Here is a 72,089-nt window from a genome sequence, read left to right as displayed (position 1 = left end):
ATATTCTTTTTAAAAAGCTCAGATATAGCTCATTGGGAAGTATTATGTAAATTATGAGGTTATGTTAATTTATTTGTGATTTTAAGGATAAAGATCTGTAGTTGAAGACTGACAGAAGTATTTTTCCAAATAATGCATTTGCTTATCGTATCATTACTTAATGGCAATGTGTAACATTTTGAATGCAGTTCTTACTTCATCATTCGGTTTTTTATTTTTTAGATACGTTTTCGATGCTGATATTGCAATCTGTTGACACATAGTTTTGATGCGCATACAGGTAAATCACATTTTACACAGTGTGTGATGTATCGATCTTGCATGCATTGTTAACATCCCACTTTCAAAGATGTCACAATGTCAAGATATTGGCACATCCACTAAAGTCACTATGGGCCCGATTCTCATCATGGCGCAGTGAGGGTGCTAAATAGCACGACTCACTATGCCATTTCTTGACGTCCAGGCACCACTGCTATTCTCATGTGTGCCTGGGCGTCATCGGAAACAGGCGGATTGCAGAATCTCAGCAACATTTTCGTTAAATAACGAGGGAATCGTTATTTAACGCAAATGCTGCCGAGATGAAAACAAAGAAGTATGTGCTGTTTGGGTGTGCAGATCGTGACAGGTGGGTCCTGCACTGCATTTATTTATCTTTGTTTGCAGACGAGTGCATACTGCCATTCATAGTAGAACCATGGATGTCAGTATGCACTCTTCTGCAAACTAAGATGCAGTGCAGGACCCACCTGTCACCATCTGCATACCCAAAAAGTGTTGTGCTTCTTGTGGCATTACTCCTGTGCATATGCTTCTTGTGGCACTCCTCCTGTACGACACCAATTTGGTACCATATTTCGGCGCCAATTTCAGGCATTTCCGAATTTGGAGGAGTGCCACAAGAATACCCATGCTAAAGGAGAGATAACGATAGTGCTGGTTGCTAGGATGGTTTTCAGCCCATCCGAGCAACCGGCACCCATATTCCGAAAGTGACGCAATCAGTCCGACTTCGGAAGATTGCGCCACCTTCAGAATAGGTCGTAATTACCGAAAAAGTTGTTAGCACTTTTTACGACATTTTCGGTAATTAACACCAACTTGAGAATTGGGTTCTATGACGTTGTATTATGTCCAATTAATGAAATCCACAATCTACTCCCTGTCACGAGTTCTTTAGGGACTACAACATTTTAAAGCACTCCAGCTCTATAGACACATTTTACCTGCAATTGATAAATCTATATGCTCTTAAGTATTAATCCGGTTTGGAATACTTATGACATATGCATATAAACATATTTCAAAACAGTTTAGACTTATCTCTTCATTTGCGTGATTTTGAATTGTGGGAATTCACATGCCTGCCTTTTAGGTAGCATTTTAAAATGTGTGTTACTTAACATCTTTGTTATTTTTTAGTAGTTGTGATTATAAAAGTTCACATAAAGTTACGCTTCTGCTATTGTAGTACATTTTGTGGTCACTTCGGTTTACTGGAAGGATAGATATGTCTTGTGCTTTTTTTAATTGTTTTTTCACACACTGTATGACATTTAGAGGGCTCTATATACTCCATCACAATGTGATTTCATTAATTTCTGTCAGAGGTTTTCCTTGATGAAGGATTGGATAAGTCTGAAATACGTTTGAATTGGAATTTGCCTTCTCTCTTCAATGTGAATATACTTTTTGTTCTGACATATTAAATAAATACAATGTTGGACATTTCAAGACATTGTTGTGTAGTTACATGACAGTTATTTTAAACAACATTTAGTTCATAGACTTTCAGCAGTAACACTGCATGGGAGCACCCAGTACTTTGTTAAAAAAAAAAAGAAATTACATGTCCCAGAATCCTAGAAGGACTGAGATGAGGAAGGGAGCTGAAGAGGTATGCAGATGTATTGGTCAGGCAATTAAGCCTAATAGTCATTGCGAAGTCAGGAGGCTCACACCTGAAACCTATTGTGAAACATGTGAGGCATAAACAACAGCAGTTTTTAAACAACATTTAGTTCATAGACTTTCAGCAGTAACACTGCATGGGAGCACCCAGTACTTTTTTTCTGTGTTCTCAATGTTTTGGTCTTCAACAGAAAGCATGTGGGTTGTACTGTACCCCACCTACAATTTACACCCTATACACCCACAAATCATGTCTGAAAAACATCCAACATAATTCCCTAACTCTACCCATGCCTTATTATTGATCTAAACTTACTTAAACCTATCATACACATCCCTTCTCTAACAAGCCTGAGTGGCTCCTGTATCTCTACATGCCAACCATTGACTGTCCCTAGTTTCTACTTGCCTGTCTGTATTTGGACAGAAGGTCGAACTGTTATCTAAAACCTCACTAAATACCCATTATGTTTGACCAGTTTGAACCAGTTGTGAATTTTGTGGGTTCAAGTTTTTCTCAAACGACTGTGAAGAATCCTGCGGATCCCTCACTAAAACGCTGCCTGAAGTCTCCTCCCAGGAGTCCAGGGGAAGGAAGACGCTTCCTCGTCCCAACCCTGGGGTGGTGTACTGCGGGAGGATCACCTGGATGGAGACAGGGCCCGGGGAGTGAGGAGATTTCCATTGGATGAGACAAAGCACTTTACCACTGATAGGGAGATTCTTACCCCTTTGCCAAACGAGGTGATGGCTTATTGTAATTTCTATGTCTCTCAACTTCCTATTAAATCTAGGGTTGTAACCCCTAGGGGTGTAACATCAATGCACACTATACCAAAAGAAAGACTATTTTTGGTATCTAAAACTAAATGCCCTCCTCAATTCCAAGGGTACACTTCAAAGGATTGTGGAAATGCTATCTTCTCTAAAACATCTTCCTCTTTAAAAGTTAAAACCCAAAGCCCCTCTGTTAACAATATTAAGGGAATTAAATCTACCCTTATAAATAATAAAGAAGCAGAAAAAAAACTAGCTTTGTTAAAAAAAAAAATACATGTCCCAGAATCCTAAAAGGACTGAGATGAGGAAGGGGGCTGAAGAGGTATGTAGCTGTAGTGGTCAGGCAATTAAGCCTAATAGTCATTGCCGAGTCAGGAGGCTCACACCTGAAGCCTATTGTGAAACCTGTGAGGCATAAAAGGCCCCAGCAGGAAAGCATAAGTGAAGGAGCTAGAGCAGGAGTTGGAATGCTGGCAGTAATAATAGCAGAGGAGAAGCACAAGGCTGGCTATTCACGAGGAAGTGGGAGCACTGAAGAGACGCCAGAATGGGGAGACAGCAGATTTCATCTGCAAGTTCTGAGAGGGTCCTGTGTTCCCAAAACCTGTATTGCTGAGGCTGCGCAGAGGAAGACATGCTGGAAGTGAAGTATTCCTAATGTGAGCTCAGTTGCTGTGATTGCAGAGCCAAGACTGTGCAGAAGCACAAGGCTAGAAACAGAAGGCAAGCTGAGGGTCTTGGAATTGAGGGAGACTCCCAATTGAGGTGGCCGGACCGGAGACACCCGTGCTGGAGAAGGGTGTGGGTCCCAAGTGAGCTAGAAGTAGCAGCAGTGGTTAGGAACGGGGCTTGCAGCCATGGAGTAGGTTGCTTTCCAGGACTGCTCTTCCCAATCCTGCAAGATCTGTGGAAATAGCTAGTTCCACAGTAACAACATAGCTGAAAGTTGGCGAGAACATGGGAGAACTTTACTGGAGTGCCCAAATGAAAGAAGGTGAGGTGAGCAGAGCCTGCAACGGTAGAGAACAGCAGAGTGCCAAAGAGAGGGATTGCTGATGGCTCTTGTAATCAAGATGGCAGCCGTGAAGTGATAGTGGCGGTGCAAGTTTATGGGAGACTTAGAGGTCGAGGTTATAGGTCGAGAAGAGCCTGAAGCACCAAAGTGGACCAACAGCGAGGCAGCGGCTGATGCGGACGCAAACTGCAGAGGTGCACACACGATAGAGGACAGACACCCGGGAACCAGTGCGTCAAGACCAAAGAAGACACAGGAAGAGGTCGACAACAGACTCCCTCCGTTAATACAGACACTGCAACAAACACAAGGCAAGTGTTGTAGCTAAGCCTCCTAATAGTCCCAGCACCCTGAGAGCAGAGAACAAGCAGCAAGGCCATATGCCGGTTAACCCGGGTAGCGAAGCCTTGATGAGGAGCAGAAAATGGTAGCTCCTGGGACAAACATGGAGACGTGAGCGCTCTGCAGCCACAGCCCTCTGAGAGCACCAGAGTCCTCACAAATAGAAAACCAAACTAGTGACTTGCATAAGCAGACCCAGGCCAAGCAGTGAAATCAAGGAAGCAGCCCTTGCTAACCCCGGGCTATAAGAGGTTGCAAAATAACTGGGCACAGTTCTCAGTGGTTAAATCTAGGCTTCGGCCCAATGGTTTGAAATACATCTTGATATACCCAGCCCGACAGAAAATTATACATAAAAACAGGACCTGGTTCTTTGACCTCCCTGAGGGGGCGCAGGCATGGATGGATAGGGAGAATATATGTCCTGGCGGAAAGGACGGAGATGAGAACAAAGAGACATAAGGAGGTCTCTACACAACCAGCGGCCAGGAACATCTAGGGAACTTCAGACAGTATGGGCAGCACGATGTAGTGCTCCGGTGAATCTGCAACTGAGCATTCACCTCAAGATAAATAGACTTTAGCTAGGAGAATAGTTCTCCCTGGAACAGGTCTTGGATGCTTGCTAACTTTTTGTTTATTTGTACAAGACAGGGCTCACTACTGGTCAGCATCTGACATCATGACAAAGTAGACCGTACTTGCGGCCACTGCTGTCACACCCTCCAAGTTTCTTTTTTTTGTGGGCACTTATTTCCGTGCCCATCCACTGTGCACTAGCCTCAAGTAAGCTTGCTTAGGGCGATTGGGAGAATCGGACATGCCTGAGCAAGGTGAAAGTTGCGGTGCAGTTCATAGTTGGGTATGTTGGGGATGTTCTGTTGGGGAGGGGCTTGCCTGCACATATGTTAAAGAAGTCTATAGCACAACATTTTTGATTAGATCACTACAGGGGGAGAAAGTAGCGATGGGTGCTGAGTCTGGGCAGACCAGCCCTTTAGAAAGAGATAAAAGCTAATGGCTGGAACTGTAAATGTCCTTACTTGGAATGTGAGGGGCTTGAAAGCAAACGTGAAATAAATAGGGTTTATTCGTACCTCCAGATATTCAAAGTGGACATAGCCATGTTGCAGGAAACACACCTTACGGCTGAATAACAACCATTGCTGGCGAATAAATGTAGCGGGTGAGTGTTTGGTTCCATATATTCTACCTATGCTTGGGGAGTCCTGATATGGAAAGCACCCTCAGTATCCTTTAAGGTCACCCACATTAAAACGGACAAAAAGGGCAGAATGGTGTTGGTAAAGCGCATCCTTGAACAGGTAGACGCATGTTTGGTCAACACATATGCCCCTAACCAGAGGCCAGCCACATTCATTCAAGCCATTTAACCCAGGTTGGGCCCTTACAGGAAAAGTAACATGATATGGGGAGGTGACTTTAATTGTACGCTAAACCCACTACTGGACAGTTCAGACACCAAATACACTAAACCAGTTCCACCGGCCCAGACGCTATGTAAGCTCCTAGACTCCTTTGCTCAAGAGGATGCCTGGAGGGCTCTCCATCTAGACACTACTCACACTACTCAGCACCACACGCAGTGCATACAAGTTTAGAGTACTTCTTTGTAGGGTGTGAACTAGCTCATCTCATTACACACGCTCAGTACAAAGGCAGGGTCTTTCGATCCCGATCAGCCTACAAGGAGAATATGTGCCCCGTAGAGCTCTGATACCTATATGGCAGCTTAGAAGCGAGTCGTTGAAAGACCCTCCATTTCGAGACTGCATTAAAGACAGCATTACTTAGTACGTCTTCAATATTACAAGCAGTGTACCTAGCGCAGGAACCTTTTGGGAGGTGCTAAAGGTAGTGGTCAGGGGAGCAGCCATAGCAGAGTCAAGCAGTGTCCAAGCAAACATCAATAGGGATCTGTCCTCTGCAAAGGAAAGTTTGAAGAAACTGGAGCAGTCTCGGGGGTAACAACCGGACATAAACACAAGGCTTATGGAACTAAAACAGAAATGTATGGAATGCTGGGAGAGGCTGGGTAAACATAGCTTTGCTAAATACACTGAGAGACAGCTCATGAAAGGGGATAAACCCAGCCATTTGCTGGCATGGCTATATACAAATGAGGAGAAACGGGGCCCCATACACCCGATATATATAACATAGGGACTCATGCCAAACCCAGGGGGCGTCAACAATGTGTTTCTGGATTTTTACCAAACCCTTTACAGGGGGGACCCATGACATCAAGGGCTCACTCAGAGGAGGTGTTGGACGAGATAGTACTCCCAGTGTTGAGTCAGGAGGTGTGAGACAGCCTAGAAGCGCCTATCTCCCTGGAAGACATACAAAGCACAATTTTAGCCCTGCCAACGGGAAATACACCAGGATCAGATGGGCTACCTTGTGAATTCTAAAAGGACTATGTCCACAAATTGGAAGCTGGGATGTTCCATATGTTCTGGGCATGCCATGTAGTGCGGCTAAACTGGCAAAGGGTGGCAAGTAGACTGCACAAAGGGGAGTTGAAACTAGATGTGCTTTCCCCGGGTGCATGCCTGCTGGGCCGCTTTCCACGTCCGAAGGGCATAAAATATGTTCATAAAATGAAGGATTTGGCATGCATTCTATCCAACCATAGAATATCTATGCCATGGAAATCCCCCAAAGGCCCTTAAGTAGAGGAATGGTGACAGGACCTGAAACAGTGGGCGATGGTGGAAACTGTGGCATGGAAGAGAGCGGTATAGGTCAGCCATGGAGAGGCCACGGGGGGCATTGTGGAATGGGAGGTCTTGGTACAAACCCTGTTTTCTGAGGAAGTCACCGAGGCAATGGAGGCAGATTAACCCTAACAAGTGTGCAAGGTGTTCCAAATCATGCATGATGTGTGAGTTGATAGTAGAAGTGTGCATTAGGCAAGGTTGGGAGAGGGAGTTGGGAGGGAGGGAGGGAGGGAGCGTGGAAGGGAAAGGGGACGGGGATGCTGAAGAACTGCATCTTTGCACTGTTGTTCACAATGGAATTGGAACACTTGCGCTAATTCAGAAAGCTGGATCATTTGCGTGAGAAGAGAAAACCATTGCATCCATTTGTTGAATACTCTTTTGAATTACCAGAGTGTTCATGTGTCCTTAATTGTGGAAAAGGAACGCTTGTTGAATTCATTCCTAAAATATGATCCTGACATTGTACAAGAGTTACAAGTAAAAAGAAGTAACAACTGCATCAATGAATGGCTAAGCAAGACTTGGGGTTTCTGCAGAATCCTTCAGAACAACATATGGGATCTTACAACTAAATCAGGAGCATTTTCAAAAGTGTAAACACTTTCATGGACATCTGGGTCGCTTTCTGTAGTGTTCTGGGTTGCATGAATGATAACTTGTAATGCGGGCAGCTGGGTACTCCCACCGTTGAAACTATCCTTAATGTTATTCACCCTAATGTCCACTTTCAATCACCTAATACTTTATCTCCTCTCCACCCCTTCCCCACACGCTTGTCTCTTTTCCATTGCATGCATTCATTTTTTTAAAACATTTTTTGATGAACTAGTGGCCGAAGTGAGATTATTTTATGTTTACAAGGTCTTCCAAAAAAGGTGATCCATGTAGCTGAAACTTGACCCCTAAATGAAACTTTTCCTGGCCACGATCTTCATTGAAATAATTTCCTAAAACATGCGCATGTGTCAGCTTTGCGGACGTTCAGTGGAACACGTGGAAATACACTATCAGGCAAAACCAGAACTGTCCCCTCCACTCCACTATTAACCCAGAAACCTTTTCTGCATTCACAGTGTTAACGGAATGACCCATAAAACGGACCAGGGGTGGACTGAGAACCGAAAGAGTCCCTGGAAATAATTTTAAAAGTGTCCCTATATGACACATTTTCAGCAAGTCCAACCCTTTCCCTGTGAGATAAATGTGGACGTTACTGCACAAAAGAGGCCCAGGGTGCACAGGCCTACCGGGAAATCTTCAGAGTCCCCTATAGGCCAGTCCAACCCTGAAACAGACCATTGTTTGAAAAGCTTGGTGTGCATTGGGCTTCATTTCTGTTATCCAGGAGTGCCATTTGCCCCCCTCATAAAGTGCCCTCCTGCATGACAAGAGGAACATTTTGTGTTTGTGTGAAGGAACCGTATGCATCTGTTTGTATTAAAAGCGCACATGGTGTCCTACAGCTAAGAACCATAGGTTACACACGTGTGCCGTTAACCCCACAGTAAGAACACCTAATTTGCACTGAATTTAATAATTATGGGTGCGAGAAAAATCCAGATTAACTGGAGTTCCCAGACTTTTTAATGTGATTTGTCTATAAATACATGCGGATTCAATCAAAAGGTTTGCCCACGCATTAACATGTATGTATTCATATGTATGTACACATCTGCTAAATTGGCAAACGTTTATCTTTACGATTAGGTGACTGCCTATTTTGTTGTTTTAAAGTGCACCTTAACCAACGTGTGCACCCATGCCTCTCGGTGCTTTCATTCTAAAACATGCGATGCCACAAAAATATCCTAGCCACAATTCAACGCAAACTCTTCTCTGCAGAGATTCCATATTCAATTACAGATGCTTTCGGTAACAGACATTACTGTGATAATTCGAGCGTGTTGACCTCAAGAAAAGCCGGCCGTTTGCAGGTAATAAATGAAAGCCAGGAAAACGGTTTCCTTTGCTGCTTGTCTAGACGCACAAATACAGCGTTGGCAATTGAACAAATAGGAAAGGAAATATTTAGCTAATGTAAAAGAAGGCTCCTGGCAGTGATAAAGTGAGCTGAAGAGCAGACTTGCTGTCTACCGGCTGCGGACTCAAGAAGAGTCAGGAGGCTGCCACTCAGACTTAGATGAATGTGTATTTGAATTTCTCTTTCTGTTTCAAAACAAACAGCTTGCAGAAACTATTGAGACCCGTGGACAACTACGAAATGCATCTATGGCAGAAATGAAGCAACTTGTTCGATCGTGTAAAGGATCACAAATAAAAGCTATGTTGCCGCAAGAAATCCGATTGTAGATTTGATTTCAGCTGAATGTGCTTAAGGTGCTCAGTCGTTTACCTCTCTCTCTGTCTCTCTCTCTGTCTGTCTCTCTCTCTCTCCATCTCTCCGTCTCTCTCTCTCTCTCTCCATCTCACCATCTCTCTCTATCTCCTTTGAACAATCAGTCGTTCTACCTATTTTGACATATCCCTCTCTCACATTCACTGTCAGTCTCTCCCTCTCCCACACACTTCTTCTCACACTTTGATAATAATAATATTAGGTTTTATGCAGGATCCCTACCTGCCCTTAACACTGGCATAATAGATTGTATTACCAAAATGCATTCAAATAAATGTATCGACCTTAGCAGGCTGAAGGACTGAGTTATGAATATGAAAACGTGCAGGTTGTTCTTTCCTCAGAGAAGTGACGTAAATTATAAGCTCTCCAACCAGTCTCCCTACTCTTTCTCTCTATGTCTATGTAACAATATCCCCCTCTTGCTTTATGTCCCTCCATTAAACCCTATCATATTTGCTACCTGTCCCTCTCACCCGCACTCATTCCTCATTCTTCTGATCATTACTGCACTATTTCACTATTACACAATGTCTTTCAAACTCATGCTTTCATCTCTCGCATGATCTCTATCTTTACCCGCTGTCTCACCTTCTTGCAATCTGTATATTGTTCAAACTCGTTGTATCTCTCTTAACCCCCTTTCTCTTAAACACTCAAGCACTCCTTTATTTTTTAAGTTATTGATTTACTAACCAAGCCCACAGGCATCACATAAACAAAGCAAGCACACCTAAAACCCAAGCAGAAACTCGGCGAAACAGCAGGGAATGCTAAACCAGGGACAATTTCAGAAATCCTGTATTATTAATACATATGAAATAGCATAGTTTTAAATCGATTCCTAAAAAGAAAAAAGTTAGATATTAGAAGGATATCCAGTGGAAATGTGTTCCAAAGAATAGGGCCAAGGGAGCTAAAGTATTGCCTCTTTCCCCCTGTTCGGTCAACTCTGTGACGAACAAGCAGTGCTTGAGTAGTAGACCGAAGAAATCAGGTCAGTTTATACATCTGAATAGTGTCAGCTAAATAACTAGGAGCCTGCCCATTTTGGCATTTGTGCACCATGGAAAGCACTTTAACTTCAGCTCTTGCTTTCACCAGAATCTGATGCAATGCCTACACGTAATGTGGTTGATAGTGCAATGTAATTTATTGTCTGGCTATTTGTCTCTTTCAATACATACACATATTGGAAGAGAGTGGTTGATGGGCACTATTGGAACAAGGCTGGATGTTTTACAATGAATAGAAGTAAGTAGTTTATCTTCTTATCCTGTCCCCTTTTTGTAGGCGGCACATCAGCGCACCAAAGGTTGAGACGTGGATGGGAGGAAGGGATAGTCAGAACTTCACCCTATCCTTGCTGTCTTCCTCCACAGCCTTGTTACTGCTTTTGTCTTCAACAACAGCTCTCCTTTCTCCTGAAAAATATTTCTGCCCTCAACCACAGTGTTTTTTTCTCCAAAAAACAGGTTGTTGTTTTTCCCTGTGTTTTTGGAAATCAGACATTTTAGGCTGTAACCAAATCACACCACAGTTGTGTTTGAGTAGGACAAGCCTTGATGGAGTGAGGAGCCGAAACTGGATCTTCAGGCTGATTATGTGTCACTGTATTAATGGTAGCAGGGGGTGAAGAAGTGCTCCCAGAATCCAGGCATGGTGAATGAGTAGTAACAATATGCAATGGAAATTTTTGGCAAACACAATAATTAATGGTTCATTCAATTGCTTAGTCATTGTCGTGTTACAGGCTTGAAGTGAATTTGTATTAACATTTGTGGCTGTCATGTTTAAATATTTCTGCCTAATAGAAGAATTTCTTAGCAGATAAAAAGGCCCGGTTAGCCTCTAAGTACGAATCAATCCCCATGTGTGAACCGAACAGCAATTTAGAACCACACATGGGGAGATGACTCACCTTCCAGCAGCAGAGGTGGCTCTCTGAAAAAAGATAGCTAGAGCCCTCTAAACCTTGTGTCCTTATGGAAACTGGCAGAACCGGCCTTGATTTGCCACTATAAGAGCATAACCAATGCTCTTGAACCTAGGATATACAGTCCTTATGAACACTGTTCAACAGCCCACAACCCTGGTTAAGGCATTTTAAGATAACAAGCAAAACCAGGAAAGCATGCAAGTGATAAAAACAGAGTGAAACAATCCTATTTACTATTACAAAAATCAATAACAAGTAACAAGTATAATCAATACAATCACTAATTCGGACTGCCCATATTAATGTATAGAGATACTGGCTGATATACCCAGAATTGACAGGGCTTTCTTTCCTCATAGGTACAGGTAACTGTGCAAAATCTGGTGAAATTGGTGAAACAGCATGCACATTTATAGGGAACATCCGCAAAGACACAAACCCACTCACACATTTTCACTTTTGCTGAAATCCAGGGAAAGGTATTGAGTGTCCAAAGTCATGTAGCCAGTAATATCCAGAGGATCCTAACAGGTGAATGTGCAAAATGTGGTGCACATTGGTGAAACATGTGGAATTGTATATGTAACGTACGCAAATTCCCAAACCCACATACCCAGAGGCTTTTGCTGAAATCTGGGGAAAGGGGTGGGGTGTCCAAATGTCATGTTGCCAACAATGTCTGGAAGGCCCTAACAGGGGACTGTGCAACATTTGGTGCAGATTGGTGAGACAATGTGGAATTGTATATGGAACATACGCAAAGCCACAAACCCACACCCAAATGTTGAATGTTGCTTACATCTGTGGAAAGTGGCGGAGTGTCCAGATGTTATGTAGCCAGTTATGTCTGGAGGGTCCTAACAGGTGACTGTGCAAATTTGGTGCAGATTGGTGAAACGGTGTGGAATTATATAGGGAACATACACAAAGCCACAAAGCCAGAAAACCACAAATGTTCACTTTTTTATATGTAGATCTAAAGGATCTCCTTACTGAATTTTGATCATAAAAACCCGAGCAAAGAACACGACTGAGATAATAAAGCTTGTGTAGATCATAAGGTTAATAAGTGCCAATATGGTCGGCAAGATCTGAATTAACTGTGGTGTAAAAACCTAAGTGGATTAAATCAAGAACAGAAAGCATAATAAACGAAAATACTGGGAGATAAAATCCCACTTCTCCAATCAAAGGCCTAGACAGACTGTTAGGCAAAGTTTGTATGCAGTACCCCCTGGGAGCATTGCAAAAAACTCTGACTACATGAATAGGAAACCCAACCTTTAGTATAAGCTTGTACTATCCAGTTTTGTAGGCGTGCTGAGCAGCCAGGCTTATCTCAAGAGGGGTCAATGCGAGCTGTAGTGGAGTTACACAGAGATTTACAGTTACAAGTATTCAAATAAACTCTTACACCCATGGTTTCTTGAATAAACAATTATTAATGTATTTATCGGTCAGTTAGAATAAGTCTTCTTCAGAAGGGAGCAATATAAAAGTAACACACAAATACACTTCAATACGGTACACTCTTAGTTTATAAATCAGTAAACACCCTTTTGGGGTGGCCCATAGACACAAACTACACCCTCAGGTGAATTCAATAGCTAGGGTGCTGGGGACATTAATATCTTACTGTTGGCATTATGAATACTGTTACATTTAGTAAAAGGAAAAGGTTATTTTAGAACACCAAGAGACCACAAACATTCTTAAGCAGGCAATTACTTTTGGATACTCCAAGAAGATTCATTCAGTTCAACAGGCTAAGCCAAAGTCAATGGGCGAAAGTGTTATATAGGATGAAGCACTTCTGGTAGGTAAATAGAAAAGTCTTTGCACAATGTTTTAGAAGTCTTTGAGGAAAAGAAGAATCAAATGTAGGGCCACAACCTGATTAGACGTGTGAGTAGTAGTAGATGCAAGCCACTCTACTGTGAGAGGTAAGTTCTCTCAGACTTTACAGTACCATTGCAAGAAAAAGTGCACAAGGTGACTTCTGTTCCTGTGCAGCTCTGCAGATCTCTCTGTTCCTGGGCCTCAGTTGTGGGGACAAGAGGGAGGACTTCTGGGGACTCCTTCACTGCAATGGGATGGTCACCGCTCACAACCGGCAATCTTCAAATCAGTGGCTGTTCAGTTTTTCAGCTCCTTGTGTCTACTGCAAATAGCAACACCATGGTTTCTGGCTGTCGAGATGGACTTTCCTTTCTTCTGGGGTCCCACACTCTGTTGAGGGGGCTCAGGCTTGGTCAGTCATGCTTCCTGGGAGTCCGGAGGATCTTCCTGAAGCTCTAGGTCAGCATAAAAACAATGCACACAATCTGGTGTTCCTCTCCCTGGATATACGGTTTCCAGCAGCAACTCTGTGGAAATTCAACCAGCTCCGAGATGGATGTCCAGGTGGCTTACTTTGGAGTTGATTGGTCCCACCAACTCAAAGGGAGAAGTTGTCCTTGCACAGGCTTCTCTGTCGATACGAATTTGGAGTTTCAGCACAGCAGCAGGGCTTAACCGGGCAAACCAATGGTCCAGGAGTTGCAGCAGGCGTCCTCTTCAAGTTCTTCTTCGGTTCCTTTGTCCAGTCACCCAGCAGGGTGGCTGTCCTTGCCGGACAGTCAGCCAGCCAATCACCACAGAGTTCATTTCGGTCTCCTAGGAGACTAAGTGAAGGGAGTTTTGGGCACCTCCCTCACTTGCTGCCTACCCCAGACACCCTGGAGCCAGAGGAGGGCTTCACTTGTGAATCCCACCAAAGGCAAAGTGTACAATCGGACAAAACCTGGTTTGGCATGCAGAGTAAATCTCAAGAAGGACCTTTCCACAAAGAAATTGCGAAAAACAGAAGACCAGTGACATTTTGACAAAAATGGCACCCTTGGGTGCTTTACTGCAGCTGTGAATGCAGCCCAAAGTAAATGCACACCATGGTAGTTAAAACGAAACCACTGCCACCAGCCATTCACTGAGAAAAGGGTAACATAAAAATGTTACATGAGAAGCTTCACAAAGGGATACTAGGTAACCAAACCCCTCCAGCACCCTATTTTAAGATAGTGTGTGCTGGGTCTAGAAATTTGCAATGGTAAGTAAAGTCAATTTCACTTTACTGCTCCTGGAAACAGTAGTTTACCCAAGAGAAGGTATTCAAACCTTTGGGAAATCTGAAAGACTTCCCTGTGCCACTGCACTGAAGGTGCTGTGTGAGAGAATGTAAAAGATGATGCCTATGGAGTTTGTCAGATTCCACAACCAAAACAACCACAAAGTTAAAAATCACATTAAAATACACGAGAGAGTGGGAAAAAGTCCTCAAAATCCAGCAAAGTTGCTGGGGGTCTCTAAGGTGGAGGGAATTAGCACATTTCTGAGAATTTGCCCTTATACAGACTACCCACAAAATAGTCGAAAATATACAGCATAAGTAAAACAATGATAAATCAAATAGCAAAATAGAGCAAATACGGTAAATGCAGGGAAACCATGGTCCTAATAATAATAATGAAAATGTGATACCCAATCTATATAAATAAACATTTAAATGTTCGTTTGTTCAAAATCTTAAATCTCCGAAAGTTCTTCACTGTTTGCTTTGAAATTTTGACATAACGTTGCATTGGAATAGGCACATGTTTTTATATACCTACTATAGTCACATGTCACACCTGTGACAGGTAAAAACATGCTTTTTTCTGAAAAACAGCACCATCTGTTGGACGTAAAAGTGACACACACTATACTATACATTTTACTGAAAAACAGCACCAGCGCCATCTGTTGGACGTAAAAGCAGCTTCATATCTGCTTTGTTCTCAACAGAATGAACACGACAGGCTGAGAGTGGCTGAAAGACATCAACGAGAAATAGCAGATTAGTGTCAAATACACTCAGCAATCACGCAATTACAATCGCCTTGCATTCTGGTACAACACAGCTGATGATTATAGTTTGAGCCGGCATGTTCTCATCGGCAGCCTGACTGAAGTGTGTCCTTATTGCAAGGCTCTGAAATTTAATGGAGAAAAGAAAGGAATGTGTTGCCCCGCTGGGAAAATCAAACTGCCTCACCTTGGAGACCCGCCAGAGCCATTGAAAACTTTGCTTGCCGGATAGACTGCCGAATCAAAGCATTTCCTATCTAACATCAGGAAATACAACTCATACTTCCAAATGACATTGTTTGGCGCAGAAATCATAACAGCTCAATTCATGTCAACTTACGTTTGCAATCACCATCAACAAAGCTGAAGGCCAACTGTTAGAATTGTGCGGTTTGGATGTAGACACGGATTGCTTCTCACATGGAAATGTTGCGTGATCTACAGTCGGCCTATCTGCACAGACAATGGAACAACAAACAATATAGTATACCCACAAGCATTGTGAAATTAAACATATTAGAAACATGCACTTTCTCTTTTCTTTCTTTTCCTTTTAACCAGACTGAGCCACAGTAACGCATGGCCGGGGACAGCTAGTGAAAAATAAAAATGGAGCAGAATAAATACACACAGATATAACGTTCAAAACACAACAGGTGCAACCAGTGCCCCATGCCTGCGGAGCGCTGAAGCAGGTGATCTGGCTAGCAATGCTCCCCCTGTCACAATTTCTGTTACTGTCTTTCTTGTATTCCCATGTCTCTCTAACAATCTCTTAGTGTCACTTTGTTCTCTCACTCCTACATGCCCACGTGCATAGACAGAAACACACACAAACATGTATCTCGCTCCCTTTCTACTGTCACTGTGCATTTCATATCTCTTGATCTTCTGTTCATCCTCTCTCTTTCTCTCCCCTCTCTCTCCTTCCTTCTTATCCATATGTCTGATTCTTTGCATCTGCATTGCTATTCCTCTAGGTCTGTTTTGCTCACCTTCTTCATTTCTCTCTCTGTATCCATCTCCTGTTCCCTGTCTCCCTCTTGCTTTTCTATTTATGTACTTCTGTCTCACTCATATCTTCTCTCTCTTGCTCCATCCTTTACCCTCCCTCCCAACCCCTCTCTTTCTCTGGCTCTGTTTCTCTGACTCCATGTGCCCCCTATTTCTACATATTGCTCTCTCTGTACACACTAATTCACTCTTATCTCCCCCCACCCCCTTCTGCGTCTCTCTTATATATTGCTTTATTGCTCCCTTAGGTTGTTGCATGACCACATATCTCGCATATCTGATTCTGACACCTGATGGGGGTGCATGTGTTATTTTTTCATTGCACATGCTCTTCTGCAGGAGGGGAGGTCTACGTCTTAACAGAAGTAGAATCCACACAGCAGCATCTCTAGTGTCCCATAACTGGTCTTTCAGGCTCACGTTATATTGAGTTATGTTACTTGCAGTTTGTGTTTATAAAATGTATAGAGGAGCGAAATGCCATGTGCTAGCAATGCATGGAACTAAAGAAGATAATTAACAAGCTCCTTTTCACTATATTATTATGAAACAAGATTACAAATGAAGTAGTTGGGTGTGAAACATACTGGTGCCTTTACACTACTAGATAGAGAATGTTGAGAGTCAATATATATTATGCATGCCGCAGAATAAACATGTACCTATTTATGTACATCTATATTTATAGGATATATATAATTCAAGCTAAATAACGCATAGCAGAATAATAAACTAAAAGGGAAGTGGTGGGAGAGAACTGGGATATGAGTGGTCAATCAAGAGGGTTCAATTCATTCCGTGGGACCAGGGTCACAAAGTAGCTCATGAAAGTGATTATTTACAAAGCAATGAAGATATCCCATAAGCACAAACTTAAGCGAGGCCACGGCACAACAACAAAAATGAAAATAAACCTCCACACTTTTCTGCATGTGTCTCTTTTCTATGGGGACCCCTGCCCTAGGTGCATGTGAACACAATGCAGGCCTACCATGTAGAAAACAATTTGGCTACACCACTTTTTCCCCTCACTTCCTCTTTTCTCAGCCTCTCTCTGTCTTAGTCTCTCTGTCTGTGACAAATTGACATCTTCCCTGCAGGAGTACAAGGATAAGTACACTGCCTACTCAGCCCTCACACTTCTACAAAACAAGAGTGTTCACAATCAGAAAGGTAAAACAGGCACACTTAATATATGTATCTCCTTCAATTTGTGTGATAATGTAGGCCATGTCAAGTCTATATTCTCAAAAGGGGTACGAATGAGAGCCAGTAGCAACCAAATCAACAGCAAAGTATAGCAGTCCAAAATAAAGGGACTGTACAATTGAAGTTCCATAAAAATGCATACACTTTAGTTAAACACACCATCTGCTATAATAAGTAAAAACACTATGCAAAACCCACCGATGAGGAAATAAAATAAAGTACACAAATGTAGGAAAATGAAGCACTATGCATAGTGAAACTGGGGTGAAAGGCATTTGAATAAATCAACATTCATAAAAAGCATAATTTGTGTACAAACATGGATTGATTCAAAGTGACATAGCCAGTCTCTAGGGCCCAAAGATGTACTCCAAGGGCAGTTATCAGTCAATAAAACATGTAGCTGTTTCTTTGTTCGAAAATGTTCAACAAGGTTTTCCATGCTGTTTGTGCGGTTCAAATCCTGTTCAAATATGATGGCCACACTGTTCTGGAGTAGGAGAAGGTGTTGAGCTAGGGATTGAGATTAATTTATTTGTGGTAAAAGAGTGCAGATTGTGAGAACCACCACATTTGGTTCAACAGAAAAGTTGCTGGCGACTGGATGAGCAATTCAAGTTGGGCTGTCTGGTTCAGCATTTGAATGTTGCAATCATTTAAGACCCCAGACTTTAGTTGACTGTCAGTGAATCTCAGCAACAAAGAGACTGGTGGTTTGAATTGTGGTTCAAAGGCAGTGAGTTTAACGATAAGCTTCAAATTACAGCCAAGACAATGACACACTCAGCTGGTGCGGTGCAGCAGTGAACTGGTTCAAAAGATCAGTACAGTGGTTTCAAGATTGTTTGAATTCCACAGGCAGCTCCAGATGGTCTTGTTGGTTTGACAGAATCAAATGGGCTCTAATCATGGCTTGTAGCAGTTTCACAGTGAAAACACAGGAATCATGGCTGTATTAACTCTCAGGTTGCTGTGAGCCCCAAGCAACTGACTCATTGTAAGATTAGACCTTGTTCCCAGACTCCCAAAACAGGGAGGCTGGCACACACCTGCAAGGGTCCTTCAACACAGTGAGGTCCTGGGTACCAGTGTGGCTGGTAGAGAGGCAGGTCTTGCTCCAGCAACAGGTTACTCACAATGTGACTCAGGAATGGTTAGTCAGCAGAGCTTTCCTCTGCTCTGCATTGGACACTGAGTCTTGACCACCAAAAGAGGGCTTTGGAAAGTCAACTCTCCCAGCAGATGTCAAATTAATTCTTACTAAGTATTTGTCCAAAAGTGAATAGAATAAGAGGTTGGAGACGGCAAACCTCCCCAGGTGATTGTACTAAAGCAAGCCTGCTTCAAGCGGTCCAAACCCTCTTGAGACAAGTGGTCTTTACCTTCTGACATCATACCCAAAGTGGTTTGTGCCAAAGGAAGTGGAGGGACAGGAAGGAAAAAGAGAATATTGAGAGAAACAAGATGGTGCAATCTCCCTCAAACCATGCTGAGCTCCCTCTGTCTACACTAACTCCCCCCTTCCTTTGTCAGGATCATCAAAGCCCTTTTGGTATGCAGGCACCCTGATGTGAGACTAGTCCTTTTGGGGTGGCAGTTTCCTTTGATTCCTGTTTCTCAGGACAGCTCCTGCTTGGAGGCTGTCCTGCTGGAGTGAGGTGTTAACGAGACCTCAGAAAGGATCAAACGAGAGGCCATGACATTCAGGTTGTCTGACCAGAATACAAATAATCCTACCACAGGTGGACTTGGCTTAAAGCGCTGGCACATGAGTGATATCAGTCTGAAATGGCCTCTTACAGTTATGTGAATGACTATCCACCATACCCTAAACGTAGGTATGGCTTTATGTTTAACGATTAAACTGGCACCAGAATAATAATTCCTCATGAATATGTGGTTGCGGTTTTGGAATAGAGGTGAAGATTATAATTGCAGCCTTTGCGCTCAAGTGACTTGATCATCACAGCTGCTATCAAATGGGCACCTGTGACCCCTGAACCTACTTTGTGCCAATAGAGATCAGTCACTGCATATCAGGATACTGATCCTGCAGGGGACAGGTGTACACTATTTATTTTGTATGTGTTTTATTTATTTATGTACAGGAAGGAACAATGCTCTTTTGATCACAAAAGAACGTACAGTAGATAACAAATCAGATTTAACAGGGAGCAGTGGGCTTTTTACAAAAGGGTAAGTTACATTGCTATTCCGACTAGGTGGTGGAGGGGGGTAAATGGAACAGTGACCGGGGACAATAAATCATGAGACTTACATAGATTAAGGACAGTCATCATTAGACATTTCTAAGTGCAGGTAGGCAGTATGGCCAGCTGTGTTAGGGATGTGACCCTGATGGATGAAGTGCTAGAGTGGAGGCAGAGAAAGTGAGGGACGGAGGCAGGTTAGAGGCCAGGGAAAATTGTTAGATACAAGACAGATGAAGCAGGCTTTTAGTTTGGTTTTGAACACATCGGTGTGGACTGTTTCATGGATGTCCGGATAAGAGAAGTTCATGCAAGTGGAGCAGGAAGAGAGAAGACCAACCTTTCTGAGATGGAATTAAATGCATCATTTTATTAATTAATATACATGAAAAAGCCAGCGATTCTACACCTTTGACAGATGTCAATTCCTCGCACCTGTATTTCCCTTTCTCTCACTCTACCTCTTTCACTCTCTGCAATCCTTTTCCTGCAGCTGTCTTCATTTCTCATTATCTGTGTGCCAGTGTTTCCAAATTGCCCCTTCTCTCTTTTCCCATCGTGTCTCTGTCTCTAAGACACATACTCGTTCTACCCCACGTTCACAAACACAGATTCATTTAGTCTATTTGTCTTTTAGTCATTACCAATCACTTTTTAATTTGCATTCCTTTTTCCATCTCAGGAGACAGGCACGGTAAACAGAGTAGAATGCATTAATTAATTTAACATGGAATGAATTCTAGAGAATGTTCATAGTCAACTTTTTTTGCAGACTGTGTGCTCTGTGTGCTACTCTTTCATACCTTGCATGGCACAGCGTGAAATCAAGTTTTGTGGACGGATACTGTCACATTCAAAGCAACAACAAAAAAACGTTTTCTTTTTGTTCTGTCAATTTCCTATAACCCTTGAACAATTAGACATGCACTTCAACGGCTTTTGAAATTCCACCGCCCTACAGAAGAATAAACTATTGTAGGCTTTTAAGGGAAAATGCTTTAACTTGCAGCTCAGTTTGAATTATGTGTGACTACTTTTATCTTTTGGCAATCGACATCTCTAGGCCAACAGAAATCAAAATTACAGAAGTGCATTTGAAGGTGATCTCTCGGGCTTTAATGCAAATATAGTTATCATTTGAAGCCAAAATCTGAAACCATACTGTTTATCTTTTCTTCTTTAAAACGTCGTTAAAATGTTCGGTTTACAAGCCGCGTATAGAAAAGCAAGGGAGCCATCTTGTGGTCATTGTGCAAAATCGACCACAGTGGTGTTAATCGTCCAAAAAAGTGAATGCTTACTCAAATCAGCTTTATTAAATTATATGGAAACAAGCAGCAACAACATTGACGTTCAACAATACACATTCAGTGACAAGCAAATAACACGTTAGATGGGAGACAACAATCTATAACATGTAAAACCAACTGAGAAATGTACTAACACGTGGGGGGTATTTCTGCGTTTCACGCCAAGAACGTTGTCTAGTACTAACCATCGTAAAAGTGTCGGGAGTATAAAGAAAATCAAACTTTCCTTTATGCAGTTCAGAAAATCGCGATAGAGGAAAGAACCGCTGTCATCGTTCATGTGCTAAATGCTTCCGTTTTCTTCACTGTATGGTCAAATTTGAATCCTTGTTCATTTTACAAGATGTGTTCAACTGCACACATATTACATATAAAAAGCATACACTTTCAGAATAACGCAATATTTTAGCATTTGTTGCGTTAGGTTATGACCCTCGAATTAGTGAATTTGATACAGCCAGATTCTTTGACATGTGAATGGTTCAAACTGTCGAAATTGTGGTTTGGAAGAGCCTCCTTGTTTTCCTTGCTTCTGTATTGGAAAACAACAACCTATCCGCAGCCACAGCACTGGTTCATTAGCTGGTGTGTTTATGGTATGTGTGTAGGAATTATGTGATGTGCAGATCGCCATATTTCACTCTAAGTGTTGCGTGTCCACATAGTTTAGAAAATGTGGTGTACCTGGACCACACAGATTAGGGAACTGATTCATGGAATAATCTGAGCAGGAAAAAACAGGACTTGTGCACAAAATCGCTCACAAGTCCCTGTTTCTCGATTCATGGAACACAATGCACAGGGCTTTCTTAGGACTTGCAAGGAATCAGTGGCGGGCCACCACATCACTGCGAGCCGATGAACGCCTTGCACAGCCACCTAAAAAGGGGCCGGAACACGTGGAAGGAGGAAGAACAAGCGAAAATGTGGCCGTTACGAGGGACGTTCCACTGTCAAACAATCACACCGCCCATATGCACTTGAAACAAACATATTCATGGAATTGAACGGGTTATGCCGGCGTGTGAAAAGTCACGCGCAAATCCAGGAACACCTACGCCACACGATAGCAGGCGTAAATGTGAACATGCACATCAACAAATGCATAAAAAGCATGCACGATCAACAAACACACAGATACAGCCATGATGAATGCATCATTTGTTGCAGCAGTTATCCTGGGACATCGCAGGAGGAGGATGGCCAGGGCCCGGATCTTCCACACAAGGACTACCATTTTAGGGGATGACTGATGACCAGGTCTACGGCAGGTATAGGTCCTGCCCATATCATCCTCGAGCTGGTGACGGAATGGGAAAATGACCTCACATCACCCAACATGTGCTCCCAAGCAGTGAGCCGCTAGCAAAAGGTGCTCACTGTTCTGTATTTTTTGGCCACTGGCTCATTCCAGCATACCACTGCCATAGTAGGTGACATCTCCCAGGCCACGCAGTCACACTGCTTACACCAGGTGTTGGCAATCATAACTGCATGTCCTTCTGACCGCTGGCATATCTATATGCCCAAAACACCGGCAGAAAGGCAAGCTGTGGTCTAGGAATTGTATGGGGTGGCGCAGTTTCCAAAAGTGCTAGGTGCCATTGATTTCACACATGTTGCTCTACGTCCACCTCGAGCAACAGAGCACATCTACTGCAACCGGAAACATTGCCACTCCATCAATGTTCAGATTGAGTGTGATGCCAAGGGAATCATTACTGAAATATATGCCAACTATCCTGGCAGCACACATGATAGTTATATTGAAGTGGGAGAATGGAAGACCAGGCTCCCGTCCTTCACCTCTCGCGCTTGGCCTAAAGGGTCACGACCCAGACACCCGCCACGAGAAGAGTTTGTCCATTTTCCAGACGACCAGATACCCTGGTACAGGAACATATGGATGTGTCCATCTGCCTGCCCAGCAGCCCGCACTGGCCATGCCGACACCTCCGGCACGGACCAACTAGACTAAAATCTACACGTCGTTAGAGATGCCATGACGACCTAGACAACGGGAAGCACATCTGTGCAAATATACACACTGGACATTCCCGCACCAATCTACACGAAGAATATACTCAGTGCTATGACGTAGGCGACGGGCATACTCACGGACGTGCATCTTTATTATTTTTTACATAGGCTTTCAGAATGCAGAAACGCAAGACGCGTCATGAACTTATCTACAAGGCTTGCTCACGCTTCTCTTAAAACCAGTTACCACCATGAGAAATATAATGAAGACACGATACTGGTCATGGAACTGTATGGTACTGTAACCTAAAGCACCTGTGCACCAGACGGACCCACGTATACACCAGGCCTAAGTAGGCCTCAAGCAAGAGCTCCCGTGGACATTAACAAACAAGAGTCAGGTTGCTGATCCTGCAGAATGAGCCCGGCGAAGCAACCAGCCAAGGTCGCAATGTTGCGAACCCACATTCCAAGAACAAATCATCAAGGGCCCGATGTTGCAACCTCGCACTCCGCGCACCAACGTTAAAGTCACACCTGCAAATTAAACCAGACACACAGTGGAAAAACAATATTAATTGTGCAGAATTCTGCCTCAAACACGGTCCCACCTCACGTGACCAAGCCGAACCTGACGAGATGCCAAGCCCAGGAGAAAAGAGGCGTCTGGATCTCTCGCTACGAGACACAGGCAGATACACTTGAAAGGCTCAATGGACATTTGCGACAGTGGGAGTGGTCAGCCTCCAGCTATGAATAAATCCTCACATTGTCTGCACGTACCCATAGTGAAACATTGTTGCAAATTGCAGGTACACCGAGAGCTGGGAACAGCGGTGGTCCCAGGCTGGGAAGCTCACGGGCGCACCAATCAGAACATGGGGCTCTTATCACTGACGCCAGTAATATTAACCAATCCTTAGGAGTCTTCATGTAACAATTCTCATGTATCTAATTGTAGGGACAACCCAGATATATCACCTGACTAACCCTCGACCACTAACATTGTTCTCTGTACGTGTGCTATACTAACCCTACCACTCGAGCAACCAATTAAGAGTGGCAATAGGTTTTTTGTTAACTTTCTAAAGTGACGCAAGTAACGCGTCATAATACAGTAAAAAGGGCCTGCGAGCCCCACGATTGTGTGTGTGTCAGGACGGACGCATACGCTCCTTGACCCATCCCTGCCGTTTTTGTCTAATAAACAGCAGAGTCACCTTGCTTCTTGCGTGTGTCTCATACTCTATCTCATCTGGGATATACGGGAGGAGTTGGGGCCTCCCTGCACGGAGGTCTGCGGACGGCCCGGCCGACCCCGGCAGAATTTCCCCCCGACAAGTTGGAGGCACTGCTGAGATCTGTTTAAGATCCACCTTTTTATTTTTTACTTTTTCCAGGCACTCCCGCTGCGAGGAGGCCCGGCGGCGCGGCCCCCTCTGCCGTTGCCCCCTTCTGAGGACTACAGGACCATCGCGGAGCTGCGAGAAGACCGGATATTGGCCCTCGGGAGCCGATTGAGAAGTATCCCGCCCGCGGTCGGCGAGTGTCCAGACGTGGTCCAGACGAGGGGAGGTGGCGAGCCGCTTGGAGGGGTGCACGCAGTCGAGCGGCCCTGCATCGAGAGAACTTGGTGAGCATGACACGCACAACAAGCAATGCGAAATTGTGAGGGAGGGGGAGGAAGTAAATAAGGGAGGAGGGAGGTGTTGTACAGGTGCGCGGCGAAGGTTTAACAACTTAGTGTTGGCAATGGAATGAATGGTAGTGAAACGAGTGCGAGAGCAGTCGGCTACGTCACACGAAAGAGGGGGGCGAAGCACGAAAACATCACGTGCGGCCGCTCGTAGACACTGATTGGCCTAGGTTGCGACTACGTGTAAGGGTGGGTGTGTGTGGTTTCCTACGATTTGGCATTTATTGATCAATGAGTAGATGAGGATTCCTATTGTTCGAGCAAGAAACTCGATAGGTAGATGACGTTTCACTGTAGGCGGTAGCTAAGCTAGTTGCCCAATACGGAAGATAATTGGCTGGTTAAGCCCTCCTGTTGAGGGGCGTATTACACGCGAGGCGACGCAGCGTGCGCAGTCCGATTATATTATTGATTTGGTTACCTTGTTCCAGGAGTGACAGGAAGACAGCTGTAGGGTTAGCGGGGGTAGATTGCAAGTGTATTTTGAACTTAACGAACATATGAAGAACTTACAAGTAGCTCGAAGAGATCGGTGACGTCACCAGAAGGGCTTTAATAGGATATCACGAGCACAAGGCACATTGGTTTTGAAAGTGGTGGGGAAGAGAAATATGGTAAGGGAGCGGACACGGAGATAAACGGTAAACGAGTTGATCGGGGAAAGGAGAAGAGAGGAGGGGCGTGGCTGCGCACGGAGAACGCCGGCCACGGCGAGTGTAAAAGGGGGAGGAGAACGTGGAAACAGGACGATTGTATAAAAGCGTCATAAGGGGCACCGTGCGCTTCGGCCGCAGGTGGCCGTATGGTTATTGTATAAAGAAAGAAAGATAGAAGGGAATATACAAGTGTAAAACCTCATATATTTTTTTTTTTTATATATTATTTTATAATTTTGTCAAAGGATTGTCGTAAGTCCCCACACTTACGGGGCCAGGTAAACAATATAAGGTTGTATATTGTAAACTGCTAGTGAGATAAACTGCTACCAGATAGGGGAAGGGTAACAAGTGGAGCGCTACTATGTCATACGGGACAGGTGGGGGAACACCCTCACTACCCCACTACAACACATATGCACCACACTGCCACCCCATAGGGAGAAACTAATTAAGTACAGCATAGAATGGACCCAGGGGACGGATAACAAAATGTTAACACCATGGCCGCCTAATGGTAGCTTCGATCCATATGCCCAACATTCACTGCTAAACCATCTGCACAATACATACAAGGGGAAGAAGTTGGCAAGCCATGTGGAGGTGTTTAACTTATGGAGGATGTTCCAGGGGTCCCGACCAGGACCAAATGGAATGTTCACTATGGGGGAAACACCGTAAGAAAAGGAGATTAAGAAGGAAGGAGAGGATGGGAAAAAGGGGAGTGAAAGCACAAGGAACACGGGGAACGGAGGAGAGGGAGGAGAAAAGATTGATAAATCAGATGACATAAAAAAGGAACCAGGCAACGAGATACCCATAACACCGGGAGTAAAAACAGAGGGAGGGGGGTTGTACCCTTTGAGAGAATTAGGAGAAATAGAAGGACAGCTAAGGGCGGCTGAAGGATACTCGAACCCGGCATACAGCCGTCCACCATATGTGGCTCATAGGAAGATGCCAGTGGGGGAGGGGAGGATTGGAGAAGAGCAGAGTGTAGAGATAGGAAATGATGAGTGGGTAGCTGCACAAATATTATTAAAATTACGAGGTTCACTAACTGGGGAAGAGAGGGAGGTAGTAAAGAGAACAGACGAGGATAATACCAGAGAGAGTGAAAAGAGGGGGGAGGAGCTTTTACGGCAAAAGGAAGAGATTTTGGAGGAAAGATTAGCAAAGCTAAGGGATGAGCAGAATGAATTGATAAAACAGCTCGAGAGGGAGGAAAGAGAGAGAGCGAGGAAAAGAAAAGAAGGCAAGAACGAATTGGAAAAATTAAGGGAACAAAATGAGGAGCAAAGGAGAGAAGCTGAAAGGGTAAAAGCAGCTGCAGACAGGGTATCAAGAGTAGTGCTGAGAGAGAAGAAGAGGGAAGAAGAAGAAAAAGGAAAGGAAATGGCAATATGGAAGAGGAGGTTACTATCAGAGACAGCTAAGAAATATGAAGAGGGGAAGGTAATAGAGAGTATAGTAGAAAGAGAAAGGGTGAAATGGGAAAGGAAGAAAGAGGATGAAAGGATATTGGAACAGATGAGCAATGAAGTGATGGAGGAATTGAAAAGGAAAAGGGAGGAAAATAGTAGGGAGATGGAGGAGAGAAGTGAAGGAGGAAGGGAAGAGAGGAGTAGGGAGAGTGAAAGATGGAGGGATGTATACAGAAGCAGAGAAGTAGCGACAACATCAGCACTAGGGGGAGAAGTTGGTAACGGAGAAAAAGGAGAAATAGACCTAATAGACTTACAAACAGTAACAATAAAAGGGAAAAAGACAGAGTGGGGGATGCCATTTATGAATGATTTTTGTAGTGAGGAGGAAGAAGGAGTGGAGAGGGAAGGAAGAAAACGTGAAAGGGAAAGCTTAGATAAGCTATACCTCACTCGAACCAACATAGACTCACCATGGATCAGTAGGAGAAAGGGGGAGATGGAGAGAAGAGAGGAGGAAGAGCAAGGACTAGTGGAAAGACAAACCCATGAAACCCCACCATTCCCATCACGCCCTCCCCAATCGCGCCCTACATGCTCAACCACCTCACGCTCGCTGCGCAGAATACAGCTTGCGCCCTTCATGGACGAACTGACACCCTATGCATGTCGGCTTAGAGACCTCCCTAGTCGCAGGCAGGACAGACTAATAAACAGGCCCACATTAAATACAGGAAATAACGAAAGGAGGGGAAAGGATGGAGAAGAAGGAGTTAAGGGCAGGGGTAATAAGGACGAAATTGAAGAGGTAAAAGAAACGGAAGTAGAGGAGGGGTGTGAGCACTCGATATTATGGAACGTAAAGGGTGACACAAGACACAACTTAATGCCACTGTTGGAGAGAGGAGGGGTTAGACCACAGTATGTCCCTTGGAAGCATACGGATAAAGAAAATATAAAATGTAGGCTTCCATCACTAAGTGGAGGTGCGGGTAAGTGGATATATGAAATGGAAAAACACACCGCAGGACAGAAACTAGCAGTAGGAGATGTAAAGGGCCTGTTAATATCAATATTAGGGGATAGAGCGGATGACATTTGGAAGAGAGCGGGATTCCATGGGGTAACAATAACAAACACATCGCATGATGGGGCACCATTTGCGAACTGCAGACATGCACTATGGCAGGCATTAAGAGTACAGTACCCAGACACATCAGACATAGGAGCAATTACCTCCCGTAAAATGCGTGAGAATGAGGATCCTGTTGATTATATCCAGGATATCCAAGAGAAGTGGCGCATGGAAACTAGAGAACAATGGGATAAAACACCAGCAATATTTTATCATATACTGGTACAAGGGCTCCCAGAAGGAGTTCAGAAACAACTAAAGAAAGTAGTGGGAATGGAAGCAAAACCATGGCCAGAAATACAACTGACCATAGTACACCACTGCAGGACATGGCAAGGAAAAATGAAACAAAAGGAAGAGGACAGGAAAACAGAAGAGGCTAAATTAGTGCAGAAAAAACTTACTAAATACACAATGGAAGGGGCACTAATAACTACCCCCACACCAATAGCCCAAAGCCCCACACAAGTAGTGGCTGCACAAGATCCCGCTCAAATAGCACCTTCACAGAGTATAACACAACAAGTGCCGCCACTGCAATTACATGCACCAAACATGGTAGGAGGGTACCCAATGCAAGGAGCTGGGTATTATAATTATAACAGGGGGAGAGGAGGATTTATGAGAGGGAGAGGATACGGATATAACACCCAACAGCAGGTGGGAGGACTTAGAAATTCCTACCCCACAGGGCAACCAGTGTACCAGGACAACACAGGGAGCTTCCCATGGCAAAGCAGGGAACCACCCGTGTGTTGGAGTTGTGGATTATTAGGACACATGTCACGCACGTGTAGGGTCAGGCCAGGAACACCAGCATGGAATGAACAGGTACAACCTAGGACCTCACAAGAACAACAGGGTATACAACAACAGCAGACGTTGCAACAAGGAAGTGAACTACAACAACAAATAACACAACAACAGCCACAAACATATTCACTGCCACAACAACAAGTAGCGATATCACAACAACCCCAAACGCAACAAACACAATTGGGAAGGGTGACGGTCTTGGGACACAACCCTTACACAGGGAATGGCCAATCATTGTACCCTCAATAGGACAGCCCACAGACGGCCTTGGCGTGTCCCATCCTGTCAGTAACACCTAATAGTGCGGAGGAGCCACGCATAGAGGTAACGATAGGTGACAAAAAATTATCATTCCTTGTTGACACCGGGGCAACCCAGTCTTGCATAAGGGAAGGTAAATTTAAGATGTCGGGCGAAGCCATGAACACCCAAGGATTCTCTGGGGCTAAAGGGTTGGTTCCCTTTACTGATAACGTTCCCTTATCTATTGGAGATTATGATCTGTCAGTTCCACTTTTATATTATAGTGCCTCACCAGTAAATATACTGGGGAGGGACATAATGAACAGGTTGAATATGACGATCTCCTTTACAGAGGACGGCATAATTTGCTCTACTCCAGGGATTAACATGCTCGCAGCACGACAGATTATGCAAGCATATTGTGGACAGACAGCGATTAGGGCGGAGCCAGTAAATGGCGAGCTATTCCAGTATGGAACAGACATGGCATTTGCATGGATGCCAGGGATAGAAGGGAAAATATGGAGGAGGCCAGCAGCCTATCTGTTCCGACCAGAAACACCTGTTAATGAACCAGAAGGAAAGGTGGTTGTAATGGACATTGAGAGCATTATTGCAACAGCTGATTATATTGCTGTGAACACACAAGATAAAGAAGGGAGAGCATGGAGGGCAGTGATAGCACTAGCAGAAGGATGTAGGCTGACCCAGGTGTCAGATGAGGAACTGTTCTCAGAAGAAAAGGAGGAAGGTGAAATGGTGTTCATGATGAGTGTAGAAATATGGCTAAGAGTGGCTCACAAACAGGTAGCACAGAAAATTACGATGGCACTTGAGGCACCCGCATGCACCCCAGTCCTCTTCTTTAAGGAGGACATGTCAAAGGTGCCCAAATCATTGTGGACTATTAGCCCTTATGATGTGGGATGCATAAAAAGCATAGGGGGAGTAAGGATAACATTGAAAAAAGGTGCCATACTACCCAGAGTGAAACAGTACCCACTGTCAAAAGAGGCAGATGAGGGCATATATGAAACCATAACGGCCCTTATAAACAATGGCATATTGGTCCCCTCAGAATCACCATGTAACACGGCTGTGTACCCGGTGCGCAAGGCTAAAGGGGGGTCTTGGCGCTTCATACAGGACCTCAGGCCCTTGAACAACATAGTAGAAGCAGAATATCCAGTAACAGCAAACCCGGCCACAATATTGTGTGGCATTCCAGCGGAAGCATCACGATTTACAGTGATCGACCTTAAAAATGCTTTTTTCTCAATACCATTACACCCAGACTCACAAGATTGGACAAGCTTCACTTACCGAAATACAAAGTGGAAACATACCAGATTGCCACAGGGGTATTGCGAATCACCCTCAATTTTCAATAGAGTAATACAGATGGATTTGGGTAACGTTGAAGTGGAAAGCACAGTGTTACAGTATGTGGATGACATAATAATTTGCAGTACAAACGAAAGTAAATGCAGAGAGGACTCCTTAAAGATGTTGACAATATTGGCTGAAAAAGGGTACAAGGTAGACATGGAAAAGATACAATACTGTCAAGAACAGGTACTTTACATTGGCCAACTAATATCACAACATGGAAGAAAGATTGCACCGCAAAGAGCACAGGCCATTTCAAGCACTCCAATGCCACAGACTGTGAGGGAACTGCAGCAATTTCTGGGGCTGTGCAACTACTGTAGAGCATGGGTATTTGATTACAGTTCATACATAGGACCCCTGCTTGAGGGTTTAAGGGAAGCTAATAAAGGGGAGAAAAAGTTGGGGTGGACTATGGAAATGAGAGAGGCCTTTGATGAATTGAAAGATGCGATATCAACTGCTCCAGTACTGGCATCCCCAGACTATGAGCGACGATTTTTTATATTTTCACATTGCGACTCAGCATTAATGAAAGCAGTATTGGCCCAAAAAACAAGCATGGGCTATAAACCAGTAGCATTTTACAGCGGTCACTTGGACCCTGTGATGTTAGGTCACTTCCCTTGCGAACAAGGTCTCGCTGCAGCTGCTTTTGCAGTAGAAAAAGCATCAGCAATAACCATGGGGTGTCCAACTACACTGTTTGTGGAACATGCACTATTTGCAATATTGAATAAACCTAAGTCCACCCTAACCACACAGAGGGCATCAGGTTATGAGATCATTCTATCTAGAGCTGAATTAGCAATTGTTAGATGTAGCACGGTTAACCCTGCAAGGTTCCTAGCAGAAGTAATTGAGGAGGGAGATTATGCCCATGACTGTACACAAATAACTGAAATGTACTCATGTACTAGAAAAGTTGAAGAAAACGCACTAGAGGGAGGTGACCTTTTGTTTATTGATGAGTCATCAACTATTGATCAAGGAGATGGGATACGGAGGACTGGGGCAGCAGTGGTAAAAATGATGGAGGCGCCGGTGTGTGTGGCTATGAAATGTGTACAATTACCACAGCATTACTCCGCTCAAGCCGCGGAACTGGTTGCACTAATATTGGCATTGAAGGAAAGTTTTGACAAACGAGTAACCATATACTCTGACAGTGCATATGTTACATCCACTGTCCACTCAGGGCTATCAAAATGGAGAAGAAGAGGGTTTAGGAGAGCTGATGGCACTCCAGTGCAACATGCCCTCTTATTGGCTGAACTAATTGAAGTAATAAATGACCCCCAAGAATTAGCCCTAGTAAAATGCACCGCACACACCAATGGTGAAGACCACGTCTCAAAAGGGAATGCAGCAGCAGACGCACATGCGAAATATGCTGCGTACTTTGGTGAGATATGGAACCCCCCAGAATCACAGAGAGGGAGAGGGAGGGGAGTGGCTAGGGAGATGTTGATAAGAGAGGGGTACACCCATCTCCCAGCCACGCAGATTATGGAGCTACAAGCGGCTGCACCAATGGCCAAAAAAGAAATATGGGTAAAAAGAGGATGTACAATGTCACCAACCGACGCACTATGGCGCCAGGGTGGCACTGGAAAAGTTGTGATACCATTGGCACTTTTGAACACCGCCCTGAGCCAATTACATCACCCAGCCCATACAGGCAAGGAAGTAATTGCAGCACGAATTAGAGAAGATTGGTTCTGCCCCGAGTTAAATTCTCATGTGTCAAATTTTATCAGCAATTGTCTCACATGTCAACAGTTTACGGCCGGTCATACCCTAAAAGTGATAAGAGGTACTATACCCCGGCCAGAGGGAGCTTTTCGGCATCTTCACATTGACTATGTTGGTATGATCAACATATGTCAAGGTAATAGGTATATGATTGTAGTAGTATGCCCATTTTCTAGGTGGATTGAAGCAGGGCCCTGTTCACACCCAGATGCATTTAGAGCAGCCAAATTTCTAGTAAGGGAGGTATTCCCCAGGTGGGGAGTGTGCGAGGTGTTAAGGTCAGACAACGGCCCGCATTTCGCAAACGAAATGTTCCAGCATATCACATCCCTGCTGAGCATAAAACACAAATTCGCATGTGCATACCACCCACAGGCTAACGGTGTATGTGAACGCCTGAATCCCCTATTAAAGGAGGCAATTGCAAAAATACAACAAACAACAAAGAAAAGCTGGTTGTATTGCCTTCCATTAGCCCTATTTGAATTGAGGAATAGGCCAGGGTCCGACCACCACCTCACCCCTCATGAGGTGGTTACTGGACGTCAAATGCGCCTTCCCCTAACGCCAACGTCAAGGGCATTCACTGATCACGAAAGCACAGCGAGTGTGTTAGGTGATGAAATGTACCAATATGTGTCTTCTTTGATTACTAGTGTTGTGTTTGTGTCTCAACAGCTCGAGCGCACACGGGGCGGGTCTACCGGCAATCAACAAGAAGGCGCCAATACAGAATTGGAAAAGGAGAACTTGTGCAAACTTGCTAAAGGTGACCACGTGCTACTTCGCAATTTCAACAGGAAATGGAACGATAAAAGATTTACTGGCCCCCATCTGGTAGAGGACGTATCAACAAGAGCAGTAAAGCTAAAGGACAAGCGTGCCTGGAACCACCTACATGATGTAAAGATTTACAAACTGCAGACCCGCCCCAGCGCCAACGACAGGTCCATTGGAAGAACAGCAACAACATCATCAACAGCGGAAGGAAGTTCTACCACAGACAACGACCCAATTGTTCCCATACCGTGTCACTACCCAGCTTCCCCGGAGACAATAACTGACGAAGAAAGGGGTGATCCCCATACTGCCCACCCCATGGTCACACGCTCAAGGAGTAAAAATACTACCGCCAACTGAGCCCAGTCCCCCCTGCCCATTGACCCCCAAATATAGTAATAACTGAACTGAAGGACATTGCCTGCACAAGTACACATGTAAACACGTGAATGTTTTCTTTTTCTCTTCTCTCGCACATACAGGAACTGCGTATTATTGTATTGTTAAGAAAATAGCTAACTAACAAGTTCACTGCCCAGGCGTAGATGGTACTGCCAGACGATAACTACCCAGAAGAATTGTCACACCAATTTGTATACGAAATAAAACGGCCAACGTACCTAAAAAAGAGAAGGGTACGTGTCTACTACACAGCATTCCTCTTGGCCATAGAATATTCAATGCCCCACCTCCACCCATACTTGCCGGTCCTAAGAGATAGATCACTTAGAGTAGCGTGGGAACAGCTCTTCGCCTGGGCACTGAATGACTATTTGATAGGGAGAGCTTAAAGGAAAACAATAACTAACATTTAATAACAAGCATTTTGAGAATTTTTAGGCGGGCAACTTTAACGTCGCAAGAATACGCTGCCAGGACTGCAGCAAGGTAAGAGCAAAATGCCGGTGAGATTAGCATATGTAATAAAAATAATAGGGATTTTGATGATCACCGGGTTCTTTACTGCCTCTGTATGGCAGTACAGCTATGCTATTAATTTTATTGCTGCACCCAAACCTAATACGCCCCCGCCCCCTGCTGCAACAGGTGTTACGTCAGGTGATAGTAGTAACATTGCACCCAAGCAAAATAGAGTTAAACGCAGCACATACTCAGACAATAAAGGTATTGATAATTATATACAAGATTCAGCACACGTCTCAAACAACATATGGTACCAACACATGACCTGCATTGGTAAGCAGACAACTGAGGACAGCTGCTACGTTTGCTCATTAATACCATACGCCATGAGTGCGTCACGAACATTTGTTGCCACAGAAATAGATGAAAAGACAGCACAGTGCATAATATACTTGACACTGTTCCAAACGAAAGGAAGATTTCAAGGGACAGTGGTGCATATGACGTGGAAAACACGAGACTCATACCCATATGAAAACAACTTCCTCAAGACCTATTTGAGTTACCACAAGAGCAGTTTACATGCTGAAGCATTCAGATATATAACAAGTGGTCCTGCAAAAGGAGAAACAAAGAAAGTAACACTACAGTATCTACCATGTGATTGGTACGCCACTGAAGTCCCAGGTAAACAAGGATGTTGGGAGAGGCCGCTGGTAACGATAACCGGGAAGGTGTACCTGGAAAACAGCTGGGAGATAGGAGTGATTGGCAGCAACATGGTAACAAAAGAAACTATCTCAACTATCGAGGCACACAACCACCGATGTTGGACGACATGGATCAAGTATGTACCAATGCTCACGTGGGTAGAAACGGATGAAGACCCAATAACAGTACTACCGCTGACTGCGCCCAAGGTATGCTACCAGCATAAAGGAGAGGTGGACGTAGGATATAACACCAACTGTGCAAGTGTGATGGAGTTACCTGAGGGGGGAGCAGGAACAGCAGTAATAATGGACCATTATTGGGCCTGTGGAGAAAAGGCATACCATACACTGCCTCCCCTGTGGAATGGTGTGTGCACAATGGTGCACGTCAATGTACCATCACTAGTGGTACCCAAGAAGCATGTCAATGTGGTGAACTTTCCCAAAATGGATGAAGGGGACAAGAGAAAAAAGAGATCTGCACCACTTCAGGAGGAGCAAGGGAACAGGACCAACAGCAATGTTACTGTCCTAAATAGAAGGAAAATACAAGGAGAAACATTGACAGGAAATTACCTGTGGGGAAGGTCGGAAACGGCACTCACTTCAATACCGCCAGAACACAGACTATTCAGCAGAGCAGCAATGTTCTTCTCCTCAATAATACATCCAGGACTACAGGCTTACGCAAACGCAAAATGGCTCCAGATAACTAGATGGGAACTAATGATGACCATCAATTCTACAGTAAATGGATTCAACGCAATAAAACAGGAGCTGCGAGCTATAAGGATGGTAGCACTCCAGAACAGATATGTATTGGACCTTCTCACAGCAATGGAAGGAGGAGTTTGTGCAAAGATAGGACAATCATGCTGCACGTTCATACCTGTCAACGATGCTGACAATGGTACACTGACAGAAGCAGTTTCACAATTGGCCCAGATGCACTCCAAAATGATGGATGAAAGTAACGGTGTAAACAAGGATAAGAGCTGGTTTTCACTATTATGGTCATGGATGCCATCATGGCTGTCAGATGGACTGAAAATTATAGTGGGTTGTACTATTTTGGCTGGAGCTACGCTGATCATAATTAGATTTTGGAAGGCCCGGAAGGCACGTACCACTGACGAGTTGCTCGAAATGGTGGGAATGCACCCCTTGATGCCAGCAGATGACGGCCAACATACAGGTGTGATAATACAGGAGAGGGAGAAGTTGCGCAACCAAATCATCACCAACCATCTAGACCCACCATCAGTGAAGATCGAGAACCCAAGAAACCCCAGGAGCTACATAGGGAAATGGGTATACTGCACTCCTGGAGGAACCTGTGAATATATGTATTGGTCATTTGAAGATCATGTAAACCACTATGGACATCTAGGAGGAATAACTAAGATATGGCGAGTAAGAGGAGATAACGAAAAGGATATGTTTGTGGTCGACAAGTCGACCAGAGGGGGGACTGAAGTGGGAGAATGGAAGACCAGGCTCCCGTCCTTCACCTCTCGCGCTTGGCCTAAAGGGTCACGAACCAGACACCCGCCACAAGAAGAGTTTGTCCATTTACCAGACGACCAGATACCCTGGTACAGGAACATACGGATGTGTCCATCTGCCTGCCCAGCAGCCCGCACTGGCCATGCCGACACCTGCGGCACGGACCAACTAGACTAAAATCTACACGTCGTTAGAGATGCCATGACGACCTCGACAACGGGAAGCACATCTGTGCAAATATACACACTGGACATTCCCGCACCAATCTACACGAAGTATATACTCAGTGCTATGACGTAGGCGACGGGCATACTCACGGACGTGCATCTTTATTATTTTTTACATAGGCTTTCAGAATGCAGAAACGCAAGACGCGTCATGAACTTATCTACAAGGCTTGCTCACGCTTCTCTTAAAACCAGTTACCACCATGAGAAATATAATGAAGACACGATACTGGTCATGGAACTGTATGGTACTGTAACCTAAAGCACCTGTGCACCAGACGGACCCACGTATACACCAGGCCTAAGTAGGCCTCAAGCAAGAGCTCCCGTGGACATTAACAAACAAGAGTCAGGTTGCTGATCCTGCAGAATGAGCCCGGCGAAGCAACCAGCCAAGGTCGCAATGTTGCAAACCCACATTCCAAGAACAAATCATCAAGGGCACGATGTTGCAACCTCGCACTCCGCGCACCAACGTTAAAGTCACACCTGCAAATTAAACCAGACACACAGTGGAAAAACAATATTAATTGTGCAGAATTCTGCCTCAAACACGGTCCCACCTCACCTGACCAAGCCGAACCTGACGAGATGCCAAGCCCAGGAGAAAAGAGGCGTCTGGATCTCTCGCTACGAGACACAGGCATATACACTTGAAAGGCTCAATGGACATTTGCGACAGTGGGAGTGGTCAGCCTCCAGCTATGAATAAATCCTCACATTGTCTGCACGTACCCATAGTGAAACATTGTTGCAAATTGCAGGTACACCGAGAGCTGGGAACAGCGGTGGTCCCAGGCTGGGAAGCTCACGGGCGCACCAATCAGAACATGGGGCTCTTATCACTGACGCCAGTAAAATTAACCAATCCTTAGGAGTCTTCATGTAACAATTCTCATGTATCTAATTGTAGGGACAACCCAGATATATCACCTGACTAACCCTCGACCACTAACATTGTTCTCTATACATGTGCTATACTAACCCTACCACTCGAGCAACCAATTAAGAGTGGCAATAGGTTTTTTGTTAACTTTCTAAAGTGACGCAAGTAACGCGTCATAATACAGTAAAAAGGGCCTGCGAGCCCCACGATTGTGTGTGTGTCAGGACGGATGCGTACGCTCCTTGACCCATCCCTGCCGTTTTTGTCTAATAAACAGCAGAGTCACCTTGCTTCTTGCGTGTGTCTCATACTCTATCTCATCTGGGATATACGGGAGGAGTTGGGGCCTCCCTGCCCGGAGGTCTGCGGACGGCCCGGCCGACCCCGGCAGAATTTCCCCCCGACAATATCTTCAGGATGTCCCCACTACACCGGGACCTGGAAGCTGGGAAGCATGGCAAAACATGGCTCATTGGTGAATATGAATGGCCATGCATATGCATGCATGTTGCACACAAACCAATATACACTGTCAACAAATGACAATGACAACCATTCTCACCTCTACAGGGGCAGTGCCAACCATCTGAGCACATACAAGATGACGCCCATACACAACCCCAACACACCTGCCGAGGTAAGGTACAACACTGTCCATACTGCTACTCGGGGCATACTGAAGCACACATTTGGAGTGCTCAAGTCACGTTTCCGCTCCTTTAACCACTCTGGTGGTGTGCTGCTATATGCACCACCAGTAGTCTGCAGGACTACTGTGTCAGCATGTGTCCTGCAAAATGTTGCAACACGGCATGGTGTCCCGGTGGACATGATGGCGGCCACCAATCCACATCCACAGGCACACCACTTGCGTATGGCTTGGCAAATGGCACGTGGAGAGGCTGCACGTATGCAGCCTGTGCAATCTTATTTAACCTACAATCCCTCCCCTGTGGAGTGCACATGATCTCAGGTGCCAATCAACTAAAAGACATTTAATTTTGTTTTTCCAAAAGAAACACATTGAAGAGGTAGGACACCACCACCACCATGCCAACCCTTTAATTAAATCACCTCTTTGCACCAAAACCATCCCATATATAATGTTAATGGAGATCCCCACTATAGTGGTTGCCTGGCGCTCTGGCGGATCCGACTAACATACCTGTCAAATGAGTAAGCTGCGATACATCGTGAAACATCAAGTCTGAGCTGCAAGCCATACATTGCCTCAACAATTTACTTGGGCACAAAATACAACAAGCACAATTGAATATAGCTGCACACATGTCCTAGAATGTGCATGATGCGCACAAATATGTCACTATTGTGGGGTGTAGAAAAACAGTGCAGTGTCGACCCAAATGTTACTCAACATGGCAACATGACCACAATAAATCCCGTCCTCAAAAAAATATTAAGAAGTGGTAATAGACAATTGTGACAGAGTACGATCCACTAGAATTCCCACATCCAGACATGCAGCAACTAAAGTAGGAATTGCATAACGATCAAGATAAATGCACATATTAACTGTTCCCTTGGCATGCAGTCAACAGCCAAATTTCATCTCATGAAATTGCCATCATTCCCTGGTGAAAGGATCTGCAGACAATTAACAAAATGAAACAGACTGCATCTAACACATCAATGCACCCAAAAATTCAAGACCCACGGGCACCCCTCAGTGACATACAACCCATGCAAACGACAACTCACAAGACAACCATCAACATGTGTCCCAGCACACATGCAGCAACTTCTGCACACTGCATGCAAATCAAGCACACAAAACACACACAGTGACAAACAACAACATCCCCCAAACTGCCTGTCGCCCTCAATGACATGCAGCAAGTGAGCACGTCACATATCCCCATTCACTAGACAATTGCACATACACACACGCATCAGTCAACGTGCTGCATGAAAATGAGAAGACATCACATATGCAGATAATAGAGCCCACAAAAAATCAGGGATACTCCAGGAAGACTATCAATGATATGACAAGGCATGCCATCACCTGTGTAGTATTGGGACAGAGTACTGAACACAGTCATGAGACCAAATTTATTTATTCATTTATTTATTGGTCACTTGTTAGGCGCTTATACAATTAGCAAAACTGTTTCAAAGCACCCACAAGGCAACATGGTGGGGACAGGGGAAGGTAGACAATGAATTACAACAGAGGTAAATAGAATTAATAGTACAAACAAATCATGATAATAACCAGGAGGGGAGACAAACCTACTATGCCTTGTGAGTGTTCAGAACGTGCAAGTGTGGAGGGGATGGGGGTAAAGGGAAAAGGTGCTGAGGTGCTCATGGAGAAGTCTCGGGGCAAAGTGCTAAGAAAAGAAAAAACAATCATAAGTGCAAATTCCGTGGTAAGCCTGAGCAAGTGCAATATATAGACAGCGACTTGGATGAGAGATGTGGGGGTCAGGGCCTAGAGGATACACAAGGGCCCTGCACATCAGTCATGCAACTGTATGATTAGCAGGGAAGAGAGGTGGAGAAGGAAGAGGAGAAAAGAAAGTTTTTGATGCTTTTTGGGTCCTGCTGAAGACGCTGAGGTAGAGGGAGGCTATTATACAAAAGGCACAGCTCACTGAGGAAACTGATTGACCACCAGCTCTCTGTCTAGCAAACTGCTTTACATGCAGGGAGTTGGTGCCAGGGGAACGCAGGAGTCTAGATGGGGAGCATTTGGCCAGGAAGCGTTGAAGATAGAGTGGTTCCCTGCCCCAGATAGCACTCTGGATGATACAGAGGGATTTGAAGTGAATCTGTACTGAAACCATCAGCCAGTGAAGGCTTTGTAGGGCAGGAGAGATGCGTTCCCTGGGCCTGAGGCCATGGACAAGTCTTGCTGCCCTATTCTAGGTAAGCTGGATGGGTCACAGAGTAGATGAAGGAAGATTACGGAGGAGGCTGTTGCAGTGGCCTGGCGAGAACCAGAGTATGGGTAACATTGAGTCTCTGGGGGAAGGTGTGGAAGGGTACGATTACTTTGAGAAGGAAGAGCTGAAAGTGGGACTTCTTGACAATATTCTGAATATTAGGGATGAAGGAAAGGGAGGAGTCGAAGATGACTCCAGGATTGCTGGCTTTAGAGGAGGGTATTTGTAGGGAGCCCATGGAGGAAGGCCAGGGTGAAGGGAAGAAGTAGGGTGCAGTGGGATCCAATAGGGCAACTCTCGGTTTTACTGACGTAGAAGCAGAGATCATTAGCAGTGTACCAGGCCTGAATTGTGTAGAGGCAGTCAGGGATGAAGGAAGGTGCAAGTGCATAGGAAGGAAGTTTGAAGAAGATTTGTGTGTCATCAACACAGCACATGAAGTTGGGGAGAAGGAGGCAATGACACATTCAAACAGATAAATATATATGTTTAATTGGCAGGGTGAAACAATGGAGCTTAGGGGACGCCACAGGTGGAGGATGAAGTAGGGGAGGAGAAATGGCCCAGAATGGTTTTGGAGAAATGGTTGGTTAGGAATGAGCTAAGCCAGTCCAGTGGCCGCTTCGAGATAGCAAGGGTATAATGGAGCCTTTTTATGAGGATGGAATGGTTCACTGTGTCAAATGCAGAAGAGATATCAATGTGGATGAGAACAGCAGGGGACTTGCAATTGAGGGATGCAAGCAGTTATTCACGGGTGTTCAGGAGAGCAGTGTCCTTGGCTTAGGAAGCTTGGAATCCACACTGGTGGTCATGTAGACCTCGAACAAGTTTGGTATGGACATTGAGTTATGGTACTTCTCCTGCAGTTTTCCCAGGAACAGGTTAATGGAAATGGGGCGGTAGTTGGCTGGGCGGGAAGGGTCTGCAGGTGGTATTGTAAGGATGGAAAAGAACAAGTAGCAAAGGAGTTGTCGCACAGATCAGCAAGAGCAAGGGCAAGAGAGGAAATGTTGCCCTTGGTGGTTCTGGAGGAGCGTGGGCCAAACTGTTTGGAAGAGACCTTCATGGAGTTGACAACTCTGGTGACTTCTTCAGGGGAGACAGGAGTGATGGAGGAAGGAGGAGGCTGAGTGGTAGGGGAGACAAGGGGGAGGATTTTGTTGGAACAGTGTGTGACAAGGATGTTCAGTATGTCCAAGGTTTTGGAAAAGAAGTGAGAGGAGAATGTATTACAAACGGACTGGGAAGGAGTAAGGGCAGAAGATAATGCGGGTGGGTTGGCCAGTTGCCTGCAGATTTTTTAGAGTTGTAGAGATGCAAAGCACACAAATGCAAGGACATAAATAATCGCCTCTTGCACTCCAGCTAGATCATGCTTGACGCATCAATTCACAGAGGCCGATGTCAGACTGAATGGCTGGCCACCGAGGCAAATGCCATGGAAGACATAAGCAGACAACACAAAGCAATGTGATACTGCAAGCAAGGATAAATGCATGCTTAATGTAGGATGCAAACAAGTGCATTGTCAATGCAGACTTCAATGTGACAGCACACAATTGGTCAGATACTGCATTCCATTGAATGCTGAGGTACCATGCACCACACTGCAGTGAACTTGAAGCTGCAAACAACATGGTGCAGCATGCATGTGATAATACCAACACAGCTAAATGTAATGTGCTGGTACAGAGAATAGCATCCCAAAAATATGCATCAATGGTCCCATGGTTGTGGCTTGTAACTGGTGCTACACACCATAATTTGTGAACCCTAACCAAGAGAGGCCAAATGTGCCATCAAACCATAACCTCACAGACATTGCAAGGGATATGAAGTGTCACTCAGTACACATGGTCAGCCAGTCCTGCAATCAATTCCCAAACACCCAAGAAAGGTCCGCAGAGTTTGAACTCCCACAATGTTGAATATGAAACCAGTGACCCCTCCAATCCATACAAACCAAACCATGCCCAGTCCTATCACCAGTCCACACTCTGTGAAACATGCACCCATGAAGAATTACTGGTCCCCCACAAGACAAGTCAATCCCAAGTGATCACACACAGTGCAAGACTCCCAGCCAAACACCACACAAGCATCTGCAAATGCCCTTCACATGCCTTCCAGGGTACACACCTGCCTTCCATACGATGCACCTCATCGGGAGAGGCATCCGGTAAATGCAATGACATGCAGAGTAACAACAGAAAGAACATGCGCATCCATGACAACACATGAATTGATCCAGAAAATAAGCAGAGAGCACCCATTGCAGAAACACCACAGGGTGCAAGAGGATGACAGGACATAGATTGTGATTTTCCCATGAGTGCCGAGTACCACAACAGGGAGAGGGAGAGAGAGTGCCACTGAGAGGGAAGGCCAAGTAAAAGCCACATCAAGGAGTACAATGCCTGGACTGGAGATGGCCAATGACATGCACTGCACCACAGTATGTGCAGCCATAGATGAATTGACCCAAGGAGGTAACACAGTGACATGAGTACCACTTAAATAACTGTTAGGCAGAATGATATGCAGTACCCTTTGGGAACACCACACACAATTAAGACTACAAGTGACAGTACAAATTCACCTTTGGTACAAGCTTGTACTACACCGTAAAGTGGTAGCAATGGCTGAGCAGCCAGACTTATCTCAAGAGCAATGGAGCAGTATCAATAGTTACCGAAGGACATCAATTACTCTGATTCAAACAAACACTGACTCAAGGTTTTCTGAGTATAAGAATATACATTTATTTACACATCAGTTATTTAACATTTCACTAAAGTAAAGTAGTTTAGAAAGAACACTCTTAATACACCACACCACTCCCAATAAGTTCCAGACAAGTTAAGCTCACAAAATGAAGTAGGAGCAAAATGGCACTCCAGAAATTCAAAAGGGAGGGAAAGACAAAGTTAGGCAGAAACTGAACCACACCAACAGGTAAGTACTCAGGGCAATTGAGCAAGAGGAACTACAGTGATAGAATCAGGGTAAAAAAGCTTAAGGCCAAAGTCACTAGGTCAAAAGTCTTTGGCCCAAGATCACACGGTTCAGGGTAGTTTGTGGTAAAGTTTGTGCCACGGGTTCCCGGACGAGGTTGGTTGGCAAAAAAGTTAGTTCAAAGAGAGGAAAAGGACAAGCCCTCGGATTGGAGAAAGATTTGAAACACTTTCACTGCGAATGAACAAAACAAACAACCGGATTTGCACAGTATCTTAAAACGGAGAGGAAGCTGTAGCTGAGGCGGACTTTCCTGGTAGTTCCAGCAGGCTCACGGTTTCTGAAGCGACTGTCGGACTGACACAAAGTAGGAAGACTGGAGGGTCCTGCACCACCTAGGGAAGAAACCAGCAGCAGAGCAATTAAACAAATAAAAGGTGCGCTCCTTAAAACCCAAGCAGGGTCCGACCTTTCCTGGCTATCCGGCCCACTGTAGGTCTGTACAGTGAATTTGACCAGAGGAGGGGTATTGGCTTGAAGTTTGGGTGAACTGGTTGGTCCCAACAGCTCAAGGGAAGAAGATTCCTGGAGGATCTTCTCTGTCGTTGGAGTTCGAGGATTCGGACCTGCAGCAGGGCTTCACCGGGTGGTTCAGTCGTGGTAGGGGGTCCTCTTCCGTCAGCTCCTTGTTGGTTCTTTCATTCCAGTGGCGACTCTGCCTTTCCAGTCCCAGAGACCTGCTTTTTATGCATTTTTCCCCCATTCACAGAGCCCGGCTGTTAATCATGCAGCAGGGTGGCTGTCCTGGCCAGGACAGTCACCCAGCCAATCACACAGGAGTGTGACTTGGGTTACCAAGGGAACCCATAGCAGGGGTCCTAAAATCCCTCCCTCACATCCTGCCTACCCACACTTTCAGGCGGTGAACAAAGGGACCAAACCTGGTTTGGCGCGCAGAGTAAAACAAGAGAAAGACTTTTACAAAAAGAAATGGAGAATAAACCCAGCCGGAGCCGAAATAAAATATATTTAGTCAAGCGGGTTTATGTTCGAGGCTACTAAAATAGCCTAAAACAATACCATGGTTATTTAAGATAACCGCAGTAGTAAAAATAGGGTAGTTACCACTGCCACCAGCCAAGTCTTGATGAAAAGGCAGCGAAACAGTGCTCCAAAAGAAACAGACAAAAAAGGATAAGAATTAACCCTTTCCAATACTCCATGTAAGATGGCGTGTACTGGGTCTGTGATTTAAAGAGACTACATGAAGTAAATGGCAACTTTACATGTTTCTGGGAGACAGTAGTCAGTCCAAGAAAATTGGAGTCAGTGGGAAGTCTAAAAGACAACCCTGTGTCAATGCACTGAAGGTGCTGTGTAACACACAGAAACAATGATGCTCATCGAGTAGGTGCGGCTCCAGAGCCCAAGATCACACAAATGGTAAAAACACACACAGCAAAACACATGTAAGAGTGGGAAAAAGGCTTACACTCTTACCAGGTGAAAAAAATGAACCCTAGAAATCCAGCAAAGCTGCTGAGGGACTCAGTATGTAAGGGAAATTAGCCATATATGAGAATTCTCCCTTACAATAACCATTCCGGCATGGTAGCATGCAACACACATATAAGTTCAGTTTCACATGCAGCAACTATGGTGACCAATGATGCATGATCAACATACAAGACAGTGCTCATGCTTACCCGCTGACTGCTAGCACACATAGGGGGGTCCCCCAGATGAACCATTTATCAAATAGTTCTATGACCCAGTTTTTGCTACAACTGGGCCCTATTCCATGGGTTGTTAAATCACCTCAAAGAACAGTACACACACTGGGTAGTATTTTTGTTATACTAAAAGTTTCATAATTTATTATGTAGGCCATTGGTCCTACGGTTACAAGCTTAAAAAAGACCAATTGGGTCTATTTATAATTATGTAGAAAAATCAAAACATAAATACATATGTCAATATAGAAAATACATGCATGTATACGTCAACATTTTGTGAATTAATCAATTAAAACTTAGGTGACACGGTATAGTAATCAATTTTGAGGAAAACACTGGCAGAAAAACTACCTTGCGGGCCCTGTCTGTCTAATAAATCACAGACATCCTCAATTCGCCAATGTCACCTATTTTACATTCTGTGCCAGCATGGTCTGAATCCTTCATCACCTTCACCCGGAACTGTGTCTTAAAATTTGGGACAGAAAGGACAGTTCCTGGTGGAGGGCGTGGGGAGCATGAACGTCAAAAGGTGCAGGGTATCTTCCCCGGGACAGCAGTCACCGCCAGATCATGGATAACTAGAAACATCATGGGTGAAGACATTACAGCAGGCATAGTGAATTACCATTAACAAAGCACACACGTGCGAGGAAACAAAGAACCCATAGTTACCTGCACATGCCATCCTGTGCAACACCATACAAACATGCAAGTTGGCCTCACTATGCATGCCTGCATTTCCACCACGGCAAACGTCATGTCCTTGAGAGGTTAACAGCACAGCTCAAGGAAAAAATAAGTAAAATATTACAAATTAAACCTGGAAAGGGTAACTCAAAAATAAAATGCCAACATCGGGGCCTTGGGATTGACTAAAGTATCAGAAAATCAACACAAAAAAAAACATTCCATCATGGACCGGTGGGTCAACCTAGGAGGGGAGAGGGGCAGGGTGCATGTCAACTTCCACATGGGTGGATGTTACATTTATTAAAAAAAGAAAATCCCCCTCCCTGGGCTCACGGACCGCATACACCACGCGGCCACAGTAAACTGGGAGGCATGTCTCTGCTGGCATCACCATACTGTGTTGAATCCGAAGGTGAAAGTGGTGCTGGAAGCTCACCACACAGTGCCCCAGCCTGGTCCTCAATGGCAGCGGCCATGCGTAACACTGATGAATGCATCAGCAGAATGAGGACTTGGAGGGCACTATGCACAACCTCACAGGCTGCACGCAGTGATTGTCTGCCTCAATTATATCATCTCCTGGAGGCTGCTTCTTCCTCATGGATTGCAGCTCTGTGCGCAAACAACTCACGCCTCAGGGCTTCACTCTGTGCCCAACCCTCTTCAAGCAGGGATGCCTGCAGACACTTCAGATCTTCCCATCGGCCCCTGAAGTTGGTAAACATGCACAGCCTGTTGGAGAGGCATGTGGACCGCATGATCAGCAGCTGTTGCTCTACCTGTGTTGCTGGGGCATCATGGAACTGGCCACCCTATCCATGCCCTCAGCCAAACTCTCATAGGCAGCACCTTGTCGGTGTGTGGAATGTAACATCGGCTGCTCCCACACTGTCTCCCTAGCCTGTACACATCCTCCATATGTGCAGGGCCCACACCTGCCTGATCCAAAGGACAATGGCCCTTGCTGTGATGCCACTGTCTCTGGCTGCAGGACTGCAACCCTCCCTTGGCCATCTGCCCCAGGACCAGAAACCAATACATGGGAGTGTGGCCTTGCACTCGTAGCCACCACCGACAGGCGTGACATCAATGACTGGCCTTGTGAAGGCACCTGGACCCCTGCAGACTAACAGGCCCAAACTGCTACACACATTAGTGTACTCACCTCTGCCAGCATTGAGAACTGCACATCTGGTTTGGAGTCCAAAGAGTCTGAATTGTCTGCAACAGGGCTCAGGATGGTATGTAGCACCACTGGATTCTCACGGCCTCATCCTCCACTGGTGGTCTGAAGTGCCTCAGACTCTTCTTTCTCATTTTCCTCCTCTTCCTCATCTTCCTCCTCCTCTGCATCTGTGCCTCCTCAGCTGCACATAGAATGAAAAAGACACGTAGAGTCATGTGCAATCTGTCTACAGTAAACATGTGTATCACATTGCTATCATGCAACAAAATGCAGGGAATATCACCATAAGAAAAACAGCATCCACACACTATGTACAAGAAGCTATCTTATATGGCATATGTAGACTGAAAACAACATTCCCTGCTCAGGACCATGCTGCCAGTGAACACATTGCCAACAAACAGGGTCATTATGGCCCATGCCACAGCTAACTGTTGACTAAGACCAGTTAAATGGGCATGGCCATGTGGCTCTGTGACATGCAATTACATGACATGGCAACAAGCAGACACGCATATCCACATTCAAGTTTGAATCCATCACATGCTACACCAGTGTTGACCCGGTTGATCTGCCAAAACAGAGGAACTTTAAGGCACTCACACCTTAAACCGACGTCTGGCTACAGCTTTTGACCTTTTCCCTGGGCAGTGCAGGAACCTCCCGACATCCTCCTTCGCATCCCCAGGACTGAAGCTCAGGAACAGCGAGATCTGCTCGAAGTGCCAGGAACAACTGCCTCAGCTACAGCTTTCTTCATTTTAAAAGGTACTGTGCAAACATGCTCCGGAATCTTTTCGGCCATCGAGAAAGTGCATGAATCTTTCCTGAACTACAAAGGCTTGTCCTTCCCTTAACATTCATCAAACTTTTCACCCAGCCAAATCCTTTAAAAATCGTGGCAAAGGTTTAACCGGTACATACCAGAACTGTGCTATCCTATACAAGAGAGTCTGAACCATTGACTTTGGCCCAGGACTATTGAGAAGAATTGCCAGTTGTATTTAACTGAAACCCTTTGCCCTGCCTATGAATGCATTTGGGCTGTCTATTCTTACAACCTTGTCTTTTCCTCCCTTTTCTAAGTATCTGAAGTGCTGTTTTGCTCCTACTTCATTTTTGAGATAAACTTGTTCAGGTACTTACCGGTTGGATTTTTCTGGTGTATTAGTGTGTGATATTGAGCTGTTTGTGCTAGTGTAATGTTTTACAAATTATTGAGTTAATACATGTATATTCTTTTACTAATAAACCTTGAGTAAGTGGTTGCTTGAATCACTGTATTGGTTGGTCCTTGAGATAAGTCTGGCTGCTCAGCCATCACTACCACTTTACTGTGTAGTACAGGCTTGTACCAAAGGTGAAAATGTGCTTACACTTGTAGTCCTAATTACCAGTAGTGTTTCCAAAGCGTACTGCAGGTGATTCTGCATAACACTGGTGTACAGCGGTAGGGATAAAGTATACTTGTTACATTTAGAGTGCTACTTTTACTTTTGTTCAAATAATATTTACAAGGCTAAGCAACATTAGTAAAGCAATTGTTTCATCATGAATGATATGAAAAGCTACAGACAGGAGACTCTAGTGACTTTAACTGTTGATCAATTGAGAGATATGTGTTAAGGTAGGAATCTCACTGTAAAAGGCAAACATGTTGAATTGATAGAAAAGTTGTTAGAATACCAAAGTCTGAGGAGTGGGTCTGAAACCCCCACACACGTAGCAAGTGTGTAAAATGTTGATGAGGATGATAATATTTTTGAGAGTAACTCAAATGTTATAGGTGAGTTAGAGGAGGAAGAAGAGTCTTCAAATGTAGGCCCTGTTTTACCATTGACCTCTGACCACAGGGACCCCACCAGGTCCAACATTAAGTCCTGAATTCGTCTCTTTAGAAAGAATGAGACTTGAGTTAGAGTTTAAAAGAATCCAAGCTCAAACTAAATGCAAACATCAAAAACTTAAACTCAGAGAGATGGACATGAACCATGCACTAGAGATGAAAAAGTTGCCTGTTGAAACTGGTTCTCTCCCAGAGTCTTCTAGGTCTTCCAGTCCTAAGAGGCCTTGCATGCCCAAACTTGCAGTAAGTGTGTATGAGGTTAAGCTTGATATTTTGGATTGGTTGGCTGCTTTTGAATATAACTATGGGATTCAAGACATTACAGGGAATCAGTGTATTCCCTGGCTTTTTCTAGGCTACCCCCTGTTGCAACAGATGTGGTAATGGAGTTGGGGGATATAGACAGAAAGAAGCTGTGAAGCTAGCTTTGATAGCTAGATTTGGGAAGACCCCTTCTCAGTATATTAAGAGGTTTAGAACCCTCAAAAAGCATGATGGTACCCATTGGGCTACCTGTGTAACTGAATGTTTGAAAAACTTAGATGGTTGGGTTAACGGTTGCAGAGTGAACTCTTATGAAGGTGTGAGGAATTTGTTTATTTTAGAGTCTATTTATGATGCCTGCTCTCCTGAGCTGAGACAGCACTTGGCTGACTCTAAGGACATTGATCCAAAGAAGTTAGCAAGGGCTGCTGACTTGTGGGTTGCCAACAGGGCTACTCACAAGGTTCTGGGGTAACTCAGAAGAAGGATGAGGGAAAGCAGCACAAAAAGGACAACAATGAGAATTCTAATACCTCCAATCCAAAAGAGGGCCCAAAACATAACAAGAGTAGCCACAGGGAAAACCAAATCAGGCTAGTGTACCTTCTGGGGACAAACCAGAAGTAGGTCAGAACAAACCCCCATTCATAAAGACATTTGGTAAATGTTATGCTTGTGGGTCCAAAGACCATGTGAAAGGGGATCCCAGATGTAAGGGTAAACCTTCTCCCCAGTGGATGAAGTACCAATGGCAAGTGGAAAATTTCACTTACTGGCTGAGGAACCCATGAAAGTCTCAGCCAGTGTTTGTTTAGTATCCCTGGGTCTGTGGGAACAACAGAAATTAGATGTGTATAACTCTATTCCAGACAATACTAAAGAGTATTACAAAGACAGTGTTCTTGTGAATGGTCAGGAGACCCCTGCCATCAGAGACAACGGGGCCAGCATAACTGTAGTTGATGAAACATTTTTCAAAGAAGAGGATGTTGCTAAGGCACCCAAATTCCTAACTAAGCTTGATGGAGGCCCTGTCCAAATGCGTCCACAGTTACCAGCTCTCATCCAGTGCAATGATATGACTGTCAAGATACCTGTAAGTGTGCAGAGTGAAGTACCTGGTAGAGTCATGTTGGGGAATGACTTAAAAACTCTTGGAATTGTATCAAGCACCCACAGGCCTCCCAGCAAAAAGGAAACAGGAGCAGACTAGGAAGGCCAGAGAGAGTACCTTAAGGGGCTCTCCAGAGGAGATTATAGAGGAAACTATAACTCCCCATCCACAGGATTTACTGACTGCAATTTCAAAGAAAAAGGAGGAAAGGGGCAACCTAAAACCTCCAGGAAAAAAACAGCCAGCACTCCTGTGCTACCAACAAGGATATCCCCCAGAGGACTGTCCAAGATCACACCTGTGATCCCTCCACCAGCTGAGGCTGAGTGGGTGGAACAACCTTATGTGGTTGAATCAGCTGTTGAGAAATCAGAGCTGGAAGAGGACCTTGCTCCTGTTGGAGATATGGATCCTGCAGACCATCCTGAGCTGCAGTCTTTACTGGCGGAAGGTCGAACCTGCAGGGCAGACTTCATTAGAGGACAAAGAGAGTGTCCTACTCTTGAAGATCTTCACCAACAGGCAGCTTCCCAGCTGGATGGGCAAGAGCCAGGAAAGCATAGGTTGTATTGGGAAGATGGCCTCTTCTACAGTGAACCGACTGAGTCTATCCCAGGGGACTACAGAAGACTTGTAGTGCCTCTTGAAAGCAGACTCCAGTTCCTACAGCTAGCCCATGAGATACCTTTGGCTGGTCACTTAAGAATTTAAGAAGACCAACGAAAGGCTCTCTTTATATTTCTACTGGCCTAAGTTACGGTCTGATGTAGATAAGTTCTGTAGCAGCTGTCGCACTTGCCAAACCACTGGTAAGAGTGGAGCCAAGAATGTGGTACCTCTCCCAGTGGTGGGAGTTCCTTTTGAGAGGGTAGGAATCGACATTGTTGGTCCCTTAGACCCTCCCACATCTTCAGGAAACAGGGTTTTCCTGGTTATAGTAGAAACTGCTACTAGGTATACTGAGGTTATACCTATGAGGACTGTAACAGCTCAGGTTGTTGATAAGGTCCTACTTGGTATTTTTACCAGAATATGTTTTCCTAAGGAAGTTAAATCTGACAGGGGTTCCAATTTTATGTCCCACTACATACAGGCCATGTGGAGAAACTGTGTAGTAACTTACACGTTCTCAACTGCCTACCATCCTTGGACAAATGGATTAATAGAGAGGTTCAACCATACCATGAAGAGCATGATAGCTGCTTTAGAAGAACCCCTTAGAAGAAAGTGGGACCTTCTACTGCCACTCCTTCTGTTTGCTTATACAGATGTCCCTCAGGAGGGAGTTGGATTTAGTCCCTTTGAACTTCTTTATGGCCATCCAGTTAGAGGCCCTTTGGCCCTAATTAACGAGGGGTTGGAGAGTGCTCCTTCCCCTAAGCCAGTGAGAGTCACTGACTATGTGATAGGTCTCCGGAGGAGAATGTCACACATGATGGCAGAAGCATCAGATAACTTAAAATCAGTTCAGGCTCTGGTCAAACATTGGCATGACCAGAAGGCCAACATGGTTGAGTTTACTTAAGACCAGCAAGTTTTAGTTATGGTACCTACAAGGCAGAGGGCCTTACAGGACAGATGGATAGGACCCTTCAAGGTTGTGGGTAAACTTGGAGAGGTCAACTATCTGGTGGACTTAGGCAATCCTCAGGAGGCTCCCAGAGCCTTTCACACCAACCGTTTAAAGGCTTATGTCTCAAGACCAGAAGTACGAGCTTTGCTTCTAGCTTCAGCCCAGGAGTAGGAGGAAAGTGAACCTCTACTTGACCTACTCAGTGGCCAGCCTTTAGATGAGAAAATAGGAGTTAGTTCCAACTTCTAACCTGACACTTGAACAACAGAAGGAGTGCAAGTTTCTGTTAAATCAGTTTGCCTCCCTGTTTTCACTATCATCAGGCTTGACCCATTGGGGCCAGCATGATATTGAAACTGGTGACTGTTTACCTGTCAGAAACAGAGGTTACAGGATGTTTGATCATGTAAGATTCCACATAAAGGAGGAGGTCAGCAATATGCTTGATCTCGGGGTAATAGAGCTCCCTACCAGTCCATGGTCTAGTCCAGTTGTTCTAGTACCAAAGGCAGGATCCAAGGAGTTGAGATTCTGTGTGGACTATAGAGCTCTTAATACAGTCACCAAGACTGATGCCCACCCTTTACCAAGGACAGATGAACTGGTGTATAAACGTGGTTCAGCCAAGCACCTCAGTACATTTGATCTCACTTCAGGCTTTTGTCAAATAGCACTGACAGACCATGCCAAGGGCAACACTGCATTCTCAACCCCAGCGGGCCTCTACCAGTTTAAGGAAATGCCTTTTGGACTAAATAATGCACCTGTTACATTCCAAGGGATGGTGAATCAAGTTCTGAATTGGATGATGGAGGATTTATGCATGGCATACTTGGATGACATTGCAGTGTTCAGCCCTACCTGGAAAGAACATGTTGACCACTTAGGATATGTTTTGCAGGCTCTTCAGCAGGCCCATCTGACCATAAAGGCTAGTAAATGTCAATTTCGTCAGAGTAAAGTGGTCTACTTGTATATTGGGTAGGAGGAGGTGAAATCAGGCCATTGCCTAGCAAAGTACAAAACTGGGCCACCCCTACTACTCAAACCAAGGTGAGATCCTTCCTAGGCCTCACTGGTTACTATAGGAACTTCATAGAGATTTATGGTGCATCACTTCTCCCTTGAATGTGATCTCCTCTCACAAATTCCCTAAAAAGGTCAGGTGGAATGAGGAGTGCACGCAAGCATTTGAAGGCTTAAAGAAAGCCCTTTGTCAAGCTCCAGTTCTAAGAGCTCCTTACTATAACCAAACCTTCATTGTGCAGACAGATGCTTCAAATACAGGTATAGGTGCAGGCCTTATTCAACTGCATGAGAAAGGTAGGGAGCACCCCATTTGCTTCATCAGCAGGAAGCTGAAGGAACCAGAAACAAGGTGGGCAACCATTGAGCGTGAATGCTTGTGTGGTCATTGAAGAAGTTTAGACCCTACTTGTATGGATCTACTTTTGTGAATCAAACTGACCACCAACCCTTGAGATGGTTGATGCAAATGAAAGGGAAAAACCCAAAACTATTGATATGGTTAATCAGCCTGCAAGGGTTTGATTTTACCATTGAGCACAGGTTAGGGTGTCACCACCAAAAAGCTGATGGTCTCTCCAGGATGTTGGACTAACTGGAGTAAGTAGATTCATCTAGGAGTGGATTAAATCCCCCTTTCCCTTAGTCTGGGGGGACGAGTGTTATGGAGAATTCTCCAAATGTGCTAATTTTCCTTTTGCTGGATTTCTAGGATTTGATTTTTTACCTGGGAGGAGTGTGAGCCTTTTTTTCCCACTCTTCCATGTATTTTGTGTGTGTTTTATTTTGTTGTTCTTTGGTAATGGAGGTTTTAAAACAACCTCCATGGCATCATCTTTTTCTGTGTGTCACACAGCACCTTCACTGCAGTGGCACAGGGGTGTCTTTTAGACTCCCCAAGGTTTAAATTCCTTTCCTGGGACTGACTACTGTCTTCCAGGGCATGTAAAGTTAAATTGACTTTACTAGTCTCTTTAAACTTATTGACCCAGCACACCCTATCTTACTACAGAGTGCTGGAGAAGTTGCTTAGCTTCCCCTGAGTCAAAACACTTGTGAAACAGACAGTAAAATGTTAACTTTTCCTAAAATGGCTGGTGGCAGTGGTTTAGATCAACTACAATGATTTTTCACGACCGCTAACAATGGTAGCTCAAAATCAGGGGTAGCCGTGTTTTTCAACACGGCGCCCCAGACCTATGTGTAAAAACAGACTCCGGTCATCTTTTTTCGCCATTTCTTTTAGGAAAAGTTCTTCTTGTGTTTGTCTCTGCACGCCAATCGAGGTTTGGTCCCTTTGTTCGTGCCCTTTGACGGGCTTCTGTGCTGAAGTCCTCCTCTGGTGCCAGAGTGTCTGGGATGGACACGATGTGAGGGAGGTGCCCAAAACTCCCTGAGCTTAATCTCCTACGAGACTTGAATGCACTCTGGTGTGATTGGCTGGCTGGCTGTCCGGCATGGACAGCCACCCTGCTGTGTGAGTGACAGCCAGGCTGAATGAATGGGGGGGCACTGTTTAAAAGCAGGTCTCTGGGACCTGGAACTAAAGAACCGAAAAGGAGAGGAAGGAAGAGGACTGCTGCAACGCCTGGATGACCGGTGAAGCCCTGCTGCAGGTCTGAATTGCCTGAAAATCCAATGACAGAGAAGCCCTTCAAGGTGAACTTCTTCCCTTGAGTTTGGTGGGAACAACCATCTCACAAGCCACCTGGACACCGTCCTATTCTGGTTGAGTTTTCTTCAGAGTGCTGTTGAATACCAGATAGCCAGAGGGAAGGAAACCAGAGGGACTTTAAGGCACTCACACCTTAAACTGACGTCTGGGTACAACTTTTGACTTTTTCTCTGGGCAGTGCAGGAACCTCCGGACGTCCTCCTTATTGTCCCCATGACTGAAGCTCAGGAACAGCGAGATCTGCTCGAACTGCCAGGAACAACTGTCTCAGCTACAGCTTTCTTCATTTTAAAAGGTACTGTGCAAACGTGCTCCGGAAATCTTTTCGGCCATCGAGAAAGTGCGTGAAACTTTCCTCAACTACAAAGGCTTGTCCTTCCATTAACATTCATCAAACTTTTCACCCAGCCAAATCCTTTAAAAACCGTAGCAAAGACTTAACAGGTACATACCAGAACTGTGCTATCCTATACAAGAGACTCTGAACCCTTGACTTTGGCCCAGGCCTATTGAGAAGAATTGCTGGATGTATTTAACTGAAACCCTTTGCCCAGCCTATGAATGTATTGGGGCTGTCTATTCTTTATAACCTCGTCTTTTCCTCCCTTTTCTTAGTATTTGAAGTGCCGTTTTGCTCCTACTTCATTTTTGAGCTAAACTTGTTCAGGTACTTACTGGTTGGATTTTTGTGGTGTATTAGTGTGTGATATTGAGCTGCTTGTACTAGTGTTCTGTTTTACAAATGATTGAGTAAATAAATGTATACTCTTTTACTAAGAAACCTTGAGTAAATGTTTGCTTGAATCACTGCATTGGTTGGTCCTTGTGTAACTTGTTTTACTGCTCACTTAAACTCTTGAGATAAGTCTGGCTGCTCAGCGATCACAACCAGTTTACTGTGTAGTACAGGCTTGTATCAAAGGTGAAATTGTGCTTACACTTGAAGTCCTAATTACCTGTAGTGTTCCCAAAGGGTACTGCAGTTGATTCTGCCTTACATCCTGTCTGTAGTGGGCTGCCTGTGGTGGCTGTCACAGGTGAGAGGGGCTGGGGTCCTGTGTGGAGTGGGCTGCATGGGGGGTGCCCAGTCTGGAGTGGACTGCCTCTGAGGGTGTCACAGGTGACGGTGGATGGGGGAGGTGGTGTCCAGTCTGGAGAGGCCTGTCTGTTGGGGTATCCAGTCTGGAGTGGGCTGCCTGGGAGGGTGTCACATGTGAGGGGGGCTGGTGTCCAGTCTAGAGTGGGCTGCCTGGGGGGTGTCATATGTGAGTGGGGTTGGGGGTGGTGTCCAGTCTGGAGTGGGATGCCTGGGAGGGTGTCACATGTGAGGGGGGCTGGTGTCCAGTCTAGAGTGGTCTGCCTGGGAGGGTATCACATGTGAGGGGGGTTGGGGGTGTTGTCCAGTCTGGAGTGGGCTGCCTGGGAGGAGTGTCCAGTCTGGAGTGGGCTGCCTTTGGAGGCGTCACAGGTGAAGGGGGCTAGGGGGTGGTGTCCAGTCTGGAGGATGCCGCAAGTGCTTGCGAGGAGAGGCATGTCATTTCACTGGAGTGCAATCTGGCCTTGCGACGGAGGACCCATGTTTTCGCTGGGGTGCAGCCTGGGTTTGCACAGTGAGGCATGCAATTTCACTGGGGTGCTGTTGGGGCTTGCGAGGGAGGACCCACTTTTTCACACAAGTGCAGCTTGAACTTGTGAGCTGAGGCACGCAATTTCGCTTGGGTGCAGCCTGACCTTGTGAGGTGAGATGCATGATTTCGCTGGTGTGCAGCCTCGTCTTGCCATGTGAGGCGCGCTTTCTCACAGGGGTACTGGATGGGGGGCCATGGGTGGCATGGAGGTTTGCGCCGTGTTTGTCCTTTCGCTAGCTTTTTGGTGTTCTTGGGGGCATGATGTGGGTGTTCCTCGCGCAGTTTATTTTTACTTGCGCAACAGCTAGTAATGCTTCCTTAATTCCATGAATACGCGTGGCGCGCCAACATTTTTCTGCACCATGTCTTGCGCAGGGTCCTTCTTGGCATGCAGACGTTCCACCATTTCTGGCATCCGGCCCTATTCATGCAATGTATGCAGAGAGAATTTCTATTGGTAATCAAATATACACAGTGCCAACGGTAAAAAGATGTACAAGTACTCCAAAATCTACTTCTAGTTCAGGCTCTAGGAATTCTCTGATTAACTATTGTTTGGTGTATTTGTATTTGTATTTATTGAATTTTATATAGCGTTTTTAGCCAACGTGCCGTACATAGAACAACAGGCAATACATTACAGAGCAAAGTGAATTCAATTCATGAATCATGTGGCAGAGAACAATACAAAGAACTATTTACCATGAAACATACAGTAATATAAACTTGCGCAGGGCAGGACTGTGGTCAAAATCAGCCGATGACTGTCAGGCAGGTGACTGGAATACGTGGGATTTTAGGAGTGTGGAAGGAGGAGTAAGAAGTGATGGAGCGAAGAGGGAGAGGTAGATGGTTCCAGTGAAGTGGAGCAAGAAGTTGGAAGGAACGGAAACGGGATTGTGCACATGTGTGGGCGAAACAGTAAGTAGGAAGTGATCAGCAGAGCAGAGAGAACGAGAGGGAGAGTAAAAGGAGAGGAGGGAAGCGAGGTATGGGGGCAAGTCTGTAGAGAGATTTGAAGACAAGACAGAGGAAGTTGTACTTGAGTTGAGAATTAAAGGAGAGCCAACCCAGTGAGGTAAGGGATGAAGAGATAGAGTCCTGGTGGGAGAGAAGACAGAGAGAACGGATGGCAGAATGGTAGATGGATTTAAGAGGGGCAAGACGTGTGGAAGGGAGGCCAAAGACGAGAATGGAGCAATAGAAGAGTCGAGAGAAGATTAAAGAAGATATTAGAAGTTTAGTGGCGTGGAAAGTAAGAAAGGGACACATTTTGAGTATGTTGTATAGGTGGAAGCGACAGGCCCGGGAGGTAAGAGAGGTGTGGTGAGTAAAGGAGAGGTTGTTGTTGAGGTGGATACCAAGATTGCGGGCAGAGGGTGAGGTAGGGAGATAGGAGGGAGGAAAGAGAATGGAAGGAGGAGGAGAAGGGGAGGGAGGGTTTTAGCAGGAATGAATCGAACTTCAGTTTTCTCTGTGTTCAGGGTAAGAAAGTGGGAGGACATCCAGGATTTGATGGCAGTGAGGCAGGAAGAGAGTTTATGATGGATGTCAGGTGTGAATAATGAGAAAGAGAGAAAAAGCTGAGTGTCGTCATCATAGAAGTGGTTAGATACACCAAAGTGAGAGATGATAGGAGCAAGAATGGAGGTGTACAGAGAGAAGTGAAAAGGGACAAGTACTGAGCCTTGGGGGGATGCCATAGTCGAGAGAGTAGGAGGGGGAGATGCAGCCGCCCCATGAAACAGAAAAGGTGTGGTTGGATAGATAGGAGATGAACCAGTCAAGGACGGAGCCACTGAAGCCCAGGGAGGAGAGAGAGTCAAGAAGTAAAGAATGATCTACTGTGTCAAAGGCAGCTTAAAGGTCAAGCAGAATAAGGACAGAAGAGTGTTAGATTAGCCGTCTGTGAGGAGGGAGTTAAGGATGGAGGTGAGAGCAGTTTCAGTAGAGTGCCTGGGGCGAAACCCTGATTGAGTAGGAGGATAGAGAGGTTAGAGATGTAGGCTGAGGGTTGTGAATAGACAAGGCGTTCAAGGAGCTTGGATAGGAAGGGTAAGAGGGAGATGTGATGAAAGTTAGAGACCAGGAGAGGGTTTGCTGAGGGCTTTTTCAGAATGGGAATGATGATTGCGTGCTTGAAGGTAGAAGGAAAGGTAGAGGTGGCGAGACAGATGTTGAAAAAGGATGTAAGGTAAGGTACCAGGAGCGGGTAGACTTTGAGAATGAGAGAGGTGGGAAGGGGATCACAGGGAGCAGCGGTTGGGTGAGTTTTGGACAGGAGAAGAGAAACTTCAGAGATAGGAGTGAAGTTAGAAATGGTGGTTGAGGGGGTTGTGAGAGATGGAGAGGGGGGAGTGCATGAGGGAGATTGTAGGATGTTTTGACGTAGAGTGTGTACCTTGGAGGAGAAGAAATTAGTGGGATCAGTAGCTGAGAGAGGTGATGCAATAGAAGGATCGGGAGTGGGGGGAGAGAGAAGGCGAGTCAAGGTTTGGAAGATACGGCAGGGGTGAGTAGATTGAATGTGGAAGAGGTCTGAAAAGTAAGCCTATTTTGCAGATTTAATGCAGTTGTCATAGAGAGTGTGGTAGGAGAAGTAAGTAGCCTGGTGAGTTGGAGAGCAGTGTTTGTGCCAGCGTCTTTCAAGGTGGCGGAGGATGCGGCGCATAGAAGAGAGATGTGGAGAGAGCCAGGGTTGGGCAGGTTTGAGGGTAGGACGGAAGGAGGTGAGAGTGTAGAGTTGGTCAAGACTGGTGGTGAGGGATGAGGAGAGAGTGGATATGGCCTCATTTGCAGAGAGAGTGGAAAACGGAGTGAGAGGGGGGAGGGAGTTGGTGCTGAAGTTGTGGAAGAGTGAAGAATTAAAATTGTGCAGGTCACGTCGGGAGAAGGAGGTGGAGGGTGGAGGGGAGAGGGAGAAGGAGAGGGGGGTAAGGGATACAATGAGTAAGGAATGATCAGACAAATAGCTAGGGAGGGCAGATACAGAGCAAGCCGTGAATGAAGAAACAACAATTAGGTCTAGAGTGGAGCCGGAGGAGTACGTGGGTGGAATAGGGAGAGGGGTAAGAAGGTAAGTGTCGAGTAATGAGAGGAAGGGGGAAGTTAGGTGAGTGGTGGAGAGCTGGAGGTTAAAGTCACCAAGTATGATCAGTGATGTGGGACTAGGAGAGATTTGGCCAAGGAGGTGGTCAATGTCGTCATAGAAGGATCCAAGTGGGCCAGGTGGACGGTAAATAATGAGAAAGGATATGGCGTGCGGTGAGGTGAAGATTTTGTACATGTATTCAAAGGAGGGAAAGACTGGAAGAGGTGCTGGACAGGGAGTTGATAGGTACTTAGGGTGATACAGTAGACCAATTCCGCCACCACGTCCGGTGGTGCGGGGAACATATGTGAAGGAAGAGGAGGTGGAAGTGAGGGATGCAGGAAATGTAGTATTGTGGGGTGGGATCCATGTTCCAGTAATGGAGAGGAAGTGAAGGTTTAGACATAGAAATAGGTCCAAAACAGCAGTTGTCTTGTTACAAAGAGATCTTGCATTCTATAGGGCAAGGTCAATGATGTTGGAAGTGTCTATGATTTGGAGATAGATGAGGTTGTGGTGTCGAGTTGGGGCAATCAGGCGGTGGGCCATCTGGGGATTAGGGGGTGAAGGACTGTTGAGTGTGGAGATGGTCATGGTGATTAAGCACAGAGCCTTGAGGGAGGGCCAGGCAGCAGGACGGGGTGAGGTGTAGGAAAACAGAGGGAGATGGCGGGTGAGATACCACATGTCTGAGAGTCCTATAGGTGCAGAGTTGTAGTGTACAGTTATGTTGCAGATCACTTCACTTCTCTATGGCTTCGCCTGTAGTTGGATCTTGCAAGCCACAGTGAGTGGGGTGACTGGCTTTGTCAGATGACAGGCAATTAACTGACAGGCTTTGTCTGGTGATGATTAGCTGCTCCTGATGGTGGTGGGGCAGAAGGGCATCAGGTGGAGTGGGGTCCTGGAATATAGTGGCCCAATGGTAGTTAGGGAGGAGCTGGTGACTCTTCAGTCAGGTGGAGCAGGGACCTGGATTGATGTGGCCCGAGGGTAGTTAGGGAGGAGCTAGAGACAGTCCTGGTCAAGTGGGCAGGGACCTGGGTTGGAGTGGTCAAGGGCAGTTAGGGAGGAGCAGGGGACACTCCCTGGTTGCAGGCTGGTACCTCTATACTTCTTGAATCTGCACAGAACTTGAGTTTTACCAGAATGCCAGGGAGCCGAGAGTGCAGTAAAGTCCCCAGGTCCTGCTTTCCTATGGTGTCTGACTGGAGGAGGGAGCAGGAGAGTGGGTTTGCTGCACATCCACTGGAGGCAAGTGACGGGAAGATGGTGTGCAGTTCTTCCGAGTGCCTGAATGGTCCATAAGGTGGGAAGGAAGCAGACCTGTATGGGAGGGGACAGTACAGTGGAGGCTGACTCCTTAATGTCAGCATGATTATGTACCCTTTGGAGGGAGTACAAATGGGTCAGCATGTATTCAGTTTATGGGCTGTAGATGGGACCACAAATTGTAGTGCAGTACCTGCGGGATATGTGTTCAGGATGAAACAGTTAGATGCTTCGCTGAGCGAGTTCATTGTGTGCCCTGGGAAGTTGCGGCATGAGCTGATTTGAACTCCAGAGAGAGCAAAGAGTAGGTTGTGGAGGCGGGGGAGCAGAGGAATGGAGAAGCGAGCTGCAGCTGTCGTCGAGGGGTTCCTGGTACCCCGCTCTTCTTACTGGTGGGTACTGTTCCCAATTGCCGTGCGGGTGGTCATCGCTGGGCAATTAAAGGCGTTAGCTTTGCCCAGCAGTTCACAGTTGGTGTGTCACAGCACGAACAGAGGTGGGGCTCCAGGGAGGGCGAAGAGTGGGATGCAGAGGTGAGGGAGCGGGGGAAGGATACAGCGAGCCGTGGCTGTCATCGAGAGTGTCACGGCTCCCCACTCTCCTTACCAGTGGCTTCTGAGTGTAATTGTCGTGCTGGAGGTCTACGCTGGGGCAGCAGAGGAAGGGTCCAGTGAGCTGTGGCTTTCAACAAGAGGGTCACTGCTCCCACTCTCCTTACCGGTGGCTTCTGAGCATAACCGATGTGCAGGAGGTCTTCGCTGTGGGAGCTGTGGTGGATTTCTTTTCCTTACATAGGGTGCTAGACTATGAGTGCCCCGAAAGCGATCACAATCCTTTAATTGTTTAATGGAATACACTTGTTTCAAACTCATGCACATTGCCGATCACCAACTCTGCTGAATCATTTCCACCTTCAGTTTCGAGGAAGTTACCCAGAGATAAGCTACACGACATTTTGGCAGGTGCAGTCATTGCAAGGTTCAATATGCTTGCACAGGCTGATGATGAGAAATCAGGGGTTACTCTTGTGGCATACAAGAAATGAATTGCCTCTTTTACTAAAATGTGTATGTATTCACCCTCAGCCCCTTTTGCTCGCCGGATTGGTGCACACCAGCATGCTTCCTAGTTTGACGCTGAATATCAGAGAGATAATTTCATTCTGTGGTCTGTTATAAGGAATACATCTAAAACAGCAGGAGCTACATATAATGTTATGTGCGAATATAAAAACTTTTGAAGTGCAAGAAAAAATGTATTCAGTGGCAGTGGGAGCAGCTGGAAGAGACTATACATGATAGAAATGTTAAAGTGTTTTGGAATCTTGTTGCAACTAGATTTGGAGAAGGCGTGCATGATGCTGCTAGCCCATTATTGCTATCTGCTTGGTTTTAGGGAGAATTCTCCAGAATGGCCAATTTCCTGTACCTATTGAGTCCCTCAGCAGCTTTGCTGGATTTCTAGGATTGTTTTTTTTTCACCTGGTAAGAGTGTGAGCCTTTTTTCCCACTCTTACATGTGTTTTGCTGTGTGTGTTTACATTTGTTTGTGTTCATAAACTGTGGAGCTTCACTTACTCCATAGGCATCATCTTTTTACTGTGTGTTGCACAGCACCCTTAGTGACCCCTTAGTGGAGTGACAGAGGGTTCTCTTTTTTAGACTTCCCACTTTAAAATCCATATTCTGGGACTGACTACTGTCTCTCAGAACAGGTAAAGTTGCCATTGACTTTATTAGTCTTTTTAAATTCACAGACCCAGTACAAACTATATTCCGTAGAGTTCTGGAAAGGGTTAATAGTGATCCCTTTTTGTCTGTCTCTTATTGATCATTATTTTGTTCACCTTTCTTTAAGATTTGGCTGGTGGCAGTGGTATATACCATATTTTTCCTACCGTGGTCTATGTAAATAGCCTTGGTACTGTTTTAGGCTATCTTAGTAGCCTCAAACTTAAATCCACTGGACCTCAATTACTTTTATTTGGTTCCGGCAGGGTTTATTCGCCATTTCTTTTTGTAAAGGTCTTTCTTCTGTGTCGCTCTGCGCGCCAAACCAGGTTTGGTTCCTTTGTTCACCGTCCTTTGGCGGGCTTCTGCAAAGAAGCCCTCCTTAGGTGCCTGAATGTCTGAGGGGGGCAGGATGTGAGGAAGGGGTTTGAGGCTCCCTGCACAGGGTCTCCTTGGAGACCCATGTTGCACTCTGTATGATTGGATGTGTTGACTGTCCCCCCAGGACAGCCACCCTGCTGCGTGATTGACAGCCAGGCTGTGTGAATGGGGAAAACTGCATAAAAAAACAGGTCTCTGGGACTAGGAAGGCAGAGTCACCACTGGATCGAGAGAACCGAAGAGAAGCTGAAAGAAGAGGACCATGACCATGACTGAACCTCCTGGTGCAGCCCTGCTGCGGGTCCGAATCTCCAAACTTTGATAACAGAAAAGATCTGCAAGGAATCTTCATGTATTGAGCTGGTGGGACCAACCAGTTCACTAAACACCAAGCAAGGCCGCCCTCCCCTGGTCGAATTTGCTGTGCCCAGCTGCAGTGAACCAGATAGTGCACCTTTTATTTGTTGCTTTGCTCTGCTGCTAGTTTGTTCCCTGGGCAGTGCAGGACCCCCCACCCTTCCTACTTCGTGTCAGTCCGACAGTCGCTTCAGGAACCGTGAGCCTGCAGGACCTGCCTGGAACTTCTGCTTCAGCTACAGCCTTCTTCTTCATTTCAGGTACTGTTCAAACCCGTTTTTTTGTTCCATGCTACCACGGTGAAAGTGTATGAAATCTTTCGCCAATCCGAGGGCTTGTCCTTCCCCACTATTTCAAGTAACTTTTCTTCCGACCAACTTTGTTTAGAACTCTTGGCAAAGACTTAACCGCAAACTATTCTGAACTGTGTGATCCTCTGCAAAGACTCTGAACCATTAGCATTGGGCCAGGCCTATTGGTTTGAATCCTCATTGTAGCAAGCCTTTTCTAGATCGCCCTGCCTTCTTACTTGTTGGTGCTGCTTAATTTTGAATAACCTTGTTTTTCCCTCCCTAAATTGCTGGAGTGCCATTTTGCTCACACTTCATTTTGAGCTTAACTTGTCCAGAATTCTTCAGGTGCTTTGTAGTATTCTGAGAGTGTGATTTTTCTGCTGCTTTACTTAGTGAATTATTTTACAACTGATGTGTAAATAAATGTATATTCTTTTACACATACACCTTGAGTCAGTGTTTCTTTGAACCATAGTAATTGCTGTACTTTGTGTAACTATTTATACTGCTCACTTTACTTTTGAGATAAGTGTGGCTGCTCAGCTATCGCTACCATTTTACTGTGTAGTACAGGCTTCTACCAAAGGTGAAATTGTACTTGCACTTGTAGTCTTAAATGTGTGTGGTGTTCCCAAGGGTACTGTATATGATTCTGCCCAACACTGGTGTACCTTGGTGAGGATAAAGTAAAGTAATTACACTTAGATTGCTGCTATTACCTTGCATAAACTAACCACAAGGCTAAACATCTCTAAAAAGAAAATTTTAAACATGACTGATATGGAAAGCTACAATCAGAAGACCCTCTTTAGTTACACTGTGGATTATCTGTAAATATCTATGTAGAGAAAGGAATCTCTCTGTGAAAGGCAAAAAGTCAGAATTAATTGAACGGTTGTTAGAGAAACAAAGTCTGGGGAGTGGGTCTGAAATACCTGCCCCTCCAGCAAATGTGGAAAATGATGAGGATGATAATGTGTCTGTTATGGATAAGTTAGATAAGGCAGATGTGCCCCACAATGTTGGCCTTACTGCTCCTCTACCTGCTCAGCAGCCTCAACCTTTGTCCAATGGGACCCCATCAGGCCCTACACTCAGTTCTGAATTAATTGCTCTAGAAATGATGAGTCTTGAATTGGAATTTAAACGTATTAATGTTCAAACTGAACAAAGGCATCAAGAAATGAAACTCAGAGAAATGGAGATGAACCATGCCTTAGAAATGAAAAAGCTGTCTATTGAAAATGCTTCTTTCCAGAGACTTCTAGGTCATCCAGTCCTAAGAGACCCATATGCCGAAAGAAATTGTTGGTATGTATGAGGCTAAGCTTGATATTTTGGATTGGCTGGCAATGTTTGAATATAACCATGGGATTGAAGACATTACAGGGAATCAGTTGCTTCCTTGGATCTTCTCTAGGCTACCCACTGTTGCATCTCATGTTGTGATGGAGATGGAGGAGGTGGATAGGATGGATTATGAGTGTGTGAACTTAGCTTTAATTGTTAGATTTGGGAAGACCCTTTCCCAGTACCTTAAGAGGTGTAGGACCCTCAAAAAGCATGATGGTACCCCTTGGGCTACCTGGGTATGTGAATGTTTGAAAAACCTAGATGGTTGGGTTAAGGGTTACAGAGTAAACACTTATGAAGGTATGAGAAATCTTGTTATGTTGGAGTCAATTTATGATGCCTGCTCTCCTGAGCACAGACAGCACTTGGCTGATTCTAAGGAGATAGATCCAAATACGTTAGCTAAGGCTGCTGACTTATGGGTTGCCAACAGGGCTACTCACAAGATTTCTGGGGCAACTCAGAAGAAGGATGAGGGAAAGCAGCCAAAGAAAGATAACAAGGAGAATTATACTAGCTCCAATCCAAAAGGGGGCCCCAAACAGCAACATAAGGGTAAACTACAAGGGTAACTGAATCAGGCTAGTGTATCATCTGGACCCAAACCAGATGGAGGTCAGAACAAACCCCCAATCATCAAATCATTTGGGAAATGTTATGTTTGTGGGTCAACTGACCATGTGAAAGGGGAACCCAGATGTAAGGGTAAACCTCCAGGGGTCCACACTGTCTCCTTAGCCTTCTACCCAGAGGAAGAAGTACCTATGGCAAGTGTAAACTTTCACCTACTGGCTGATGAACCCATGAGAGTCTCAGTTAGTATTTCTTTAGTGTCCCTGGGCTTGTGGGAACAACAGAATTTAGATGTCTATAATTACATCTCAGATAATACTATAGAGTATTATAAAGATAGTGTTCTTGTCAATGGCCAGGAGATCCCTGCCATCAGAGGCACTGGAGCCAGCATAACTGTGGTTGATGAAAACATTTTCAAGATGGAGGATGTTGCTAAGGGACCCAAACGCCTAAGCAAGTTAGTGGAGGCCCTGTGAAAATGCTTCCCCATTTACCAGCTCTCATCCAGTGTAATGATATAACTGTCAAAATACCTGTTAGTGTACAGAGTGAAATGCCTGGGAGAGTCCTGGTTGGTAATGACCTGAAAACTCTTGGAGTTGTGTCTAATACCCTCAGGCCTCCCAGTAAAAGGAAACAGGAGCTCACTAGACCTGCAAGGAAGAGGACCTTGAAAGGCTCTCTGGGGGAGGAGATAGAGGAAACTATTACCCCCACCCCACAGGAGTTGCTCACTGCTATTTTAAGAAGGAAAGAGTCAAAGGGGAAACCCAAGACCTCCTGGAAGAATGCAGATAGCACCCCTGTGCTACAAACAAGGACATCCCCAAGATTGTCCAAAGTCACACCTGTGTCTCCTCCACCTTCTGAGGCTGAGTGTGAGGTACAACCCTGTGTGGTTGATCCAGTCTCTGAAGAGTCAGATCTGGAAGAAGACAAAACTTTATTTGGAGATATGGACCCTGTTGACCATCATGAGCTGCAGTCTTACCGGCAGAAGGTGGACCCAACAGGGCAGACTTTAGCAGAGGACAAAGAGAGTGTCCTACTCTTGAAGGTCTTCGCCTACAGGCAGCTTCTCAGCTTGATGGGCAAGAGCCTGGGAAGCATAGGTTGCACTGGGAAGATGGCCTCTTCTACAGTGAACCAACTGAGTATATCCCTGGGGACTTTAAAAGACTTGCAGTGCTCCTGGAAAACAGACTCCAGTTTCTACAGTTGGCCCATGAGATACCTTTGGCTGGTCATTTGAGTTTCAAAATGACCAAGGAAAGGCTCTCTTTATACTTCTACTGGCCTATGATGAGTTCAAAAGTTGACAAATTCTGTAGGAGCTGTCACACTTGCCAAACCTCTGGCAAGAGTGAAGCCAAGAATGTGGCACCCCTGGCACCTCCCCCAGTGGTGGGAGTTCCTTTTGAGAGGGTGGGCATCGACATTGTTGGTCCCCTTGACCCTCCCACATCTTCAGGAAACAGGTTTATACTGGTTGTAGTAGACCATGCTACTAGGTATCCTGAAGCAATACCTATGAGGACTGTTATGGCTCAGACTGTGGTTAAGGCTCTACTTGGTATTTTTACCAGAGTAGGGTTTCCTAAGGAATTGATATGCGAAAGGGGATCCGATTTTATGTCCCACTACATGCAAACCATGTGGAAAAACTGTGGTGTCACTTACAAGTTCTCTACAGCCTACCATCCACAGACAAATGGACTGGTAGAGAGGTTTAATCATGCTATGAAGAGCATGATAGGTGCTTTAGAGGAACCCCTTAAAAGAAAGTGGGACCTTCTACTGCCATGCCTTCTCTTTGCTTATAGACTAGTCCCTCAGGAAGGAGTTGGTTACAGTCCCTTCAAATGTCTCTATGCCCATCCAGTCAGAGGTCCATTGGCTCTGATTAAGGAGGGGTTGGAGAGTGCTCCTTCCCCCAAGCCATTCAGAGTGATTGACTATGTGATAGGTCTCTGGAGGAGAATGTCACACATGATGGCAGAAGCTAGTGATAACTTAAAAGCAGGTCAGGTTCTGGTCAAACATTGGCATGACCAGAAGGCAAGCATGGTTGAGTTTAGTCAAGTTAACAAGGGGGGTCCTGGGAGTCCCTCTGCCAGACATTAGTCCTGGTTGCGAGAGACTTACCCAGAGTCTTTAGCTCACTATCTTTCACAGAGTAGAAATATCCTAAACATATCAGTATTTGTCCTGCCCTGGGGCAGTCCAGCACCGAAATGCTAGGCAATTCTCCTCTGAACAAGAGTACCAACAGCATCCCCAGACACGTGTTTCGGTCTGGTTGGACCTCATCAGTAGGGAGGAGCTGTGCCTCTCTGAGAATAGTGAGCAAGGGGTCCACGTCTGGATTCCCCTAGTAACTTAGGGTGAGACCCAAAGTTACTTGCATATGCAAATTAACAAGGGGGTCCTGGGAGTCCCTCTGCCAGACATTAGTCCTGGTTGCGAGAGACTTACCCAGAGTCTTTAGCTCACTATCTTTCACAGAGTAGAAATATCCTAAATATAAAATATATAAAATATAGAGGGAGTCAATCTTTCTACTAATCTGACATCAGAACAACAGGAGGAGTGCAAGGTTCTGTTCAATAAGTTTGCCTCCCAGTTTTCACTTTCACCAGGCTTGACATCTTGGAGCCAGCATTATATTCTCACTGGTGACTGTTTACCTGTGAAAATCAGAGGTTACAGAATGCCAGAACATGTGAAATCCCACATCAAAGGATAGGTCAACAATATGCTTGATCTCGGGGTTATAGAACCCTCTACAAGTCCATGGCCTAGTCCAGTTGTTCTAGTACCAAAGGCAGGATCCAAGGAGTTGAGATTCTGTGTGGACTATAGAGCTCTAAATGCAGTCACTAAGACTGATGCACATCCTTTGCCAAGGACAGATGAACTGGTGGATAGACTTGGTGCAGCCAAGTACCTCAGTACTTTTGATCTGACGTCAGGCTATTGGCAAATTGCCCTGACAGACCATGCCAAGGAGAAAACTGCATCCTCAACCCCAACAAGCCTCTACCAGTTTCGGGTTATGCCTTTTGGATTAAAGAATGCACCTGCTACATTTCAAAGGATGGCCAATCAAGTTCTGAATGGGATGGAGGACTTCTATATGCGATACTTGGATGACATTGCAGTGTCAAGCCCTACTTGAAAAGAACTTGTTGATCACTTAGGATATGTTTTGCAGGCTCGTGAACAGGCCCATCTGACCATAAAGGCAAGCAAATGTCAAATTGGTCAGAGCAATGTGGTCTACCTTGGTCATGAGGTAGGAGTAGGTGAAATAATGCCATTGCCTAGAAAAGTACAAGCTCTACAAAACTGGGCCACCCCTACTACTCAAACCCAAGTGAGAGCCTTCCTAGGTCTCACTGGGTACTACAGGAATTTCATTGAGAACTAAGGGTCCACAGCTTCTCCTTTGAATGGAATCTCCTCTCCAAAATTCCCTAAAAAGGTTAGATGGAATTCAGAGTGCACTCAAGCCTTTGAAAACCTGAAGAAAGCCCTTTGTCAAGCTCCAGTCCTAAGAGCTGCTGATTACCACCAGCCCTTCCTTGTGCAGACAGATGCATCCAATACAGGTAAAGGTCCAGTCCTTAGTCAACTGCACCCCATTTGCTTCATCAGTAGGAAACTGAAGGAACCAGAAAGAAGGTGGGCAATCATAGAGCATGAGTGTTTTGCCATTGTGTGGTCTCTGAAGAAGTTTAGACCATACCTGTATGGATCTACTTTTGTGATTCAGCCAGACCACCAATCCTTGAGATGGTTAAAGCAAATGAAAGGGGAGAACCCAAAACTTCTAAGATGGTCAATCTGCCTGCAAGGGTTTGATTTCACCATTGAGCACAGGTCAGGATGTCACCACGAAAATGCTGATGGTCACTCTAGGATGTTTATAACTGACTAGAGTGACGAGATTCAAACAGGAGTGGATTAAATCCTCCTGTCCTTTAGTCTGGGGGGGGGGGGGCGAGTGTTAGGGAAAATTCTCGAGAACAGGCAATTTCCCTTACCTACTGAGTCCCTCAGCAGCTTTGCTGGATTTGTAGGATTTATTTTTTTTCACCTGGTAATAGTGTGAGCCTTTTTTCCCACTCTTACATGTGTTTTGCTGTGTGTGTTTAACATTTCTTGTGTTCATAGACTCTGGAGCTTCACCTAGTCCATAGTCATAATCTTTTTACTGTGTTTTACACAGCACCCTTAGTGCAGTGACACAGGGTTGTCTTTTTTAGACTTCCCACTTTAAACTCCATATTCTCGGAATGACTACTTTCTCTCAGAACATGTAAAGTTGCCATTCACTTTATTCGGCTTTTTAAATTCACAGACCCAGTACAAACTATCTTCCATAGAGTACTGGATAGGGTTAATAGTGATCCCTTTTTGTCTTTCTCTCATGGAACATTATTTTGTTCCCCTTTTTTGAAGATTTGGCTGGTGGCAGTGGTATCTATTCCTACCGCGGTCTATGTAAATAGCCTTGGTACTGTTTTAGGCTATCATAGTAGCCTCATACTTAAATTCACTGGACCCCATTTATTTTTTTTGGTTCCGGCTGGGTTTATTTGCCATTTCTTTTTGTAAAGTTCTTTCTCGTGTTTTCACCAAACCAGGTCTGGTTCCTTTGTTTGCCGTCCTTTGGCGGGCTTCTGCACAGAAGCACTCCTTAGGTGCCTGAATGTCTGAGGGGGACAGGATGTAAAGGGAGATGTTTGAGACTCCCTGCACAGGGTCTCCTTGGAGACCCATGTCGCACTCTGTATGATTGGCTGTGGTGACTGTCCCACCAGGACAGCCACCCTGCTTTGTGATTGACAGCCAGGCTGTGTGAATGGGGAAAAACTGCATAAAAAGCAGGTCTCTGGGACTAGGAAGGCAGAGTCGCCACTGGAACAAGAGAACTGAAGAGAAGCTTTAAGAAGAGGACCACTACCATGACTGAACCTCCCGGTGAAGCCCTGCTGCGGGTCCGAATATCCAAACTTCGATGGCAGAGAAGATCTGCAAGGAATCATCTTCCCTTGAGCTAGTGGGACCAACCAGTTTGCCAAACACCAAGCAAGGCCTCCCTCCCCTGGTTGAATTTTCTGTACACAGCTGCAGTGAACCGGCTAGCCAGGAGGACTAGACCATGGGTTTTAAGGAGCGCACCTTTTATTTGTTGCTTTGCTCTGCTGCTGGTTTATTCCCTGGGCAGTGCAGGACCCTCCAGGCTTCCTACTTCGTGTCAGTCCGACAGTCGCTTCAGGAAACGTGAGCCTGCAGGACCTGCCAGGAACTTCTGCCTCAGCTACAGCCTTCTTCTTCATTTAAGGTACTGTTCAAACCCGATTTTTCGTTCCGTCCGACTGCTGTGAAAGTGTTTGAAATCTTTCACCAATCTAAGGGCTTGTCCTTCTCTGTTAAGTAACATTTCTTCCGACCAACTTCGTTTCGAACTGTTGGCAAAGACTTAACCGCAAACTACTCAGAACTGTGTAATCCTCTGCAAATACTCTGAACCATTAACATTGGCCCAAGCCTATTGATTTGAATGTCCAGAATTCATCATGTGTTGTGCAGTATACTGAGAGTGTGATTTTTCTGCTGCTTTACTTTACTTAGTGAATTATTTTACAACTGATGTGTAAATTAATGTATATTCTTTTACTCATAAACCTTGAGTCAGTGTTTGTTTGAACCATAGTAATTGCTGTCCTTTGTGTAACTATTGATACTGCTCACTTTACTCTTGAGATAAGTCCCAAAGGGTACTGCATATGATTCTGCCTCACACTTCAGGGATATTTTGTATAAAGATAGCATGCCTCCTTGTCTTCTACTTCAAAACCAGGGTCGGGTTAGCACTAATATTACTTTTTCATCTGACGAACTATCGGTGGCCATTAAAAGCGCCAATCCGAGAAAAGCTCCTGGTCCTGATGGCATCAGGCCAGAAACGTACATGTGGTTACCAGAATGGTGGGACCTGGTTTTTGTGAAAGTGTTTAATAAAATCACTTTCTCTTTGATTATTCCATTATCCTGGACAAAAAGCCTTATTAAGCCTATTTTTAAAAACGGCACATATTCTGACCCACATTGTTATTGACCAATATCTTTATTAGATAGCGAGGCTAAAATCTTTGCTAGTTGTATCTCGCTTAGGCTAGAGCAATGGGCGCTGGAAAATAATATGCTACCTATTTACCAAGCAGGGTTTAGAAAGGGCTTTATGTCAGCTGCCAACACTTTTGTCCTTGCTACTATTATGGATAAATATCTGAGATTTAGAGGTGGAATAGTGTATGCAGGTTTCCTAGACTCAATCCCTCTTGTGGAACAAACTCCACAAAATGGTGACCCACTCCCCATTTTGAAACAAATCATTTGTTTGTATTTCAATGCTAGGGCCTCAGTGATTAGTCACTCTAGATTTGCGGCTACTGGGGAGTTCTTGCCAAATAAAAGTATTTGCTAGGGCTGCCCAATGTCCTGTCTGCTCTTTATTATTTTTCTTTCAGGTTTTATGCTGGATTCATTGCAGTTAGGTCTGTCTCTGACACTTTTATATGGAGTCGTGCACACATTTCTTTAATATGCAGATGATGCCTTCTTATTAGATTTAATCCCAAAAGATATAAGGAGCAGCTTCAGTTATGCAGTAAGTTACTTTGAGGCCAATGGTACAAGTCTGAATTTAAATAAAGCAATGATAGTAATATCAATGTGGTTGATTCATATTTCTATTTCGGTGTGCTTTTCTTGAGTGATTGTTTATGGTCTGCACATCTAGAGCTGCTGGAAAACTGTCTACGAACTGACTTGGGGGGACTATTGAGATTTTACTATAATTACGGTAGATTCTGCCAGGTGTTGAAAGCAAAGGTATATTCATCTGTTATTTATTGTAGTGAAGTTTTGGGTAGTACATGCAGTCTGGCCCTGGATTGTATTTTGTACATTTATCTGAGGAAGCTGCTGGCCACTGGCCAAGTACCCCAGCGTTAGCTCTAGCCTTTGAAGTTGGGGTTTTAAATATTGGCATGCGTGCCGAATTTAGATGTATTGACTATTTCTGGAAATTACATTAATGTACATTACCTGGTACAAGAAATGCTGTTTGCTGTGTAATAAGTGGGACATTGATTTAAAACAGTTAAGGGAGGCAATAGTTGAAAAAGAAAGCAAGAAAGCTAGAATTTAATCTAGTCACAAATAGTATGACAAATCCATGATTGTTGAGTCACTTGGTGTTAGCACGTTGTTCACAACAAGAGATGTGGGTGATGCGCACCATTCAGTCACCCATTCACAGGTGCATTCTCAAAATGGTGAGATTAAATTGTAGAGGAGGAGCCATGTACCCCTACCTCAACCGTTCTGCCCCTTTTACCTGTATGCTGGAAACCAGAGTATGTGATATACACAGAACAGTTGAACCAAAAAAGTGCAGACTATGGACCCAGTGCGCTAATAGTGAAAATACTGACAGCAAAGAGACTCTTGGAGGCAAGGTTCCCATTGAGAAAACCATACCCGCATAGAAGAAAATATGATGGTCATTTGAATGAAATCGCGGAAGAAGCAGAGCCAATAAATGGCAAGGAAGAATGATAAAGTTA

This window comes from Ambystoma mexicanum, chromosome 7q, assembly GCF_040938575.1.
Source record: "Ambystoma mexicanum isolate Mex_15411 chromosome 7q, UKY_AmexF1_1, whole genome shotgun sequence".
Taxonomy (NCBI): domain Eukaryota; kingdom Metazoa; phylum Chordata; class Amphibia; order Caudata; family Ambystomatidae; genus Ambystoma; species Ambystoma mexicanum.
Note: the sequence above shows the minus strand (reverse complement) of the source record.